The 69939-nt window shown below is 50.9% G+C and overlaps 2 protein-coding genes and 1 non-coding gene across 3 annotated transcripts in view; 1 reads left to right on the forward strand and 2 right to left on the reverse strand.

Annotated features, from left to right (window-relative positions):
• Nucleotides 1-10777: 10777 nt before the first annotated feature.
• CBARP (CACN subunit beta associated regulatory protein) lies at nt 10778-43202 on the forward strand. The gene is made up of 10 exons (XM_060232858.1): nt 10778-10941; nt 17110-17186; nt 25995-26140; nt 27791-27852; nt 30305-30470; nt 31055-31232; nt 33213-33350; nt 34601-34808; nt 35672-35855; nt 39940-43202. Exons 1-10 carry the CDS (start codon nt 10815-10817, stop codon nt 41045-41047), a joined length of 2394 nt encoding a protein of 797 aa, XP_060088841.1. The 5' UTR covers nt 10778-10814; the 3' UTR covers nt 41048-43202.
• A 6478-nt stretch (nt 43203-49680) lies between these two features.
• TRNAV-GAC (transfer RNA valine (anticodon GAC)) lies at nt 49681-49752 on the reverse strand. Its single transcript has one exon. It is a non-coding gene; the product is annotated as a tRNA-Val (tRNA).
• Nucleotides 49753-52608: 2856 nt separating this feature from the next.
• STK11 (serine/threonine kinase 11) overlaps nt 52609-69939 on the reverse strand; it is a 97730-nt gene continuing 80399 nt past the window's right edge. Inside the window, exons 9-10 of the mRNA XM_060232859.1 lie at nt 61828-62060; nt 52609-53297 (exon numbers count right to left, since the gene is read on the reverse strand). Coding sequence (XP_060088842.1) covers nt 61852-62060 — 209 coding nt within the window. The 3' untranslated portion in view covers nt 52609-53297; nt 61828-61851. The remainder of the gene's footprint in view (nt 53298-61827; nt 62061-69939) is intronic.

Consider the following 69939-nt stretch of genomic DNA (forward strand, 5'->3'; position numbering starts at 1 on the left):
TAAAGAGCTCGAGGTAGCGCTAACTCCATAGTAGCATTGAGCAAGAGCCAGCTGACAGTTTGCTAAGCTGAAAGCCAGCCAGATGTGAGTTTAGAATCTGAGAAAGTCTCTCGTTACCTGGGTCAGCTGCTGATAGGGTGACCGTGTTCCAAGGCAGATAACTGTGACCTAATTTAGCTAGCTTTGTCATTGCCTTCTAAGTTCTAAGAATTCTCTGCTAGCGTATGGAAAACTGCAGTGCCTTGGCGAAAAAGAAGTGTTGTGCCTCCAACAGAGAGAACCTCTGAGACCGAAAGCTGCTCTCTTGGCTAGTTCATATTGGGGATAGTCCTGTAATTCGAGGTAACTCTTTTGCTCATGTCCGCATCCTTCCTCCTGTTGAGAGCTCATTTTTTTTTTGAAAAGTCTGAATGTTAACCCATGTGAAGTAGATTATCTCTGCCAATTCTGGTCAGCTAAAAACACCTTTTAAAACTTTTTTCCTGTTACTAGAGTCTTTGGCTTGTGGCACAAATTTGACGGGTCAGAAGGGGGTGTGTACAGCCATCTTAAGATGGGAAATGAATAATCCCCCATTGCGATTACATTTATCTCTGGAGACACTACTACCTTAAGACTTCATTGAAGTCATATTAACTGGAATGTTGCTTGCTATTAACTTTATCCCATAGGCCCACACTGTTCACAAGCGAACCATAGTGTGGGTTCCAGTGCCATTGGCCTACTTGAGAGGCACTCTATTCAGTCTCGGAATAGCTAGCCCACACAGGGCTTTTGAGATGCAGTTGGGTTCCATAGATGGCTTGTGGAAGCCCTTTGTTAGAAGACTGGTGGTTCTGTGTAGGGGAGGGGGAAGTAGAAAGCACAACTTCTCAGTGATGGACATGGCTTTTTGTAACATCTGTTTGTCTTGGCAGGTTGAAGAGGAAAAAGAATAATTGAGAGAACTGATTTCAACCAAGCCTAATGAGAATCTGCCTTTGGGACCATAGTGGACTTTCAGCTTTGCAAGCAGGTACTCTGCTTCTCAAGAGAACCAGTTGTGATGTAGCCACCAAGCTAGAATGATGCTTGCTGGGTGGCCTTGGTCAGCCCACCCTAGCAGGGGAAGTTGTGTGCGTTGTCTAGACGAGAAGGGCAGGATAAACTGTTCTAGATCGAGCTTTTCAGACACAGAAATGTTTGAGTAAATAGCTTTGACTGTTAAAACTGTCCTGAAGCTGCCTGTTTAAGACTTCACTTTTGTTAGTTCTAATTCTTGGTTCTTTTCTTCAGCCCTGAGCTGCTTGCAAGAAGATGGAGGAGGATGGCTCCCCATAACAGCGTTGGAGAAGAGTCCAGAGGATTGTGTATTTTGGATTCACTGGTCAAGTGGAAAAGTGCCAAGTTAATAAATAAACATGGGGCTAAAACATAGTTGACTCTGTGCCTATACACTTCTGGTAGCAGAATCCATGGTAGGGCATATTAAACTGCTGAAGATTCTTCCAATGCTTGAGATTGTAGATAGGCTACCAGAAAGCCAACTTGCATTGAAATGAAACAATCCAGGGTTGTTAATGTAGGAGCTAAGCAAATGATATAAAGACTACTACATTCAGGAAGAATTCTGATCAGTGGTCCTTTCTAGCTTAGCCCTTATCTCAAGGGTCTTAAAAGTTCTCTACCTGAGATCCCTCCATTGTGGGGGGTTTCATGCTCTTGAGTTTTATACGCCTCCCCCCACCCCCCCTTAAGATAAAAGAATGGAGCACAGCTTCCTTGTTTGCAGCCAAGTTTTGTGGAGTTTAAATGAACTGGCACCAATATTTCAAATTCTTGGGAAACATGAGTATATAAAAATTCAATCAGGGTAGTATTGGGAGCAAACAGGAATGAATAGGCATACCAGAGAAGCTGGCAAATGAATTGTGTGGGCTTTTAACCCCATCATGCCCTTGGCTGGCTTGGTGGTTTGGACCCCTCACCACTGCAGGCTTGCTCATAGCTATATAGGTGGCACTTGCTTTGCCCACATGGACTCTTACCTGGGAGAACTGGGTTTGATTCTCCACTTGCAGTTGCTGGAATGGCCTTGGGTCAGCCTTACTTATCGCAGAGCTGTCCTTGAAAGGGCAGTTGCTGTGAGAGCCCTCTCAGCCCCACCCACCTCGCTGGGTATTTGTTGGGGAGGGGAGAAGTTATGAGAGATTGTAAGCCCCTCTGATTCAGAGAGAAGGGAGGGGTATAAATCTGCAATTCTTTACTGCTGCATCTTGTAAATTCCTTGTGTGGGGCCGAGGACAGACCACAGCATAAAATAGCTAAAATTACGGTAATTGGTTTACAATAATTACCACATTTAATATAAGGGGGCGCATGATGAAAGCTAAGGCATTACAATTGGTGACTATCAGAGAGGGATACCTGAGAGGGGCCTGAAACTCTAAATTGGAGCCCAGGTTTCCCTGCTGTTTAACATCCTCAGCTCCTGGCAAGAGTGATCAGAGGCAATAAAGCATCTCATTTTTACCCTTTAAACTGTGCAGTGTGCAAGTTAACATTTTCAGTAACAAGTCTAATTTTAGAAAGCTATCTGAACATACCTTGGGAGTTTCAGTGATGCTAATGTTAAATTGCATGTTTACTCAGAAGCCCCAGTGAGAAGAATGGAGCACACTCCCAGGCATGTGTGGACAATGCTGCAGCTTTAAGCCTATGAAACCTGTCATATTCAGAGTCAAAAGGGTTGGGCCATCCAGTTCAGCGTTGTCTGTTCATGAATTTGACCTAACAGTACCACCAGATAGTTTTACTGCCATTTATCGGGAGCTGGGAGCCTTTTGGACATACTGTGTGTTCTAGACTATGCTGTGAAGCCTCTGGAAATTTGTAAGTGAACTTTTGTAAAGTCAGAAAGTAGACCAGCACCACGAGAAGCATTGGATTAGCTGTATTAACAGCAAATCCCAAATTCATAAATTGTATGTGCAGGTGCGCATGAAGCATTTGAGGCATATTCCTTCAGAAGCAGACTGGTGTAAATTTAATCCTAGGTGCAGAATTGGGCGATGGCTGCCTGGCTGTGGTGGACCCACCCATAGAGGAGAGGTTGATGCTAACTTCCTGTTTAGAAAGTGGGTTGGCTACCTCCCCAGGCCTTCCCTCCCCTCCAAAATGTTACTTAAAACTCATAGAAATTGTCAAGAGCCCACCAAAGGGTGGCATCTAGGAGGCATTGTGATTTAAAGAAATTTTGTGTATCTTGGAATGGCCAGAAATGTCGCTTCTGAACCTTGCAGCCTTCTCTGCAAGAACTAGAAGGGGGGAGGTGACTGGGCCATGTGTAGAAAATAGTATTTTTTTGTTTAATTTAGGAAGGTGGGTCTTTTTCAATTTCAATAGTGGGAATGTGGGTGGTGGGCAGTAGAAATGAAAACAAAATTCAGGGAAGTGGCCATGGTGTGACGCAACAGGACAAAAGTTTGAATCCAGTACCAGTTTGAAGGACCCACACAGTTTTAATTCTGGGTGTGCACCTGGAAGCTTATACCCAGAAGTAAAAAAGGAAAGGTCCCCTGGGCAAGTACCAGTGATTCCCGACTCTGGGGTGACAACGTTTTCACGGCAGACCTTTTTATGGGGTTTGCCATTGCCTTCCCTGGTCATTACAGTTCCCCCCCCCCCCAGAAGTAAACCGTTGGTCTTAAAGCAGCCGCTGGACTCCAGTAGAAAAGGAAAAGTGTCTGAGGGTGAGGCTCTGGTTGTGGGCAAAGGTTCAGTTTCTTAAAACACAAGCTACCTATTTTGGAACTCTTGAAACAATTAGAAAAAGAACTTCCGAAAGACCACAAGCTAAAAATTTAGCGTTAACTAAATGAAAACAATAGAGGTGGAATCCTAAAGAGAATTATTCCTGTCGAGGACTGCTAAAATAAATGGTGTTGGATTGGGGTAACTCAGGAGTGCACTAGTTAGATGTAGTCCTAAATCTTTGTTTTGCCTTGTTTAGAGGTGACTGACCAGAGCTGCTGCTAGTGGTGTTTAGGTAGGGACAGGGGCACCTGAGAAATGCACTTGCTGAATGTGCCTGGGTTTTAGCAGTTTGAGCCTGCAGGTTAGAAGGCTGCAGTGACTCTTCCCCCCACCCCCCTGGAAACCATTGGGGACTAGCTAGTGATAATCTTCCCACTGCTTGGAGCTGGGGGGGGGGGGCAGGGCAGGTGGAGGAAATGAATCACCTCGATAGGTACATTGGGGGGCCCTTGTTGCTGCTTTTCTGGATTTGGAGAGAAGACCAGCTGTAGGAGGGCCAAGAAGATGGGGAGGGGCCTGGAGACCCAGTCCTGTGAGGAAAGGCTGAAGGAGCTGGGCCTGTTCAGCCTGGAGAGGAGGCGGCTGAGGTGATTGAATCCCCATCTCCAAGTCCTTGAAGGGCTGTCATAGAGGATGGGGTGGAGTTGTTTTCTGTGGCCCCGGAAGGTAGGGCCAGAACCAATGGGTTGAAATTAAAAGTTTCCGGCTCAACATTAGGAAGAACTTCCTGACAGAGCAGTTCCTCAATGGAACAGGCTTCCTCCTTGGGAGGTGGTGGGCTCTCCTTCCTTGGAGGTTTTTAAATCAGAGGCTAGGTGGCCATCTGGCAGCAATGAGGATCCTGTGAATTTAGGGGGAGGTGTTTATGAGTTTCTTGCATTGTGCAGGGGGTTGGACTAGATGACCCAGGAGGTCCCTTCCAGCTCTTATGATTATAATTTTTGTTCCCAGAAATCGTACCCTCTCTGCAGAAAGCCCAGAACCAGTTGACCATTATGGCTGCTGATGTTCAACTAGGGTTCTTATAATTTTGTGTGTTTGCACTGGGAAGTCATGTTGACCTCTGGTGACTGATCCCTGGAAGATGCTCAGGGAGGTAAGGAAATAAGTCTGCCCCCACCTCCCGACTGGGTATTTTAAGGACAGTCTCCCATGCAAATACTAGCCATAGTTGACCCTGCCTAGCTTCTGAGATCTGATGGGATTGGGCTTGCCTGTGCTATGCATGGTAGGGTAGGTTGTATTAGAAGCCTTGTTGCTTGTAGCATTGTTTAGTTTCCCAGTGTGTGTCCTGTATCTCTAGATACACCTGGGTGGGCCAGGCAACCTGAGTCCAAAGGTATCGGGGGGGGGGGGAATCCATGAAAGAGAAGGGCTTTATTTGCTTGCAGCCCATAATGCATATTTGGCATGTATCGTTTGCCAGCTGGTAGGGCTGACCCTATCTAACATCTGTTAGGATCAAAGGTGCCAGAGAAAGCCTTTGTATGAGTGGCAATAGCCAGATCTCCCTGGGTGCTGAAATATGCTGGGTTGTCTGTTGCGAGGGCCTTATGCACTGCAAATGCAAAAGTGCTGAGGAGGTGGAAACTTCAAATTGCCACCCTGTGGCTTGTAAGAGGGGAGAGGAGTCTCTGGATTGCAGTTATTAAAAATACTGAATGTTTACACCTGTCTTGGCTGCAAAAAGCCATACCTCTGGGGGCCTGTTTTAATTTGTCAGTGATTGCCGACATTTGGTGAACTCTGCTGTTGGCCGCACAGTCTAAGGCTCCCTTCCGTCTCCTCCTGGAAAAGGTGAGGGCAAGAGGGCCTCTAGCTGTGATCACTGGGGGCAAGATTTGACATTTGTGGCAGAGGAGCAGCTTTCCCAAGTTGGGACAGGCAGTTTTTATGATGTTTGGATGGGTTTGTGAGAAGCAGGTGGTCCATCTCCCCCGCCCCCCCCCCCCCAATCTGCAGTTGCTCCATGGTCCAGACTTGAAGGTCTTGGGTGTCGGTGTGGATTCTGTGGATAACGAGATGTCTTTTTGTTTTCATCATATCTTAGTAGGAGTAAGCAATGTTAGAACATTGCAACCAGGACTCTGGCCCAATTTCCTCCCCCTCACATGAGAAGCTTGCACACTGCTTAAGAAAGTAGCTGCATTAAATGTTTTTTGTCCTGCCCTTGTATTCCTTCATTCTGTCTTCAGCCCTTCGAGGTAGGCTAAGCAGAGAGCAAATGGTTCAAGGGCCCACGCTGGATCTCCAGGGCTCAGGGGGAGTTGGGGGGGTGGATCTTCCAAGGCCAGCAGTAACTGCGATGTCACCCTGCGCTATTGCTCTCTCAGTTGTCTTGAATAATTCTGCTTCAGATGAAAGATGGGGGGGAGGGGACTGTATGCCCCCTTTCTTCCAGTAGAGGGCACTTTATGCCGAAAGACAGGATCTGTTGAATGTCGGAAGGAAGACATCTTCCTTGTTTTTAATCCCAGCCAATGGCCCCTGACCTTAACTCTCCCCTCTTGATTTGTATACAAGGTCAGCATACATATGGGGTATGGACCCCCTCTCCTGTTGTCAATCACTGTTCCTATGGTATCTGTTCGGAGGTGACTGAAACTGCTCTGTTCTCTCAACATGGCTCTAGGCTTTGCGGCCTGGATGGAGATCGCTCCCTCTTGCTAAGGGGGTGCCACTGGGTGTGTTTGAGGCAGATGGGCAGGCGAGTGTGTGCTGCTTCGTTCCATCATGGCTGTCTCTGACCCAGAGAACAGCAACCAGTTCAGGGTGGAAAGATGCAACGAGTCTCTCCCCCCTCCAGCAGCTAAAGCGAACCTGCAGGTCCTGAAGCAGTCTACCCACGGAACGCAAGGCACTGCAGTGACGTAATGGGCCGTCCTGCTGCCCCTCAAGGCTTCCCCAAAGCCCAGAGCAGGATGCTGGACTGGGTAAGCCTCCCGTTTGTCCTAGCCAGGGTGTAGCAATGTCAGAATGGTGTCCGGGAGACCCAAGCTGGAATCCCTGCTTGTGTATTGGAAGCTTGCTGGGTGACCTTAGGCTAGTCACGCACTCCCACCTTAGCCTACTTCTCAGGGTTGTAAGGATGTATCAAGAGAGGAGAAGGAAGGATATAAGCCACTCTGAGGCCCTGTTGGCGAGAAAAACGGGATGTGAATGGATTTAAACAAAACGATTTGTCACTGAGGGGCAGCTGTCCAAAGCTGTCTCTCGGTATTGCGCTGTCAGAGAACTTGGCCCGCTTGGCATCTTCGTCCCGGTGGGGCAGGAGGCTGGCTGTTTGTTTCTGGGAATCCACAGGGCTGGTGTTCCACCTGCAGCCCCCCTGGGCCTTCGCATCTTTTTCCATTCAAAGCATTCCTCTTCTCTCCTCCACCCCCTCCAGGTTTATGCAGAGAAGCCCAGCCCTTTGTCCCCTGGAGCTTGCCTGGGTTTGTTTTAATGGCCTGCTTTATAACCTTTTAAAGCAAAAAAAGAAAAAAAAACCCGCCCTCCAACCTGTTTGAGGTGGCTTGCAAACAGGGAAGGTCCTAGTCAAATGAAAAAATGGCACCTCATAAAAACCAAGCGCCTGGAACATCAGAGACTGTTTTTTACAGTGAGAAGAAGGCAGGGCGCACAAGCTGGCAACTGAAATGTACCGTCGGGAACTGGTTTGGGCGGGCTCCCTCCCCGCCTCTGTGCCCGTTGTCTGGACTGGCTTCTGCCCTGTCACAATCGCTGCTGAAAAATCCCCACTTCAGTGGTTGCAGTGTGGATGGGGCAGACAGCATCCCAGAGCGAGCCCAGGTTTGGCCCGAGGGCTACCGGCGTCTGATCTGTCATGGGGCCAAGAGGCCCCCTGCTTGTACCTTACTTTTCTCGAAGAGGATGAATTACAACGTTTGCAAAAGACAAAAATTATTTGAAAGAGCTGGAAGGGAAAAGAATGTCCGAGTTCCTCTTGTGGGGACAAAATAGACCTCAAGAGATTTCACTCATAAACACTGCCTTATCCTGAATCAGCTCCTTGGTCCATCAGAGTCAGTATTGTCTACTCAAATGGGCAGTGGTCCTCCAAAGTCTCACCTCCTCCCGGATCCTTTTTCTTAAGGAGATGCTGGGGATTAAGAACAGAAGAGAAGCCATGTTGGATCAAGCCAATGGCCCATCCAGTCCAACACCCTCTGTCGCTCAATAGCCAAAAAACCCCTGGTGCCATCAGGAGGTCCATCAGTGGGCCCAGGACACTCGAAGCCCTCCCACTGTCCCCCCCCCCCCCAAGCACCAAGAATACAGAGCATCATTTGCCTCAGTGAGTTCCAACAATACACTGTGGCTAATAGCCACTGTTGGACCTCTGGTCCATATGTTGATCCAATCCCCTCGTGAAGCCGTCTATACATGTAGCTGCCGCCATCTCCTGTGGCAGTGAATTCCACATGTTAATCACCCTTTGGGCAAAGGACTTCTTTTTATCTGTTCTAACTTGACTGCTCAGCAATTTCATTGAGTGCCCATGAGTATTGTGAGAAAGGGAGAAAAGGACTTCTTTCTCTACTTTCTCCATCCCATGCATAATCTTGTTAACCTCTATCATATCCCCCCTCAGTCAACGTTTCTGCAAGTTAGAGTTGCAAGCGCTTTAACCTTTCTTCACAGGGAAAGTGTTCCAACCCCTTATTCTAGTTGCCGTTTTCTGCACTTTTTTCCAGTGCTATAACTTCTTCAAGGTGGTGTGACCAGAATTGTACACTACTCCAAATGAGACCACACCATCAATTTATACAGGGGCATTATGATATTAAACCTGGAACTTTGTGTATGCCAAGCAGAGGCTCTGCCAGTGAGCCACAGTCTTTTCCCAGTCATACTAAACCCAGGAGGCTGCCTTTTGCTGAATCAGTCCCTCCAGGTCAATATTGTCTACTCTAGAGTCTCAGGCAGAAGTCTTTTGCACCAATAAATGACTAGTCCTTTTAAACTGGAGATGGTGTGAACTGAACCTGGGACCTTTTGCGTGCCAAGCAGAGGTTCTGCCATCGAGCCAGGACATTTTAAGCTGCTCTGGAAGCCTTTATGAAACTGCAAACCGTGCGTAGAACCAGAATGGTTTTATAGACTACCCATGGGAAAAATGTCAATTAAATGGCATGCGGGCGCAAGCATGCACCTCTCATGTACAATAAAACTCAAGCCAGTGTGCTCCTGACAGGAGAAGGGTGATAACTGGCCTTGGGGAATCTGTGGCCTTGCCTTGCACTGCATTTAGGGTTGCCAACTCTGGGTTGGGAAATTCCTGGAGATTTGGTTGTGGGGGAGGAGCTCCGAAGCAGAGTATGAGGCCATCGAGTCCACCCTCCAAAGCAGCCATTTTCTCTGGTAGATTAAGAGCTGCAGACTCTGATCTGGCAGAACTGGGTTCGATTCCCCACTCCCACCCATTAAACTTGCTGGGCGATCTTGAGTCATTCATGTTCTCTCGGAAGAGGCAGGGAAGGTGATTGTGACCCATTTTTGGTAGAGAAAAGTGGGGGACAAGAACTGACCCTTTTTCTTATCAGCCCTGATAGCCCACGTGCGGGGAGGGCAGAATATACATCTAAATAAATAAACCTCTTTCACCTGGACATAACTTGTAATAGTGGGAGATCTCCAGGACCCTGCGCATGTAGGAACAGCTGCTGCCAAAGTCGGCTAGCTGCACCTCTGTGTCTACTGGCAGCCAATCTCTAAATATCAACTACAAGAAGCGTGAGCCTTTGAGTGCACTTTCCCAGAGGTATCTGAGGTTAGGAGGTGTGTGGGCAAGAGAGCTGTACTTACTGCTTATACCAGGGGTGGCCAAAGTGCAGCTTGGGAGCCACATGTGGCTCTTTTGCACCTATTGTGTGGCTCTTGAAGCCTCTACTGCCCCTTGGCCAGCTTGGAGAAGGCATTTAAAGCTAAAGCTCCTTTCTTCCCACCTCCCTATCCATCTGTCTATCTATCTTGCCTTCCTTCCAACATCTGACATTCATGTCTTGCAGCTCTCAAACATTTGACATGTATTGTATGTGGCTCTTACATTAAGCAAGTTTGGCCACTCCAGGCTTATACAGTAAGTGATGCATCTTGACTGTAACTAGCCCTTCCAGGCCACTCATCCCCCCTGCCCACCATCTCTCTCCCTATATGTAAGGCTTGAGGAAATCTCACTTCAATGCATCTGAAGAAGCATGCAGGAATACCAAAACTAATACCCGGAAATAAACTTATTTGGTCTTAAAGGTGCCACTGGACTCAAGAAGGAGAAGATGATATTGGATTTATCATCCCACCCTCCACTCTGAATCTCTGAGCGGCCTACAGTCTCCTTTCCCTTCCTCCTTTACAACAGACACCCTGAGAGGTGGGTGGGGCTGAGAGAGCTCTCCCGGCTGCTGCCCTTTGGAGAACAGAGTCTCAGAGCGGCCTACAATCTCCTTTCCCTTCCTGCCCCACAACAGACACCCTGTGAGACGGTGCGGCTGAGAGAGCTCTCTCTGCAAGAGCTATGGCTGACCCCAGGCCATTCCAGCAGCTGCAGGTGGAATGCAAAGCTCTCTCTCTGTGAAGCCCGCCGTGCGGTGCATAAGATGCCCGAGTCTTCAGGGGCTCGCCGGCATGTCTCTCCTTCCCCCCAGGACACAAGGCGCTTATTTCTCATCTTTCCTGTTTGCAGCAGGCAGGAGCGCACGCGCGCACGTGTCTCCCCAGCGAGTTTACGCGCCTCTCCACGGGGGAGCCGAGCGCGCCGAGAGAGTTCTTATGCTTTTTTATATAACCCTCCGCCGGCGCCCTCCCCGCGCCGGAGGCCCTGCCCGCCAATCAGGAGCGCCGCGGCCTCTCTTGAATGGCCTCGCCCCCGCCCGCGCGCGTGGTGTGAGGTTGTGGTCACGTGGCCTCCCTCCGCGCCCGGCGGTGGGCGGGTCCCCGTTCATTCATAAATCCTCGGCCCTTTAAGATCAAGATTAAGGGGCCGGAAGCGGACTCCCCAAAGGAACACCCCCCTTCTTATGAGTATTATTATTATTGAACGCTATCCGGAGCTGCTGCTTGTTGCAATTCTTTTTATTTTGCAACTGTTTTTATTCCTCCCCTCCCTTTTTTCTTTTTCACATGGAGTGCCTGAACTCCACCTAGGTGAGTTGCGATCCTAACCTACCTTCGTTCCTCTGCTGGGGAAATATTTTGTAAAAAGAATGTTTTGCGAGCCAAAGAGAGGGGCGGGCTTCTCCCCTAGTCGCCTCCCTGGCCCGCAGAGGAGCCGCCGCCGCCGCCGCCGCCGCTTTTGCAATCCGGTTGGGCAAGACGCTGTTTCGCTGGGCTCTCTGCCGCCTTTGGGGAGCCGAGCCTGGGCAGGGAATCCGGGCTCGCTCTCTCTCCTCCCCGGGGTCGGTGGAGGTTCCGATCCGGCCTCCCCCCCCCCCCGCGGTCTCCTCTTCCCCCCAGGCCGCGCCCCCTCCCCACGGGTGGCATTTGCGGGGGAGGGGGGTCGGCTCCAGCGGGGGCTTCGCGCTGCCGGGCGGGGGGCTTTTTTTGGGGGGGGGGGTGTTGCTGTCGCCTTGGAGCTGCGCGTCTTCCAAGCCGGGCTTCCCGGATCGGACCGCCGTGCCAACGAGTCGCTTGGGCTTCCAGGGGGGCTCTCCCAAGGAACCCGGGGGGGGGGAGGGTCGGTGCAATATGCAAAGGAATCCCCCCACCCCCATAGCCCTGACTGCCTGCTCTGGATTTGTTTCATCCCGATGTTGAAATGCTCCAATCCGGGATGCAGGCATTTCCAGCAGGGCGTGGGAGGCGGAGAGGGGCATTTCGGCTGAGGGCTTTCTGCACCCGCCTGGCCGGATCCTGCGCTCCCCCACCGGGAGGGGAAATTCCTCCCCCCCCCCACATCCCCCGCCCGAGTCTTCCCACGATCCCGCAGAAGGCGAGAGGGGCTTCCTTCGCGACACAGAAGCGGTTCATTTGGATGCATCATTATTATTTGAAGCAGCTCTTGTTGTGCTTGCATGGGAGAGGGGGTGGGGCAAAGCTGGGTGGTGCCTTTGCACGGACTGGATGCATTTCGGAGCAAGAGGAGGGAAATACATTGTTTGCATATACCAGAGAGAGAGAAGATAAAGAGATTCTCTTCTTCGTGTGTTCTTTCTTTCCACCCAGCTCTGTGTTTTTCTATCTGTCCTTCCGTCCATCTTTCTGTCCTTCTATCCAGCCTTCCATCCATCCTTCTATCTGTTTATCCATTATTCTATCCATCCTTCTATCCATCCATCCTTCCATCTGTCCAGTCTAATCGAATCTACCTATTTCATCATCAGTCCTTTCTTCTTGATGCAAAGTGCTTCAGTTCAGGGGGAAAGCAAGCTAGGAATTTACAGGCTGATTACAAAATTCTGCCTCACTTGATCTTCTTTCTCTCTCCCCTTCCCAATTCTCTGGCCCCTGGGTTTAAATTTAATGAATTTGGTCTCTTTCTTCATTTAAAAAAAAACTTGACCCACCTTGATGGAGCCTCCATTTACAGGAGGAGTCTACCTGTCTAAGTGGCAGCTGTTTGGTGAGGTTGCCTGGTCTTTTGGGGCTTCCGGCCTTGGTCAGGCTGATGGCCCAGAGGCGGGGAGGGGCCATTGGCTTAGCTGTTGAGCCTCTGCTTGGCATGCAGAAGGTCCCAGGTTCCATCTCCGGCATCTCCAGTTGAAAGGACCAGGTAGAAAGGTGAGGGGGAAGGACCTTGGACTGAGACCCTGGAGAGCTACTGCCAGTCTGAGCAGGTGATACTGACCGGGGGGGGGGGGGGCTGAAGGTCTGATTCAGTCTATGACTGATGGTTCCGTGTGTTCATGGGATTCTGGACTAGAAGAAACGGTTGGTCAGAGCCAGGCTCCTTATTTTTTATGTTGGTCACAGTCAAGTTATCAAAGGCTCAGAGTATAGATGGCAGTGATGATGGTACCTCTGAAGGGAGCCCCTGTGTTCAGAGATGGTCTATCTGACAGGGGTGTCGAACTTATTTGTTATGAGGGCCGGATCTGACATAAATGAGACCTTGTTGGGCCGGGCCATGTCAGGCCAGGCCGTGTGTGTTCCTATTTAAAATTTTGTAGTAGAGATATAAATTTTATAAAGAACACACACAAACAAATATATTTTTTAAAAAACTTAAAATATGCTTAGAGCATTCGCATTCATTGGTCTTAAAGATGCTTTCTTTGTATTTCTCCCGTGAGATCCAGGGATCTTGGTGAAGGAAGCTCTGGCTCTTTCCTTCCTTCTCCAGGGGACTGGGGGGGAGCCTCAGCCAATAGAAGGAAGAGAGGCTTGGCTCAGTAGCTCTGCTCTGCAATTGGGAGAGCCTGGCAAAGCAAGCTATTTCTCCCCCTTTCCTCCCCAAGGGAGGAGCCTCAACCAATAGAGGTTTTGCTCTGTAGCTCCTGTGCAATTGAGCAAGCCTGGCAAAGTAAGCTGCTATGCAGAAGGAAGCAAGAGAGGGGGAGAAGGAAGCAGTTGACAGCAAGTTGATCAGGGGCCTGATAGGAACCCTCCGGGGCCCCAATTTGGCTCCTGTAATGCATGTTTGACACCGCTGTTCTACCAGATCCTGTGGGTGATAACGGGGCTGTCTCCCTTGTGCCTTTCTGGGAGTCTCTGAGGCGCATCTGCAGTCAGAGGAGAGCAGCCAAGCCCTCCTTGATGCTGAGGTCTCTCTGCCTCCTGGACGTGGCTGCTTCCTCCCCTCTTGAGACCCAGGCTGCTCTCGGGAGTCCCAGCGGTGGCCTTAGAGACCAACTTCCTCCTGCAGATTCAACAACAATAACAACAGCCTGTTTAATCTCTGCTTGGGCATAACCTTGGAGACGCAATTCTTCCATGATGCCATCGAGGAAACAGGCCTGCCATTTGCACCCCCAGGATCAAAACCTGCCCTTTTGTAGCATCAACAACAGCAAAAGATTATTGTGAACCAAGCCTCACCTACGGGGCAGTCCATGAAGATAGAGTCAGGTGGGGAGCGGGGTTGGTCTGAAGCAAGGGAGGTCGGCTTGCTTAACATAAGAGCCAGATAGAATAAATGTCAGATGTCTGAGAGCTGCAGGACAGTGAGGAAGGAAGGAAGGAAGATAGGAGGGAGGGAGAGGTGGAAAGAAAACAGCTTTAAATGCATTCTCCAAGCCAGCCAATGGGGTGGTGGGGGCTTTGAGAGCCATACATATGCAAAAGAGCCACATGTTGTTGTTGATATTGGATTTATATCCACCCTTCACTCTGAATCTCAGAGTCTCAGACTGAGTGGCTTACTATCTCCTTTCCCTTCCTCCCCCACAACAGACATCCTGTGGGGGGGGGGGGCTGAGAGAGCTCTCCCAGAAGCTGACCTTTCCAGGTCAACCTGTGCTAGAGCTATGGCTGACCCAAGGCCATTCCAGCAGCTGCAAGTGGAGGAGTGGGGAATCAAACCCGGTTCTCCCAGATAACAGTCTGCACACTTAACCACCACACCAAACCGGTTCTTGAGTGGCAGTTTGGTCACTCCTGGTCTGAAGCAAGAGAGCAAAGTTGGAGTCCAGTGGTACCTTGAAGACCAACAAAGTTTTATTCGAGGTATAAGCTTTCATGACAAAGCATGCCTGCACACTAAAGGTTATACCCAGACTGAAACTTTGATACCACTGGACAGCTGAGCAGGACAGAGGGCCCCACAGCTTGCGTAGGGACTTTGTCACTCCGCTGAAGTCTTAACAGGGCTTTGTGGTTCAGCCTCCTCCCAGTGGCTGCTGCCACTCCCAGCCAGAGCCCTGGTAACTGGAGCGTCGCTCAGTTTCCTTGCCCGTTGCTGGGATGGCACAGGAGCCATTTTTGTTTGCTCCATCAAAGAGGTTCCAGGGTGGGCCTTAAATGTTACAGGAAAAAGCCCTGCAAGTAGAAAGCGCCAGCGACAGGGGTGGAATTCTAGCATATTAGGCCACACACCCCTGATGTAGCCAATCCTCCAAGAGCTTACAAAAAAGAGCCTTGTAAGCTCTTGGAGGATTGGCTACATCAGGGGTGTGTGGCCTAATATGCAAATGAACTCCTAGAATTCCACCCCTGACCAGGGGTCTGGTACAGGGAAAAGCGCTCACCTTGCAGTGCTAGTTTTCTGCTTTGGGGGAGCTTTGGAAAACATTCGTTGTCGTGCCCCTCTGTCTGCAGGCCACCCTCCTCTGGCTATGTGTGTGAATCCCATGCTGGTCTCTTGTCTAAGGGTAGACTGAGCTGTCGCCTTTAAGATTATGGCAATGTTAGGCCCCCGCTGGTGCAGGCCCTTCTCTGTTTCCCATTCCTTTTCTCCTTTCTTCTGCCTTCTCTTCTCCTTCCTTTTGTAGAAAAAAAGAGGTGCCGGAGCTCATTAGCACAACTCATTTGCAGAACTCATTTGCATATGCCACACACCCCTGATGTCACTGGAAGGGGTACTTATTGATATCGGCTCAGCATTGACTTTAATTATGGAATTTTAAATTTTTGTAATTGTGGAATTTTAATTTGTTTGTTGTGATTTTATGATGTGAGCCACCCTGAGCCTGCTTTGGCGGGGAGGGTGGGATACAAATCAAATAAAGTAAAGTTAAATGCTTCTTGAATTATAGTTGCCCCAATAAAGCCTTCCTCCCATCATACTTTCTAAATTATTTTCTCCTCTGTGGCCACAGTGGCATGAGGAAGATTTTCATCTCTCTGCTTTGTATGTTTCGGTTACTCCCCCTTTTTTGTGGGCGATAATATTAGAAAGTTTGTCAAATCTTGGAGTTCAGCAAAATTTTCACAGGGGAGGTTGAACAATGGAGCCCAGAAGCAAGCTTTTTGGGGGGAGGGGGGGGTTAGAAAGAAAGGACACAATAAAGTTTATAGGTTCCGGAGTGCCACTGCGGTGAGCTCCTGCCCAAAATGAGCCCTGCTTTGATGTATTGTAAAGAATCAATCAACAAGTCATCCCAGGGCTGGAGCCTCATCTTTCCTTCACGTCTTTTGTATTCCTTGGTGGGGAGGAGAAGACTGCACTTTGCACTTGCTCAGAGGCCCTTTGATTTCCTCCCCAATTACTGGGCTCAACTCAGGCGTGCTGTCTGCTGGCTTGCTGTTCCTACTGTTATTAAACCACTTGATGTTCGCAGCATGGCTGGATTTTCGCATGTGAATAGTGTGTTGGTGGGATTCTTGCATGTGAACAGCATGGTGGCTGGATTCTCACATGTGAACAGCATGGTGGCTGGATTCTCACATGTGAACAGCATGGTGGCTGAATTCTCACATGTGAACAGCATGGTGGCTGGATTCTCGCATGTGAACAGCATGGTGGCTGGATTCTCACATGTGAACAGCATGGTGGCTGGATTCTCGCAGGTGAACAGTATGGTGGCTGGATTCTTGCATGTAAATAGCATGGTGGCTGGATTCTTTCATGTGAACTGCGTGGTGGCTGGATTCTTTCATGTGAACAGCATGGTGCGCCTTCAGAATCTTTGGCAGTGGCGTGGTGGGGGGAGCATGTCACCTTCTGGAGCCCCCACCCTCGGGGGGCAGTGCCCCCCCTCTCAGACATCCCTCAAGCCTTGCTAAGCCAGCCCTGCCTTTACAGCCCCTTGTGCACATGGGGGGGGGGGAGGGTGGGCCAGAATGCATGGGGCCTTCCCAGCCTCCCCCCCTCCCCCACCCCACATGAAAGTCCAGGCCAGGCCCGTCTGTGTGTGGCTGTTCCCCCTCTCTTCTGGAAGGCTGTGAGTCACCCCTGCTGTGTGTGGGTTTCCGGGCTGCTCCAGCGGCTTTTATTTATTTATTTCGCATCTCCATCTCTCTCTTCCCCCCCACCCCCTTGAACATGTTGGGGTGGGCGGCTGGTTGGGTGGGCGGCATCAGGCGAGCCAATGGGGAAGGTGAGACACCTTCTCTAGGGCCGGAGGGGAGGCTGCGGGGCCTGCCAGGATGAGTAGAGCCGCCTGACGGAAGGCAAGCTGCCTGGAGACAGGGAGGCCGAGGAGGAGGAAGGACGCAGGACCTCCCTCCGGCTCTCCCGACCCCTCTTCTCCATCCTTCCGCTCGCCTCTGCCTGTCTCCTCTGGCGGGGTCTGAAGCCGGGGAGAGGATGCAGCCGATGCCACCACCCAAGATGCTGCTGCTGCTGCTGCTGCTCTTGAAGCCATGATCACGCCGGGGCTGGCGGGAGGCAGGATGGAGCACCGGGCAGAGGCGGCTGCTGGGGCCGTCGTTTCTTCGCCTCCCCCTTTCTGAGATCTGATTCCTTCCTTCTGTTCCTTTTTTGTGCCTGGCTGTTAGGAAGAGGACCATCCAGGTGGCCGCGGACAATGAGCAATGATTTGAGTCCATGGGAGAACACGACTGAAGGGGTGACGGTGAGTCGAGGGGGGGGGGGAGGATGGAGGGGGTGCTTCTTTGGGGTCGACCCCCCCCCACAACCAAGTCTTCCTTGCTCCTGATTTAATTTCATCCCTCATTGTCAGGTGAAGGGGGGGGCGGGAACAGCGAGGACCCCTGCGGAGGCGGCCGAGGCTGCCCGGGTAAGCCAGACCCTGCTATATGCCGTGCCCAGATGCCTGGACTTTTGGCTTGGGGGCGGGCAAGACTCGAGGACCTTTTCCCACGATTGCTGGCCTTCATTTCCGGGAGCCATGCTAGCATCTGGGTGTGCTCTCGGAAGGGATTAACCCTTCCCCCTCTCCAGGTGGCAGGTGAAGGGTCCGCTTGGGACTGAGAGGGTTTCTTTCCTCCCGCTGTGTGCTGTGATGCTAGGACAAGATCCCCCCCGCCCTGAGTTCAGGCTTCTGTAGTGGGGGGGGGGGGGAAGAGTGAAACGGTTCCTGAGGTGCCCTCTTCATAGCCAGGGTGATGGTGGGGAATCTCTTAAAAAACAATAACTAGCAGATGGTGACTCTGAGCATATGCAGAGTGTCCTCAGACATGCTGTGTTTAATTTCTGCCTGCAGGCAGCCCTGTGGTGGAGGGGTGGGGAGAGTGCCGGTGCCCTCTTGGCATGCTGGTAGCCGCCATGTTGCCTTGGGTGGGAATCCCCTGGTGGTGTGGCACGGCGTTCATCGTGCTGACGTAGGATGGGGGAGGCTTGGGTTCAGATCCCAGGCTGGTCCCAAAACTCACCCAATGACCTTGGGCTCAGTTGTCCTCTTTGGCCCTGGCCTGCCTTGCAGGGTTGTTGTGACAATGAAACGGAGGAGAGGAGAACCGGGCGTCCTCCTCAGAGGGAGGACAGCAAGCTCCAAATAGAGCTCGTTCCTCACATAATAAATATCCTTCTGGGGGCTCCCTCCTTTCCTAAGGAATCTTTAAAAATAAAAAAAGTCAGCCTTCTAAGAATTTACTACAATCGCCGGGATTGTATTCCTTCTGTTCTTTGGCATTTTTGATGTGATGGATTGGGGATGGCAGGGTACAAGAGGGGACAACTGGCCCAAGGAAAGAGAGGCCAAGGATTTTGGTTTCACTGCCTGCCAAAGGAGTTGAAATGGACCAGATCTGTAGGGCTCAGGTAACCACTTTTCGGGGAAGTAGGGGTTCAGTCCCCACGCCCACTCGCTGGCCACTGCAATCAGGGGTTCAAGCTCAAACTCCAAAGTATGTTTTTTTTTCCTGTTTTAAAGTTTTTATTAGATTTCCATAGAAGAGAAAAAGGGGAAGGGCTATAGGAAATAGTACAGAGTTAATACATAATTCCATCATTACGTAGTCACTTGATACATTCTGCATGTCGCTGTAGAATCTGAATAAACATGAAGTATTATAATTCATTTAACCGAATATTAAAAAGTATTGTAGGTTCTTTCCTCTTTAAGGTTGCTAGATCCCCCCCCTAGCCACTAGTGGGGGGGACAGAAGGGGATTGGGTTGCCAGATACAGGTTGGGAAACTCCTGGAGATTAGGGGATGGAGTTGGGAGGGGGATGAGGGACAGGGACCTCTGTGGGATAGAGCCCCCCCCCCAAAGCATCCATTTTCTCCAGGAGACAAGCTGCAATTCTCCGGATGAGTGTGGAGATGAACAGTAGTCCAGAGGGATCTCCAAGTCCCACCTGGAGGCTGGTACCCCTTTGCCTCCTCCTTAAAAAGAAGTTTTGGCTTTTGCAAGTTCTTGTTATTTGGCATCTTAAAATCTTGGAGAATGGGACACTAGATGCATTAAATCAAAAAAGATTTGGAGCCTAATTTGAACAGGGAATGTCTTTCCAGCACCGGGATTCAGGCTGGCAAAATCCCAAGGATAATTTCTCTTATTTTTGGTGCTTCTCCTGCTAAAAGGCAGAAGCATTGCCTAGTAACTGTCTCCTGTTCGGTTGGGATTGGACGGAGGCCCTGCGGTCACTTCCACCCCATCTTTCTCCCTCTCAGAACCCAAGGCGCTCATTTTTATGAATGAAAATCCAAAGGTGTGCCTTGGAAAGCCGAAATCCTGAATTATGCAATGCACAACTATATTTTTGGAGGAAAAATAGGCTGCTGGTACTCTCAGGGCGGGGCGAAGACAGATGTAGGTCACTGAAGCGTCCTCTCTTGGAAAAGGGGAGCTCCCCATCTTCCTCTCCCCTCCCAGCTTCTGAAACCCTCTCCTGCAGCCTACAGCACTCCAGCTTAACTGGGCAGCCTGCAGAATGAGATGTCCAACAGGCGGCGTTTCCCGACATCACTTCTTTGGTTGAATTTGGGCTGCTTGGGAAAAACAGAGATTATCTGTCAACAGAAGCAGTTGGCAACTGTTAGTTCCAGAGTGGCCACTTCGGTGCCGCCACTTGGCTGTGCTTCCTTAGTGGGTATTTAGAAGCTGATGGGGGTCCCTTTGTAGGTCTGGCCATGTGGATTCTTGCAGTAATCCTTCCTTCCTTCCCAGTGGAAAGGCTGCTGGGAGCCCACGGAATATATGCACCAGGGCAGTCACCTCTGGTGTCTCTGGGATTCTCTGCTGTATGTTTTGCCTCTTTGGCTGGGGAAGAAGAGAATGATGCCCCGCCCCTGTGATTGCTTCCTTCAGTCATTCCTGGCTTCACAGAGAGAGGTGGCAGAAGTCCCTCCCCTTTGGAGGAAGCTGCCTCTGCTCTGTACTGACCCACACCCAATCAGATCAATGGATTTTCTCTGGCCTGCAGGAAGAGGCCCTCCTCTGAGCCAGTTTGATGTAGTGGTTATGTGTGTGGACTCTTATCTGGGAGAACCGGGTTTGATTCCCCACTCCTCCACTTGCAGCTGCTGGAATGGCCTTGAGTTAGCCATAGCTCCTGTAGGAGTTGTCCTTGAAAGGGCAGCTGCTGTGAGAGCCCTCTCAGCCCCACCCACCTCACAGGGTGTCTGTTGTGGGGGAGGAAGGGAAAGGAGATTGCAGGCCGCTCTGAGACTCTGTCCTTTAAAGGACAGCTGCTGTGAGAGCCCTCTCAGTCCCACCCACCTCACAGGGTGTCTGTTGTGGGGGGAGAAGATACAGGAGATTGTAAGCTGCTCTGAGTCTCTGATTCAGAGAGAAGGGTGAGGTATAAATCTGCAGTCTTCTTCTTAAAGGCTGGTCATTTTGAGTGCTGGATAATCTTTAAAAAACCCAACCTCGTTGGTGCATAAAGGGACTTTTCAAGTTTTTGATTCCAAACAAGAAATGCAATATTCCTCAGCCTTCAGAAGCTGGAATAATTTCTAGGGATGGCAGACGTGCCTTTCTGGATGGTGTGTTTGTTATTGTTGTTGAGTTGTGGCTTTATTAGCTTTTGACTGTACCTCTTGTGCTGTTTGGAGCTCAGCATCTAGTGCTCAGGGGTAGGCTGTCTCTGAACATGGAGGGTCATCTAACCATGGGTAAAGATCATTGAAACAGTCCCCATTAAAAGCCATCTAGCCACTTTACTATATGCAGTGGCAGAGAATTCCGCAAGTCAATCTTATATTCTCTGACCTACTCTTTTCTGTCTGTCCTGACCCTACTGCCCATCAACTTCATTAGGTGCCGCTGACTTCTAGTAATTATGGGAGATGGAGAAAACTTATTTCTCTGTCCTGTTCATAATACTCTGCGCTTCATGTAATGTCGTTTCCCCCCTCCATGCCAAAAAGCTATAAACTTCAGAGTCTAGACTAGGCATAGTCAGACGACAGCTTGGGAACATATATTGTGTGGCTCTCAAAGTCTCTCCACCACCCAACCAACTTGGAGAAGCCATTTGTCTCTTTAAATCATTTTGCCAAGCTAGCTGGCAGCTTGGAGAATACATTTAAAGTTAAAGTTGCTTTCTTTCTACTTTTCCTTCCCTTCTCCCCATCTGTTTCCCTTCCTTCCTCCCTCCCTCCCCCTTCCTCCCTCCTTGTCTCAGGCATCTGATGTTCATTCTGTGTGGCTCTTACATTAAGCAAGTTGGGCCACCCGTGGGCTAGGCTCTAGATACTGGAGATACATACTGTTGTAATGGATTGAGACATTGTCATTATGGATTATGGGCTGTGTCTACTCAATGCCCTGTTCTGGTTTATTATACCAATTACTTTTGATATTTGTGAGTATAATAATTTGAGAATTTAAAAGATTAATGTATAAATAAGTATCATTCCAATTTTGGTGATTATATCAAGCTTCTATTGCAAAACGACAGATTCACTGTTTTTAAGCTGTGTCAAAAATTGGGGAGCGGTGCCTTGACTCCCAGGCCTCCTTTGCCGATTGTGGTTTTGCACACACTGAGTGGACCTTGTCACTGAGCTGCCCACGACAACCCCGAGATCTCTTTCCTGGTGGCTTCAGAGCTCAGCTTTGCAGAGGTGCTAATAGGCAGGGGTGGCCAAACTGTGGCTCGGGAGCCACACGCGGCTCTTCCACACATATTGTATGGCTCTCGAAACCCCCACTGCCCATCAGCCCGCTTGGAGAAGGAAGGCATTTGTCTCTTTGAATCACTTCTGGTTACTTGGAGAATGCATTTAAGGTTAAAGTTGCTCTCTTTCCACCCCTCCCTCCCTCCTTCCTGCTCTCAAACATCTTTATTGATTTATTTATATCCCACCCACCCACCCCCCGACGGGCTCAGGGCAGCTCACAACAAATAAAAACAACATAAAATATTGAAAACAAAATATACAATAAAATCATTTCAATTTTAAAGTAATTAAAGTCCAAGATGCACGTTGACGTTCTAGCTATTCTGATGTTTCTGCATTTCAGTTATGTTAGTTCGGTTGGATTGTTGGTGCTGTAGAATAAGAGGCACCTCCCCTTAACCTTTAAAAGCAAGTTTGAACAGTTCGGTCTTACAGGCCCTGCGGAACTGTGGCAGGTCCCGCAGGGCCCTGAAGCTTTGGGGGCGGGCGTTCCAGAGAGCGGGGGCTATTACCGAGAACACTCTGGCTCTAGTGCTGGTCAATCAAGCTTCTTTTGGCCCAGGGGTCTTCAGAAGGTTTTGGGTCCCTGAATGTAGTGCTCTCTGGGGTACGTACCTGCCATTCATATCTTGTGGCTCTCAAACATCTGACGTATATTCTGTGTGGCTGTTACGTTAAGCACGTTTGGCCACCCCTGCTCTATGGCATCCAGGCTGGTATTGACTGGCTTTTCCAAACCATGTGGAATAAAAGCTCTTGGGGGGTTGATTCCTGGTTCATAATATCTGCCATACAGGTGCAGAAGGGGGGTCAGGACAATGGCTTCCTGCTGGTGGAAAGTGTTGCCCAGTGGCAGCCAACTTACGGAAAGCTCTCATGGGGTCTTCAAGGCAAGAGGTGTTCAGAGGTGGCTTGCCATTGCCTGCCTTTGCGTAGCAACTCTGGACTTCCCTGGTGGTCTCCCATCCTAGTACTGACCGGGGCTGACCCTGCTTAGCTTCTGAGATCTGAGGAGACTTGGCCAGCCTGGGCCATCCAGTGCAGGGCCTAGTAATTGCGTGTCACCAAGTGGCAGTTCACTTATAGTGACCCCCTAGGGTTTCCAAGGCAAGAGACATTCATAGAATCATAGACTAATAGAGTTGGAAGGGACCTCCAGGGTCATCTAGTCTAGCCCCCTCCACAAACCAGGAAATTCACAAACACCTCCCCCTAAATTCATAGGATCCTCATCGCTGTCAGATGGCCATTTAGCCTCTGTTTAGAAACCTCCAAGGAAGGGGAGCCCACCACCTCCTGAGGGGGAAGCCTGTTCCACTGAGGAAGTACTCTAACGGCCAGGAAGTTCTTCCTAATGTTGAGCCGGAAACTCTTTTGATTTAATTTCAACCCACTGGTTCTGGCCCTACCTTCCGGGGCCACAGAAAACAATTCCACCACATCCTCTATAGGACAGCCCTTCAAGTCCTTGAAGATGGTGAGCCTATCACCTCTCAGCCGCCGCCTCTCCAGGCTAAACATGCCCAGCTCCTTCAACCTTTCTTCATAGGACTTGGTCTCCAGACCCCTCACCATCTTCGTCACCCTCCTCTGGACCCGTTCTAGCTTGTCTATATCCTTTTTGTGCCCAAAACTGAACACAATACTCCAGGTGAGGTCTTACCAGAGCAGAGCCAAGCGATACCATCACGTCACGTGATCTGGACACTCTATTTCTGTTGATACAGCTCACAATTGCATTTGCCTTTTTAGCCGCTGCATCACACTGTTGACTCATGTTCAGCGTCTGGTCCACTGAGACCCCGAGATTCAGAGGTGGTTTGCCATTGGGCTTCCTGGGTGGTCTCTCATCCAAGGACTAACCACTGCTGACCCTGCTTAGCTTGCAAGGTCTGATGAGATCAGGCTGCTTGAGGATCCACTTCTATCCAGAACACAAACACAATTTAAAAAGTCTAAAAACCAGCCATTGGTGGGGCTTCTGGGATGTCTCAGAACATTTGCAAAACATTCTGAAGTTTCCAGAGGTGACCAAAATTGCTTAATGTAAGAGCCACATAGAATAAATGTCAGATGTTCGAGAGCCGCAACACTCTCGTCTGGAGACTTCTGGAGTTCTGGCCCCGCTGGTGGACCTCCCGATGGCACCTGGGTTTTGGCCACTGGGTGACACAGTTTTGGACTGGATGGGCCACTGGCCAGAGCAAACATGACTTCTCTCATGATTTTATGTTACCAAATTGACACACAGTCAGTTTCCATGATGGCAGGTAAATGGTCCCGGACCTGTCATAAGAACATGAGAGAAGCCATGTTGGATCAGACCAATGGCCCATCCAGTCCAACACTCTGTTTCACATAAGAGAAGCCATGTTGGATCAGGCCAATGGCCCCTCCAGTCCAACACTCTGTGTCACATAAGAACATAAGAGAAGCCATGTTGGATCAGGGCAATGGCCCATCCAGTCCAACACTCTGTGTCACATAAGAACATAAGAGAAGCTATGTTGGATCAGGCCAGTGGCCCATCCAGTCTAACACTCTCTGTCACATAAGAACATAAGAGAAGCTATGTTGGATCAGGCCAGTGGCCCATCCAGTCTAACACTCTCTGTCACATAAGAACATAAGAGAAGCTATGTTGGATCAGGCCAGTGGCCCATTCAGTCCAACACTCTCTGTCACATAAGAACATAAGAGAAGCTATGTTGGATCAGGCCAGTGGCCCATCCAGTCCAACACTCTGTGTCACATAAGAACATAAGAGAGGCCCTGTTGGATCAGGCCAGTGGCCCATCCAGTCTAACACTCTGTGTCACATAAGAACATAAGAGAAGCCATGTTGGATCAAGCCAATGGCCCCTCCAGTCCAACACTCTGTGTCACATAAGAACATAAGAGAAGCCCTGTTGGATCAGGCCAATGGCCCATCCACTCCAACACTCTGTGTCACAGAAGAACATAAGAGAAGCCATGTTGGATCAGGCCAAAGGCCCATCCAGCCCAACACTCTGTGTCACAGAAGAACATAAGAGAAGCCATGTTGGATCAGGCCAATGGCCCATCCAGTCCAACACTCTGTGTCACATAAGAACATAAGAGAAGCCCTGTTGGATCAGGCCAGTGGCCCCTCCAGTCCAATACTCTGTGTCACATAAGAACATAAGAGAAGCCATGTTGGATCAGGCCAGTGGCCCATCCAATCCAACACTCTGTGTCACATAAGAACATAAGAGAAGCCCTGTTGGATCAGGCCAATGGCCCCTCCAGTCCAATACTCTGTGTCACATAAGAACATAAGAGAAGCCCTGTTGGATCAGGCCAGTGGCCCCTCCAGTCCAATACTCTGTGTCACATAAGAACATAAGAGAAGCCCTGTTGGATCAGGCCAGTGGCCCCTCCAGTCCAATACTCTGTGTCACATAAGAACATAAGAGAAGCCATGTTGGATCAGGCCAGTGGCCCCTCCAGTCCAATACTCTGTGTCACATAAGAACATAAGAGAAGCCCTGTTGGATCAGGCCAGTGGCCCCTCCAGTCCAATACTCTGTGTCACATAAGAACATAAGAGAAGCCATGTTGGATCAGGCCAGTGGCCCCTCCAGTCCAATACTCTGTGTCACATAAGAACATAAGAGAAGCCCTGTTGGATCAGGCCAGTGGCCCATCCAGTCCAACACTCTGTGTCACATAAGAACATAAGAGAAGCCATGTTGGATCAGGCCAGTGGCCCATCCAGTCCAACACTCTGTGTCACACAGTGGCCAAAAAAAACACATAGGTGCCATCAGGAGGTCCACCAGTGGGGCCAGGACACCAGGAGCCCTCTCACTGTTGCCCCCTCCCCAAGCACCAAGAATACAAGAGCATCACTGCTCCAGACAGAGAGTTCCATCAATACCCTGTGGCTAATAGCCACTGATGAACCTCTGCTCCAGATGCTTATCCAATCCCCTCTTGAAGCTGTCTGTGCTTGTAGCCGCCACCACCTCCTGTGGCAGTGAATTCCAGGTGTTAATCACCCTTTGGGTGAAGAAGTTCTTCCTTTTATGTGTTCTAACCCGACTGCTCAGCAATTCCATTGAGTGCCCACGAGTTCTTGTATTGTGAGAAAGGGAGAAAAGTACTTCTTTCTCTACCTTCTCTATCCCATGCAGAATCTTGTAAACCTCTATCATGTCACCCCGCAGTCGACGTTTCTCCAGGCTAAAGAGCCCCAAGCGTTTCAACCTTTCTTTATAGGGAAAGTGTTCCAGCCCTTTAATCATTCTCATTGCCCTTTCCTGCACTTTCCCCAATGCTATAGTATCTTTGTTGAGGTGCGGTCCCTTTCTCGCCCTCTCCAGACGGTGCCCAGTGAGGTGACGTCCCAGGATGGGTATGTGTTGCTTCTGGTGCTGCTCTCCATCTTTATCGGGGGCACCCTGGTGCTTCTTTTTGGTGTCCTGATCATCTGCCGGCGCTGCTGTGAGACGGACCGTCGGCACTCCAGGTAACGGAGGCTCGGCTAGCCGGTGTCTCATGGAGGGGAGAGGGACTTGGGGATGGCGCCCTGCCACTAGGGAAACTAGGTGATTGCCTAGGGCGCTGACCTTCTGGGGGTGAAAAATTGGTTGCCCCATGTGACTTTGTGACATTATCAATGGTGTGTGTGTGTGTGTGTGTGTGTGCGCCTTGCCTAGGGTGCCAGACAGTCTAAGGCCAGCCCTGGTTGCGAGGCAGACGGACGAGGCCGTTCTGGATCCAGTCATGGGCTGAACTCAGGCAGGTCAAGGTGGAAAAGTTTGCAGGCGACTGTTCAAGGGGTGTCAACCTGCCAATTCTGCAGCACCCCTCCCCTTCTTGGCTGCTGACTAGGCTTGCGGGGGGGCAAGATAAGAAGAGATCTGTACCCCCCCGCCCTTCACTCAGAGTGCTTTACAATCTCCTTTCCCTTCTCCTCTCCTCAACAGACCCCCTGGGAGGTCGATGAGGCTGAGAGAGCTCCTTTGAAGACTGCTCTTGAGAGAACAGCTCTAAGAGAGCTGTGTCTGGCCCAAGGTCACTCAGCAGCTGCCTGTGGAGGAGGAGTGGGGGATCGAACCCAGTTCTTCAGATTAGAGTCTGCACATTTAACCACTACACCGTGCCAGCTTCTTGCATTGGGGATCCTGGCACGGCATCTCCTTGGCACGCTCACCCCTGCAGAAAGCCTGCGTGTGACTGCCAGCTGCCACCGCAGGGTCAGACTGGGGGTCTGTCTGGTCCAGGGGTGTCAAACTCCTTTGTTATGAGGGCCAGATCTGACCTTGTTGGGCCGGGCCATTCGAGTACCTGTTTAAGATTAGGTAGCAGAGATATAAACTTTATAAAGGACACAAACAAACACGAGTAAAGATTTTAAAAAAAACTTAGAACATGCTTAAAACATTAGCACTCATTAGTCTTAAAGGTGTTTTCTTTGTATTTCTCCCATGGGATCCAGGGAACTGGGCAAAGGAAGCTCTGACTCTTTCCTGCCTTCCCCAGGGGACCAGGGGAGGGAGGAGTCTCAGCCAGTAGAAAAAAGAGGCTTGGCTCAGTAGCTCTGCTGTGAAATTGAGAGTGGCAAAGCAAGCTCTGTCTCCCCCCCTTCCTCTGCAAGGGAGGAGCCTCAGCCAATGGAGAAAATAGAGGTTTTGCTCTGTAACTCCTGCCTGGCAAAGCAAGCTGTGATGCGGAAGGAAGCAAGAGAGAGGGAGAAGGAAGCAGATGACAGCCAGCTTGGGGGCCTGATGGGAACCCTGTGGGGGTCTGTTTTGGCCTCTGGGCTGCATGTTTGACACCCCTGGTCTAGTCCAATGTGCTTTTCTGCACAGGGCCTCTTAGAGACCTGCAAGCAGGACAGAAACCAAACTCTCCCCTTGGTAGTTTCAGAGGTAGACTGCGTTTGCCCATGGAGGTTCCATTTAGCATTCTCGCTCCTAGTTGTCGTTGGTATTCACCCTCTGGGACCTGTCTGATCTCCTTGCCACCTACGCGGAATGGCTGTCTTTTGGTGGGGAGGTGTCTTCAGAGATATCGCAGGGGGTCAGCTCTGCTGCCCCACACACTGCCCTGAAATGCGCCTTATCGCACCTGCATGTGGCATCCTTTCAACCTGTTTTGCGCTTCCCATCTTCAGAGCCAACGATGATCCGGAGAAAACAAACACGACTTACCTGGACGACTCCCAGCCAGCTCAAGGTAAGACCTGTGCTGCATCCTGTGGAGGCAGGCTTGGCGCTGGGGACTCGGTTGCTAGGACGCATCGCCATGGAAACAGTTTTCTTCCCTGGCTCTCCTCCTGCCTGCTTGACTTCCCAACTGCAAGGGAGATACGCCGGAAGAATCTGGAGGCAGAGTTAAGGCTAGCGTCCAGTTGCACACCGGAGACCAACAAGATTTCCGGGGTACGGCCCTTACCTGGCTAGCCGAGGCAAGCCTGATCTCATCAGATCTCAGAAGCTAAGCAGGGTTGACTCTGGTCAGTATTTGGGTGGGAGACTTCCTTGAAATACCCAGTCGAGAGGACAGGGGCAGGCTTTATTCATCCACCTCTCTGAATATCCTCCAGGCCCTCCCCATAGGGGTGAGTCACCAGAGGTCAACATGACTTCCAGCCACAGATACACACACACACACACACACACAAAGATTTTTGTGGTAGGAAATTTAAAGAAACAAATGTCCCTTCATCAGATACTAAACCTTTGCCTCCCAAAAGCTTCTACCTCCAAAATCTAGTTGGATTCTGCTGGACTCAAACCTGCTTCTTCTGCCAACAGAGCTGCCCTCCGAAACTATAGGGAAGACGTATGTTTTTTAATGTCTTGTGTTTCATAACTGGTTTTTTTAGTAGTAAGCCCCCTTGAGTAGGGCTCAGAAGGCATGGCATAGGAATATTGTAAACGAATAAAGAAAAGGAAGCCTGGAAGGTGTCTTTAGGAAACCGAGGCACAGTTAAGCGTCTCCAACAGGATGCCAACCTCCAGGTGGGATAAAGACAACACAACCAAAGTTACAGGGACCAAATAACTAAGAATGTATTGAAAAAAAATCCTACAAATATGTTCAATAGAAAACTAAATAGCAATAACAATTCCCCCAAAGTTTCACAGGAGTCCCAGCGAGCAGGAAGTTCACTTGATTATTCCTTGAGTCTTTTGGAGTTTAGGCCATTTTGAAATCTTACTGGAGACTTTCTGTCCCATTTGCCCACTGGGGATTCTATGTGCAGTCTTTGGACACACTGAAAAAGAATCTTGTGGGTTTTGCAGCTTTTTGCAACTTATTGATGCATCAGAAACACTTGGATATTTTTTCTGAGCTTTTGCCTTTGGTTGAGATACGTGGTTGGAGCCCCCTCTGCTAGAAGAGGAGTTGAAGCAGGAATAATGGAGTCGACCTCCTGTTCACTGGGTCTCCTTTGATGGAACTGTGAAACTTTTGGGGGAATGGTTATTGCTATTTCGTCTTCTATTGAACATATTTGTATGATTTTGTTTCAATACATTCTTAGTTATTTGGTTGCTATAACTTCGTTGTGCTGTCTTTATCCTTCAAGTGACCTCTCCCCCTTTACCAACCACCAGGTGGGGCCTGGAGATCTGAAATTGCAACAGCTCCCAATGACAGAGATCACTCCCTCTACAGAAAATGGCTGCTTTGGAGGTGGAGTCTGTGGCAATATACCCTGCTGAGGTCTCTCCACAGGCTCCACCCAAACCTCCAGGAAATTCCCAACCCAGAGTTGGCAGCCCCAGTCTCCAATAAAGCTCAGATCTCATATGCCAAAAACCTGATGCAGCAGCTCAGACTGCGTTGCTGCAGACGGTCATGTTTTTGGATTGTGCAGCTGTGTTTGAAAATCCCCAGCAAATAGAAAGCCTAGATATGTTGCTGGGAAAACTGGGCATTGTGGAGACCCCCTCTGCAGCTGGGCCCCTTCTGGGGCTGACCCACCCTGGGGGACGATGTCTCCCTCTTTCTGCAATCCCATGCAGGCAGCAGCTCCAGGTAGATTACTGGACCTCTAATAGGCTCCTATTGCCTGTGGATGGCGGCACTGTTTATTGTGGAAACTCTAAAGGCATGCCTGGAACCCTCGAACTTTGGGTGGATGAGTTGGCAGCAGCTGGGAGGGGGGGTCACAGTGATCCTGGGGCCCCAGGCAGAACCCAAGTGTGGGGCTCCAGAATCATTCCGGTGGTGCAAGGAGCTTGATCTCCCCTACTTCTGCCTGAACCTCAACCGATTAGGGGGATCAGCTGGAAAGCAGTTGTCGGGGGCACTGTCTGCAGCAGATGTCTCCCTCCCTCCCAAGTCTCGGTCAATGCAGAGAGATTTTGTGTTCTGGCAGGATTGGGGCAGGGAGTTGCAGGGTGCAGTCCCTCCCAATGCAGCACCCAGGGCATCTGGGATGGGTATATGCCATCCCATAGATCATGGTGACTCTGCTATTTAAGGGAAGGGGGGGGGAGAGGAAAATAGACTGATGCTGGAGGGGCAGAGATGATGAGGAAGTGGTGGGGAGAAATGGGGCATCAGATTTTAAAACATTGTGCTTTGTGTTGCAAGGAATGATGGATCCATTGGGAGGGCTGCTGGGCCCGTAACCTGCTCTCTTCTTTGCTTTCCTTTGCCTCTCCTTTTCCAGACATCACCATTAAGATAGAGGACCCCGACTGTATGTCGAGTTCCAGCTACCGGGATGCGGAGAGTGAGCGGTTTCTGTCCTCCGGAAGCGCCACTGGGAGGCGGGTCTCCTTCAACGAGGCTGCCCTTTTTGAGCAGAGCAAGAAGACCCAGGAGAAGGGGAGGAGGTGGGCCGATGCTAGGGCAGCAGAGGTCTGAGGGAAGAAGAGAATGGGGTCCGTTGGTTGGCGAGGGAACCAAAATGGCAAGGTGCATCTGAGCACAAACAAAGAAGCAGCTTTCTGGAGAAGGCAAAGTGAGAACCTTTTAAGAGGCAATGGCAGGATCTGAACCTGGGACCTGAGAACAGAGAGTTGCATTATGGGCCCTTCCTTGGGAATGAGGGTGTGAGTTTTTGGCAGAAGGGAGTGCACCAAGCTGCATACCACCTACCAAAATGGTTCTGCTGTAGAACTTGCCTGGATTGACCTGTTTTGGACCATGCAAGTCCTACAATGCTTGTTCAGAGTGCCTTCCTCTTAGCACTGAATACCCTCAACCATGCATCTGGAACTGGGGTGGGGGGGGGGTGAGACAATGCTTCGTTACAAAAAAGCAAACATACAGATGCCACAAACGGTCTTTGGAGCTTGGACATCCTCTTTAACCCGGAAAGTTCAGAGCTCAAGTCCTTGATGCAGGGTGAATGAATGAATGGGAAGACACATGGAAGCCATTTCCCTCTGTGCCTCACGGCAGTCTTCCCCTGCAGGTACACGCTGACTGAGGGGGATTTTCACCACCTCAAGAACGCCCGCCTGAGCCACCTCCCCCTCCCCCCTTCGGCTGCCCTCAAAATTGTCACCATCCACGAGTGCGAATCCAATGAGAACAGCATCGCTATGACTCCTCGCCGCCCTCCCGCCAAACCCAGCCTTGCCATCTTTCAGGTGAGTCTGCATCCCCACCAGGACCCAGAAAGCAAGGGGGACGCCGGGCTCAGCCTCTGCCAGACCTTCGACAGGCAGCGGTGCCACAAGGCCTGCTTCTCTGTAGCTGCCTCAACCTTCGGTTTCCTCCCGGGTCCTGGCAGAGGGGGACTTCTTTGAGTTGCGCTGAAAATGACTCTGTAAAGGACCACAGCAAGGGGGCAGGGGGTAGGAGACATTTGGTGTAGTGCTTGTGCATGGACTCTTATCTGAGAGAACTGGATTTGATTCCGCACTCCTCCACTTACAGCTGCTGGAATGGCCTTGGGTCAGCCATAGGTCTCAGGAGTTGTCCTTGAAAGGGCAGCTTCTGGGAGAGCTCTCTCAGCCACACCCACCTCACAGGGTGTCTGCTGTGGGGGAGGAAGGGAAAGGAGACTGTAGGCCACTCTGAGACTCTGTCCTTGAAAGGGCAGTTGCTGTAAGAGCGCTCTCGGCCCCATCTTCAGTCTCTTCACAATTTTCATAATAATTTTAAATATTTCAACCATTTACATTGTCCTAATGTTACAGAAAGCTTTGTGGTGCAGAATAGTAAAGCTGCAGTACTGCAGTCCAAGTTCTGCTCACAGCCTGAGTTCGATCCCGGCAGAAGCTGGGTTCAGGTAGCCGACTGGAGGTTGACTCAGCCTTCCCTCCTTCCGAGGTCGGTCAAATGAGTCCCCAGCTTGCTTGGAGGTAAAGTGTAGACGACTGGGGAAGGCAATGGCAAACCACCCCGTAAAAAGTCTGCTGTGAAAACGTCATGATGCGACGTCACCCCAGAGTCTGAAATGACTGGTGCTTGCACAGGGGACTACCTTCACCTTCTTAACATTACAGAAGCTCTGTGAAACATCAGGGCTTTCATACTGTGTAAAAAGGACACATTGGGCATCACTGTTATAAATGCCCTTGCCTTGGATGGCCCCGGCTAGCCTGATCTTGTCAGATCTCTGAAGCGAATCAGGGCCAGTCCTGGTCAGCAGGGGTGGAATTCTAGCAGTTGCTCCTTTGCATATTAGGCCACACCCCCTGATGTAACCAATCCTCCTGGAGCTTACAAAAAAGAGCCTTGTGAGCTGCAGTCTTGGGAGCAAAAATCCCACTATGTGAGCTACTGGCATCAAAGTTGTGAGCGACTGAATAAATTACTGTGCTCTGGGGCTGTTTTTCCTGAGCTAAGACAAAAATGTGTGAGCCGGAGGCTAAAAATCTGTGACCTAGCTCACACTAACTCCGCTTAGAGGGAACATTGTGTGTAAGCTCCTGGAGGACTGGCTACATCAGGGGTGTGTGGCCTAATATGCAAAGGAGCTTCTGCTAGAATTCCACCCCTGCTGGTCAGTGTTTGGATGGGAGACCACCAAGGAACACCAGGGTTGCTACGCAGAGGCAAGCGATGGCCAGCCACCTCTGAACATCTTTTGCCTTGAAAACCTCATAAGGTTGCTGTAAGTCAGCTAGGTCTTGATGGCCAATACCCCCCAACCCTCCCCCCCCATTATGATTTAAAATGATGATGGTACAAAGTGTGCTTATCATAAAGTGCCCGAGTGTTCGTACTTCACGGTTTTAACCGGAGCAAAGAGCTCTAACGGTAATGCTTGTGTGAAAATGAATAGTGCTGTCATGCTTTGCCCTTTACGTGAGCATTTGTTATCTTTTGGATGTTTTCGTTCTAGTAGAAGATTTTGTGCCGTGCAAAAGTTTACAGCTGCTTTAGTATGCTCTTAGATCAACTCAGGTTGCTGTCCAAGCAGGCCAGCTTTCAGATTTCACAGAAGCCTTCATATTGCTAGAAGATTTCTGTCATACTTGGAGGCTTGCCTCAAATCCAGACTGGCCCAGCCAGAGATCCCATTCACCTCCTCCCGGATTCCATCCCAGTGTCGCCGGAGGCCGGAACGAAGGTTTGATCCCGTCTGCCTCTCTTCCCTCCCCCTTGTCTTCCTTCTGCAGCCAGGGCGGGGCCCCCTGCCTCAGACTGCTCTAACCAGCCACGCCATGTGCCCCAGCTCTGCCCTGCCAGGGGACACCTACAACTCCACCGTGGAGGCCAGCCCGTCCATTTCCTCCGATTCTGGGGAGGCACCTTTGGTAAGTGACTTCAGAGCCACAGAAACTCAGACGCCAGAGGGCAGCAACGTCTGTCTGTGGGTGTAGGTGTGGGGGGGCTCAATGCCTAGGCTGAAAGGCACGGGGCACCCTGACTTGGCTGGGCCAGGCTAGCTTGAGCTTACCAGCCAGGTATGGGCGGGAGGGCTGGTGCCAGGGTTTTTGGTGCCTCAGGCGAGCTGCCCACTGGTGCCCCCCCCCCGAAACTTAAAAAACAGAGTTATAGGAGAAATTAAGATACTGGAAAATATTTACATTTTTACAGTTTTTATTTGAAATTTTAATATTTTTTTTAATGTGAGATTAAGCAATAATAATTGTGAGAGTACTACTTGATCCTTTTAGCTGGAGGTGCCAGGGACAAGACCTTGCGCATGCGAGAAAGATGCTCTACCACTGAGCTACGGCTCCCACCCCACGGCTCTGTTCAAGTAGGATAGGAAGGAGGAGTGGCAGCAGACAACTTCAACAGGAGCCAAGTTTTAGAAACTGTCATTGGCTCTTCTTCAGCTTTCACAATTGGTTAATTTATCCCTGCTGGGCTCTGAAGAGCACACTGCGCAGGCGCTGTCCGCTTTCACATTTCCTGGGTCTGTGACAGACCCAGGGAACACAAAACTGGCCAGGCAACATCCATGGAGCCTGCTTTCCATTGGGGAAGGCAGGCTCCAAGGAGCACACATGCTGCGCATGGGGAGAGGGGGCACCTGGTGGCGCCCCTAGGCCAGGGGGCACCCTAGACTGCCACCTACTTGGCCTACTCCCACGCACCAGCCATGGTGGTTGGCCATGATTAGTATTTGGAAAGAAGACCACGGGAGAAGTCCAGGATCCCTCCTCCAAGACAGGCGAGGGCAAGCCACCTTTGAACTTCTCTTGCCTTGTAAGCCCCATGAAGGGTTGCACTCAGTCGGCTGGGACTCGGTGGTGCTTTTGGCCACCCCCAAAGCGTGGGGGGCATGCCATTCTCGTGCCACCCGACACCTGGCCAAGAAGCCTTCAAAACATCCCTCGAGTTGCCAGCCAACAGTGTGTTGCCCTGCGTTATGCTTTTCTGCGTATCACAATAGTGTCTTGGCAAGCCAGGACATCTCTGCAAAGATCTCTTGTTTTTATGCCCATGGGGATGAGAAGTACGCATGGGGTGGGAAACGCATTGTTTGTGCTCAGCTGCTCCGGCACTGAACACCTCTTGAGCATAAACGTCTGTTCTTGTCCTCCTTTGCTCTCAGTCTGACAGTGCGGCCAGGAGTCCGAAGGGGAACGGGGCAGGCGGCCCTGCGCCCGGGGAACCTGCTCCCACCCCTGCCCAGGGCACCGTCCTGCACTTCTTCACCCGCTTGCGGCGCCATGCCAGCCTGGAGGGCGCTAGCCCTTATTTCAGGATCAAGAAGTGGAAGCTGGAAAGCAGCCAGAGGGCCTCCAGTCTGGATACGCGAGGTGGGGACCTTGGGGGGTGGTGAAGGAATGCGCCCCAGAGAAATTGCCTGCCAGTTTGCCCTGGACTCCCTTTCCCTTGGTTCTATTTGTACCCGATGGCTTCTGCTCTCTGGTCTTTGTCCCTCCGTTTTGTCCCCCAACCCCTTCCTGGGGCTACAATGTTCTTGCCCCCTGGAGGCAGGCGGGAGAACCATTCCGGCTGCCTCGAGCTTCTTTGGAAGACTGAACAGAGCAGGAAAGACACCTGGTGGGTCTCGGGGGTGCCGGACCAGACTGAGCTGCTGTGAAAAGCCCCTCCCTTTGTCAAAGGGGGTAAAGCAGGGGTGGCCAGACTGTGGCTGAGGAACCACATGTGGCTCTTTCACACACGTTGTGTGGCTCTCAAAGCCCCCACTGCCCAGTCAGCTGACTTGGAGAAGGCATTTGAAGTTGTTTTCTTTCCACCTCTCCCTCCCCCATTAATTTCCTTCCTTCTCTCCCTCCCTCCCTCCCTCCAACATCTGACGTTCATGTCTTGCAGCTCTCAAACATCTGATGTTTATTCCATGTGGCTCTTACGTTAAGCAAGTTTGGCCACCCCAGGATAGAGCAAGATGGGTATCTGTGTTAATCTGCCTGCAGCAACTGAAAACAGCCAAAGTCCAGGAACACCTGAAAGGCCAATGAAATTTGTGGCAGGGCATGCGCTATCCTATGTGCTCACTTCTTCAGTGACGCACAAAAACTGATCCCCTGTGGCCACAGATTTGGTGAGCCTTGATGGTGCTGCTGGACGCTTCCGCTTTTTTCTGCTTGCCCAAGGGATTTGGGAACAGCTGCCTTGAAAGCTCTCCTCTTTGCTGCCCTCCCCCCCCCCGGGCTAGGCTCCCCTCGACGCCACCAGTTCCAGCGGCAGAGGGCAGCCAGCGAGAGCATGGATCAGGACGACCGGGACCCCCACCAGACGGACATCATCCAGTACATCGCCCGGACCGACAACGTGGCATTTCAACCTGTGGCTGGGCCATTCTTGCCGGCCCCAGCCAGCCCCACCCTCTCTCTCGGCAGGTATTTTTCTGTAGATAAGAGGGAACGGGTTGGCCGAATTTGGGAGGTGGGGACAGTCGCCAAGGGCCCCTTGATGCCTCTGTCGTTGCATGTGCAGGGAGGGCAGGCCTTCCTGTGCATGCAAGAGCCAGTTTTGTGGAATGGTTAAGGGCACAGACTCGTATCTGGGAGAACCGGGTTTGATTCCCCACTCCTCCACTTGTACCTGCTGGAATGGGTCAGCCATAGCTCTGGCAGAGGTTGTCCTTGAAAGGGCAGCTTCTGGGAGAGCCCTCTCAGCCCCACCCGCCCCACAGGGTGTCTGTTGTGGGGGAGGAAGGGAAAGGAGATTGTAGGCCGCTCTGAGACTCTGTCCTTGAAAGAGCAGCTTCTGGGAGAGCTCCCTCAGCCCCACCCACCTCAAAAGGTGTCTGTTGTGGGAGAGAAAGGGAAAGGAGATTGTAGGAAACTCTGAGACTCTGTCCTTGAAAGGGCAGCTTCTGGGAGAGCTCCCTCAGCCCCACCCACCTCACAGGGTGTCTGTTGTGTGGGGAGAAAATATAGGATTCTGATTCAGTCTCTGATTCAGAGAGAAGGGCAGGGTATAAATCTACAGTCTTCTTCTTCCTGCAGTTGTGGCCAGGGGAAATACCGATAAAATCAGTTGGGAGGGACAAAGGGGAAGCTGGTGAAGCAATATAACTATATATTTTACAGAATGGTGGTAAATAAAAAGTAAGCCCTGCTTTTAGTATGGGGGAAAGTGAAATACTCAGGGCTTTTTTGTAGCAGGAACCACTTTGCATATTAGGCCACACACCCCGATGCAGCCAATCCTCCAAGAGATTACAAGGCTCTTCGTGCAGGGTCTACTGTAAGCTCCAGGAGGACTGGCTACAGCAGGAGTGTGGGGCCTAATATGGAAAGGCATTCCTGCTATAAAAAAAGCCCCAGAAATACTTATACCGAGAACTGCTTTGGTGGGAACACCCACTCTGTCCTGGATTCGTCTGGCAGCATCTGAGAGACCAACAAGGTTTTTATTTGGGGGGATGCGTAGAAAGCTGCTTGAAAGAAGCCAGGTTCTGTTTTCTCGCTTGGCTCTACGTTTGCGGTGGATCTACTCGATAATGTAAGGGAGGGTGTTTAAAGGATGATGAAAAAGACATCTCCCTATCACAGGGCAGGTAAGCCTGCCCTGGAACCTGGAAGGTGACAAAGGTAACCTTGTGAACCGTAGTTTTTCACAGGTAACTGGTTTCCCACTGAAGTCCTTGGAAAGGGGGAATCAAATAAAGAGTTTGCTGGTGTGGTGAGGAGAGAAAGTCTTGGGGCGTGTCTGTGTGGAGAAATCTCCTCATGAATAAGAGTTAGATTGAATTAAGCAGGGGTTTTAAGGGGAGAGGCTGCTCAAAGCCAGGCACAAATCTGGCAACCCCAGTCTGGTGTAGTGGTTAAGTGTGCGGACTCTTATCTGGGAGAACCGGGTTTGATTCCCCACTCCTCCACTTGCAGCTGCTGGAATGGTCTTGGTCAGCCATAGCTCTTGTAGGAGTTGTCCTTAATAGGGCAGCTTCTGGGAGACCTCTCACAGCTCCACCTGCCTCACAGGGTGTCTGTTGTGGGGGAGGAAGGAAAAGGAGATTGTAGGCCACTCTGAAACTAAGATAAATCCAATATTTTCTTCTTCTTTGGAAGAACAAGGAGAGGCAGTAAGTCTATAAGGTTCTGAACCTCACAAACAGTCTTCAAGGGCTTCCAAAAAAATGGTAAAGAACCAGGCTGCGTTCAGCACCACACATGGTTTATACAGAAGTTGCGAGGAAATTACATGATTGATGGATTTGGTAGAGTATGGATTCTGCTACAATCTCTTACAATTCTTCCTATCAAAAAAGAGAGGGGTGTGTGTGTGTGTGTGGTGGTGGGGGGAATGGGTTCTTTAGAGGTGGCTCCTTTTCTGCCATCATCTTTGTGAGTTTGGTGGACATCTGAACACTCATGAATCAGACCATATATATACTTATACTGAATCAGACCATCGGTCCATCATAGAATCATAGAGCTGGAAAGGACCTCCAGGGTCATCTAGTCCAACCCCCTGCACTATGCAGGAACTTCACAAATACCTTCCCCACACACAAATACCCCCAGTGACTTGTGCTCCATGCCCAGAAGATGGCAAAAAACCTCCAGGACCAGGATCTCGGGGTCTTAGTGGATCATATGCTGAATATGAGTCAACAGTGTGATGCGGTAGCTAAAACGGCAAATACAATTTTGGGCTGTATCCACAGAAGTATAGTGTCCAGATCACGGGAAGTGATGGAATCGCTTTGCTCTGCTCTGGTAAGACCTCACCTGGGGTATTGTGTTCAGTTTTGGGCACCACATTTTAAGAAGGATATAGACAAGCTGGAACGGGTCCAGAGGAGGGCGACAAAGATGGTGAGGGGTCTGGAGACCAAGTCCTATTAAGAAAGGTTGAAGGAGCTGGGCATGTTTAGGCTGGAGAGGTGATATGATCACCATCTTCAAGTACTTGAAGGGCTGTCATCTAGAGCAGGGGTAGCTCTCCAGATGTTTTTTGCCTACAGCTCCCATCAGCCCCAGCCAGCATGGCTGACGGGAGTTGTAGGCAAAAAACATCTGGAACCGTTTTTCCATTGGCCACCCCTGATCAAGAGGATGGTGTGGAATTGTTTTCTGTGACCCCTAAAGGTAAGACCAGAACCAACGGGTTGAAATTAAATCAAAAGAGTTTCAGGCTCAACATTAGGAAGAACTTCCTGACCATTAGAGCGGTTCCTCAGTGGAACAGGCTTCCTCAGGAGGTGGTGGGCTCTCCTTCCTTGGAGGTTTTTAAACAGAGGCTGGGTGGCCACCTGACAGCAATGAAGATCCTGTGAATTTAGGGGGAGGTGTTTGTGAGTTGGTAAAGAACCCCGTGGCGCAGAGTGGTAAAGCTGCAGTACTGCAGTCAGAGCCCTCTGCTCATGATCTGAAAGCTGCTCACGACCAATGGAAGCTGGCTCAGGGAGTTGGCTCCAGGTTGACTCAGCCTTCCATCCTTTCAAGGTCGGTAAAATGAGGACCCAGCTTGCTGGGGGGAAAGTGTAGGTGACTGGGGAAGGCAATGGAAAACCACCTCTTAAAAATTCTGCCATGAAAATGTTGTGATGCGATGTCACCCCAGAGTTGAAAACGACTGGTGCTTGCACAGGGGACTGCCGTTTTATTTGTGAGTTTCCTGCATTGTGCAGGGGGTTGGACTAGATGACCCTGGAGGTCCCTTCCAATTCTATGATTCTAGAAATTTTGGGGTTTTAGACACACTCACCCTATGCTCCCAGGAGGAGATAAAATGCATGAAATGAGATGCTGGATTCTTCCTTAGAGGTCCCTTCCAACTCTATGATTCCCTCTATCCCTGGCCAAACTGGCCTGGAGGAAAACTGCTGACTGATCCCAAAGTGGCATTTCAGCATTTCCCTGGGTTTGTAAGAAAGGGCCTTTCATCAAGGTCAGCTGTGTTTGCTCAGAGTGGCAGCGCCTCCCCCCAGGGTCTCAGGCAGGGGTCTTTCCCATCACCGCCTGTCTGGTCCTTTTCACTGGGGACCTTCTGTGAGCCAAGCAGAGGCTCTGCCACTGAGCCACAGGCCTTTCCCTTAAAGTTAAAAACCAGGGGCCAGCTTCATGCTTGCAGATGGAGCCCTTTGGAAGGGTGGAGAGTGATGCGACAGTTCTCTCGGTGGCTTTTTGATTGCTGAGAGCCAGGGCTTTTCTGTAGCAGGAACTCCTTTGCATATTAAGTCACAAACCCCTGATGTAGCCAATTCTCCAAGAGCTTACAGGGCTCTTAGGACAGGGCCTACTGTAAGCTCCAGCAGGATTGGCTGCATCAGGGGGATATGCAAAGGAGTTCCTGCTACAAAAAAAGCCCTGCTGAGAGCTCATTTGTAAAGAAGTCGACAACGGCAGCTGACCACCCAGGGCTGAACCTGCCGCACTTCTATTTGACTCCGTTAGTTTTGCCTTCTGTGTGGAATCCAGGCTCTGAGCTTGTGTGTTTAAGGCAAACTGTATCTATATTTTCTGGCTGCAGGTTAGAGCCATCAGAGTCAATTGGCCCCCCCTCTCCTGAGCCCCCGCCATTGGATCAGCCGCCCACCCCGCTTTATCATGATATCTGGAGCCTCCGGGCCTCACTAGAGATGTACGCTTCGTCTGAGCAGGGGACCGACCGGGAGTCTGTCCGCAGCGATGGGGGGGACAGTGTTTCCTCCTCCTCGGGGGGTGGCCTGCCCAGCTTCCCTTCTTCTCTGGCGGACGAGGCTGAAGGACCGGATGACAAGCCATGGGGGAAGCCCAAGCAAGACAGCGTGGAGTCGGAGGCCGGGACACGCAAGTTGTTGCAGATGGACAGTGGCTACGCGTCGATCGAAGCCCCCAGCAGCAGTCGTGCCGGCGAGGACCAGACCGCCTCTGAGAAGCGTCACTGCTTTACCAGCGCTGGCCGCAAGGCCACCATCTTTGAAAGCTTTGAAGGACAGGAGTTTGAAGATGAGGAGAGAGGAGCAGCTGGGGGGTTGCCCCCCCACAGTCCAATGGTATGGGCCCCCTACGGGCAAATGTTCCCCACACGGGAATCTTTGCCCCGCCGGGATTATAGCATAGATGAAAAAACCGATGCACTTTTCAATGCATTTGTCCGTCACGACCCTCAGTTTGACGAGTCGCCTCTGCGGGCAAAGCACCGTTCCCGGACCCACCTGCGTAAGCAGTGGCAGCGAACCAAGCAGTATAGCGATCCCGGGGTCCGTTACCCGCCTGCCCTGGAGAGGCACCGTACCCCGCTGCGCCGTGGTGACAGTGTCAACTACCCCCTGGATGGGCGATACCACAGCACCCTGCCCCGCATCATCAGTGCTGGTGATGAGGAGGTCACATCACCGGCAGCAGAAGCCAGCGACAAAATCCAGGTGATTGAGGAAGAACCGCCAGAAGAGTCCAAAACGACACCTGACCCATATGGTGACGACTGCCTGGGAGGCGGTGAATGCCCAGGGTTTGGTGACCTCAGCACAGAACTGATGGACAAGATTGCAGGGGGGCTGGAGGACAGGTTTTATGGGCACCTGAAAAAACAGAGAGAGAGTCCAGAGTGTGTGGTGGTTGTGGCAGACACCTCCCCTGACCACAGCCCTGAGTAGTTGGGGCATGGCTACACAGCTCACGATGGGCACGGGAGCAAACTCTCTGCTTCGGGCTGGCGGTGCTAGTGTAGAACTTGCCACCCAGCTGGGGCGTCGGGCATGCCAGGGGTGCGAGCGTACGGGGCTACCTCAGCTGACAGCGAGCCATACCACCGCGCTTCCACCACATTCTGGGTAGCTCGTATCTCATGAGGAGACACCCCGTGCAGTAGAAAGTCTAGGCCAGTAGGCCGTCTTGTTGGAAGTCCCTAACGGTGTCTGCTGACGGTGATCCCCTCCAGGTGTGAGCCCCTGGCTCGGTAAACTCCACCGATAAAACAGCCAGGAGCCACGGGAGACCAGGCCAGGTTTACCTTCTGCATGGGAAGGTCAGAGGAGGAGGGCAGGAACTTGCTTCACAGGGCTGAGGCTTCGGCTCCCTTCTTGTTAGCGCCCGAGAGGGGGGTCCTCAGCCCCACCAGTTCCCCCTCCACTGTAGGTTTGCCAAAGTTGGCGCGTACGTTGCACAGCCAGGAAGTTAAGTTCTACGGAACGTTTTCTTACTGATAATAAAGACCCTGAAAACCTACTGGAGGCCCCAGTGTTTACCTCATGATGTAAAAGCTGGTTGTAGCAGATATTATGGCCCCTCCACTCCTCGCTCTCTCTCTCTCTCTGGTTTTTTGCAAGCAATAACCATGTCTTTGCCGCCCCCTGGCTGTCTGTCCTTCTGGGGGCAGGAGACTATGAGAGCGTCTCTTCCAGCTGGGACCAACCAAAACCATCCCAGCCTGGTTCTAGAAGGAATGATGATTTGACTTAAGGTTAGGCCGAGCCACAGCTAGGGCACTCTTGCTGGGATGGTCCCCTGCATCTCTGGGGCCAAACATGGACTGGCATTTCAGAAGGAGGAGACCAGATGTTGGTAACGGAGAAGCAGTGAAAGGAAAGCTCCGCTGTCTGTGTCGGGCAAAGCATCTCTGCTGTTCCTCTGCTCCTTTGTCAGTGCGCGAGAACATCTCTCCACCTATACTGTGCCTCAGTTCCCCCCTTCATCACCCCTTTTCCTGGTAGGCGGGAAGCGGCCACCCCCTATCTCGGATGCCGGCTGCAATGAACAGGAGCTCACTCGAAAAGGGGTTATTGCTCTTCTCCCCAACAGCATTTTGAGCTTCACAACAATGCAACGGGGCTCTAGATTGCCCTCTGGGTTCCAGACCCCCATCGAAAGCTGCATCATTGTGAGGAGGGTGAGACCTCACCCCCCCAAGTAAGATCTCATGGACTATAAAGAAGGTGGAGGGGTGTGTGGAAGGAATACCTCGCTATCCCTGAAATGTAACTGGCGAGAGATTTGAGTTTATGAAGATTGGGGTGGCAGCATATCACTCTCCATTCGCCTCCCCCTCCCATGCAGAGCTGCAGGTGTATTCTGTTACTGCCTAGTCCTGAAAAGCCCTTGCAATCCCCAGCTAAGCCAAGTGGATGCCAAATGCCGATTGTCACGTTTTGTTTCTATTTATTTATTTATTTTATTTTATTCTACCCCGGAAGGAGGGGGGGGGGCGGCAGTTCCAAAGGACTCTTGTTGATGCTCGAAGAGACAGCAAACAGAGCACTGCAGGAGAATCTCTCCGTTCCCAGGACCCCTCCCTCCCGCTCACCCCCTCCTGCTGGATATGTTAGGGGGGTTTATGTTTTTTTTTGGGGGGGGGGAGAATGCAGGGAGAATGTGCCAATTCCCTTCTGTTCCCCTTCCGCACCTTTCCCTTGTGCTGCTTTGATATTTGCATGTGAAAAGGGGGGTGGTGGTGGAGGAAAATGCATAGATTTGGAGGGGGGGTGGTACAATCCTACATCCCACTTTTATAATAAAATTTATCTCTAAAGCACTACTCAAAAGGGAGGGGAGAGGAGTCATTTTTATGTCTACAGAGAACAGAGAGGAGCTTTTTATGTACTGGGTGGGGGGGAAGCGAATCTAGACTATTCCACCACCCTCCACACACAAGGGTTGACCTCCACCGAAGCTACTGTTCTTTGTTTTGCTAACGGGGCAGCAGGCAAGAGGGAAAGAGCTGCCCCCCTCCTTCCTACACCATGGCTGAAAATATTCCCCCCTTCCCTTTTTGACAACAAACTTTATTAAAAACTATGTGCCAATGTTCTCTAATAAGTGCCTGATCTTTTGTGGGGCGTGGGGGGGCAGTTTATGTCATAAGCTAAACATTAAGCCAGGGCAAGGCATCTTTGTGCAAGAGAGATGCATGCACATTGCCAAACCCCTTCTCTGTGGCCTTCGATGCTCTTTGGGAGGCATGCGGTAAGCATGTGAGCCTCAGAAGAAAGCATCAGCCTTGGACTCTCCTTCCACGTTCTGCCAGTGGCCTCTGGCTAGGACTGGCCAAAGCAGCCGTGGAGGTGGCCCTTCCCCTCCGACGTGTGTGGCTCACATCTCCTCCCACCATTTCCCCCTCCCCTTCAGAGCTCTGCACTTCCTCTTGCAATTCAGGATGTTTTTAGTAGTCCAGCTAAGCCCCCAGACATGAACTGAGCGCATTTCCTTTGGGCCTAGTACTACATTGTGGTGGTGGAGGACTTGGCTCCTCTATGGCCCTGAAGCCAGACTTGCTTGATGTAAGAGACACATAGAATAAACAGCAGATGTTTGAGAGCCACAAGACATGCATGGCAGATGATTCAGAGCCGTAGGACGGACAGAAGGAAAACAGATGGGAAGAGGTGGAAAGAAAGCAACTTTAATTTTAAATGCATTCTCCAGGCTGCTGGGTGATTTAAAGAGAGACGTCTTCTGCAAGCTGGCTGGGTGTGTGGAGGGGGCTTCGAAAGCCATATGATGTGTGTGAAAAAGCCACATGCGGCAAGCCACTGTTTGGCCACCCCGTTGTAGCACGTCTGCAGCTGTGCAGTTTGAGGGGCTGCGAGCAGAGCGGTGAACAAACAGCCAGGGCCGACAGGGCTGCTCTGCTTCTATCATTTATTTATCACCTGTTTTCCATCCCGCCCTCTCCGCCTGCACTGGGGCGGCTAACAATTGGCCCACTTGTTTTCAGTCTCAGAGAGAGTTTAAGTGCCGTCAAGTCACTTCCAATTTACGGTGACCCTACGAATTCATAACCTCTGAAATGCCCTTAGCCTTGCTCAGCTCTCGTAAATCGAGGGCTGCAGCTACCTTGAAGGCGTTCAACATATTTCATGTTAGGGCTTCCTCTTTTCCTGCTCCTCTTCGTCTTCTATTACTACTGCTACCACCACTTTAGTCTTCTATCCCGTCCTATCTGCAAGCGGATTCAGGGGAGCTAACAATCAATTCAAAAATTTATGATTACAATTTAAAATGATAAAATAACAGTTAAAATACATTGCATGGTGCTGTTCAAGTTCAGGATAGGTGGGATCTTTCTGTCTTCTGGCCATGGTCCTGTAGGGATCGTCGTTCCTCAGCATCCCTCACTGGTCGTCATTCCTGGTGAGCCGTCTTTGGCTTTTGTTTCTATCAGGGGTGGCCAAATTTGCTTAAGGCAACATTAAATGATTGAGAGCCACAAGACATGAATGTCAGATGTTTGAGAGCCGGGAGGGAGGAAAATAGAGGTGGAAAGAAAGCAACTTTAAATGCATTCTCCAGCCACCAGCTGGCATGGCAAGGTAATTTAAAGAGACAAATGCCTTCTCTTGAGTCGGCTGACGGGGCAGTGGGAGCTTCGAGAGGCACACAATTTGTGTGAAAGAGCCACATGCAGCTCTCAAGCTGCAGTTTAGCCACCCCTGGTTTATATTATAATCCTTCTCCCGCTTTCATTCAAGAGGGATGAAGATGATACTGGATTTATATCCTGCCCTATACTCTGAATCCAGAGTCTCAGAGCAGCTCACAATCTCCTTTCCCTTCCTCCTCCTCAACAAACACCCTGTGAGGTGGGGCTGAGAGAGCTCTCACAGCAGCTGCCCTTTCAAGGACAGAGTCTCAGAATGGTCTACAATTTCCTTTCTCTTCCTCCCCCACAACAGACACCCTGTGAGGTGGGTGGGGCTGAGAGAGCTCTCCAAGAAGCTGCCCTTTCAAGGACAGGCTCACAGTGGCCTACAATCGGAGGAAATGGACAGGCTGGCCTCCACGGTGGAGTTGTAGGTGTCCCCTGGCAGGGCAGAGCTGGGGCACACGGCGTGGCTGGTTAGAGCAGTCTGAGGCAGGGGGCCCCCCCTTGGCTGCAGAAGGAAGACAAGGGGGAGGGAAGAGAGGCAGACGGGATCAAACCTTCGTTCCGGCCTCCGGCGACACTGGGATGGAATCCGGGAGGAGGTGAATGGGATCTCTGGCTGGGCCAGTCTGGATTTGAGGCAAGCCTCCAAGTATGACAGAAATCTTCTAGCAATATGAAGGCTTCTGTGAAATCTGAAAGCTGGCCTGCTTGGACAGCAACCTGAGTTGATCTAAGAGCATACTAAAGCAGCTGTAAACTTTTGCACGGCACAAAATCTTCGACTAAAACGAAAACATCCAAAAGATAACAAATGCTCACGTAAAGGGCAAAGCATGACAGCACTATTCATTTTCACACAAGCATTACCGTTAGAGCTCTTTGCTCCGGTTAAAACCGTGAAGTACGAACACTCGGGCACTTTATGATAAGCACACTTTGTACCATCATCATTTTAAATCATAATGGGGGGGGAGGGTTGGGGGGTATTGGCCATCAAGACCTAGCTGACTTACAGCAACCTTATGAGGTTTTCAAGGCAAAAGATGTTCAGAGGTGGCTGGCCATCGCTTGCCTCTGCGTAGCAACCCTGGTGTTCCTTGGTGGTCTCCCATCCAAACACTGACCAGCAGGGGTGGAATTCTAGCAGAAGCTCCTTTGCATATTAGGCCACACACCCCTGATGTAGCCAATCCTCCAGGAGCTTACACACAATGTTCCCTCTAAGCGGAGTTAGTGTGAGCTAGCTCACAGATTTTTAGCCTCCGGCTCACACATTTTTGTCTTAGCTCAGGAAAAACAGCCCCAGAGCACAGTAATTTATTCAGTTGCTCACAACTTTGATGCCAGTAGCTCACATAGTGGGATTTTTGCTCCCAAGACTGCAGCTCACAAGGCTCTTTTTTGTAAGCTCCAGGAGGATTGGTTACATCAGGGGGTGTGGCCTAATATGCAAAGGAGCAACTGCTAGAATTCCACCCCTGCTGACCAGGACTGGCCCTGATTTGCTTCAGAGATCTGACAAGATCAGGCTAGCCGGGGCCATCCAAGGCAAGGGCATTTATAACAGTGATGCCCAATGTGTCCTTTTTACACAGTATGAAAGCCCTGATGTTTCACAGAGCTTCTGTAATGTTAAGAAGGTGAAGGTAGTCCCCTGTGCAAGCACCAGTCATTTCAGACTCTGGGGTGACGTCGCATCATGACGTTTTCACAGCAGACTTTTTACGGGGTGGTTTGCCATCGCCTTCCCCAGTCATTGACATTTCACCCCCAGCAAGCTGGGGACTCATTTGACCGACTTCAGGAGGGAAGGCTGAGTCAACCTCCAGCCGGCTACCTGAACCCAGCTTCTGCTGGGATCAAACTCAGGCTGTGAGCAGAACTTGGACTGCAGTACTGCAGCTTTACTATTCTGCACCACAAAGCTTTCTGTAACATTAGGACAATGTAAATGGTTGAAATATTTAAAATTATTATGAAAATTGTGAAGAGACTGAAGATGGGGCCGAGAGCGCTCTTACAGCAACTGCCCTTTCAAGGACAGAGTCTCAGAGTGGCCTATAATCTCCTTTATCTTCCTCCTCCACAACAGACACCCTGTGAGGTGGGTGGGGCTGAGAGAGCTCTTACAGCAACTGCCCTTTCAAGGACAGAGTCTCAGAGTGGCCTACAATCTCCTTTACCTTCCTCCCCTACAACAGACACCCTGTGAGGTGGGTGTGGCTGAGAGAGCTCTCCCAGAAGCTGCCCTTTCAAGGACAACTCCTGAGACCTATGGCTGACCCAAGGCCATTCCAGCAGCTGTAAGTGGAGGAGTGCGGAATCAAATCCAGTTCTCTCAGATAAGAGTCCATGAACTTAAGCACTACGCCAAACTGGCTCTCAACTGTCTTATTTTCTAGTACGAGACAGGCCCCTGGAAGTCATAAGGACAGTTGGAAAGCAGGATGACAGCCTTCAGAGTTTCCCTCTACTCTCCAAGCTGCTGAGGTAGAGTGCCTCTGGTTGTGGAGGTTCGATTAGACCAGGCCACAGAAAACTAACCTATGAGGGGTGGGAAATAGCTAGAAAGAGCACTCCTCCCCTTCCTTTGCAGCCCCTCCAATGAAGAAACACATCCATCCGTTTTCAGTGAGAGCAAGGAGTGGGCCTATACACTGAGCGGACCAAAGCCTGCCTGATCCAATCTAATTTAAAATATCTGCACTGTGAATAATCCCCCCCCACCTCTTCTTTTCTTATTTGGGGGGGGGGGAGGGGAGAAAAGGAAAGTTAGCCACATGACATTCCCGCTCCGTGGCTCTGTAGCAGCCAGCTCACAGGAAGACCCTCTTCTGTCAAAGAGCAGCGGGGCCAGAGGCCCATTTTTAGAAGACCCCCCACTCCATTCTGTCGCATTCACGTCAAGAGGGATGTGGGCGGGGCGGGGCGGGCAGAGTAGAGCGATGAGGATGATCAGGGGCCCGGAGGCCAAGCCCTGAAGGCTCAGTCCGGAGAAGAGGAAGATGATGATACTGGATTTATATATACCCTATACTCTGAATCTCAGAGCAGTCACAACTCACAATCTTTCCCTTCTTCCACCTCAACAGACACCCTGTGAGGTGGGTGGGGCTGAGAGAGCTCTCCCAGAAGCTGCCCTTTCAAGGACAACTCCTGCGAGAGATATGGCTGACCCAAGGAGGCAGGGGGTGGGGGACAGGATTGCTCTCTGGAATTATCTTAAGGGCTGTCCCTTAGAGCAGCAATCCCCAAGCTTTTTGGCACCAAGGACAGGTTATGTGGAAGCCAATTTTTCCACGGACCGGCGGAGAGCAGGGGGGGGGGGGGCAATGGTTTTGGGATGATACAATTGTGCACTTTATTCTGGCGTGGTGGTGAAGTGCGCAGACTCTTATCTGGGAGAACCGGGTTTGATTCCCCACTCCTCCCCTTGCAGCAGATGGAAGGGCCTCGGTCAGCCAGAGCTCTGTCAGAGCTGTCCTTGAAAGGGCAGCTGCTGTGAGAGCTCTCTCAGCCCCACCCACCTCACAGGGTGTCTGTTGTGAGGCAGGAAGATAAAGGAGATTGTGAGCCGGTTGAGATTTGGAGTGGAGGACAAGATAAAAATCCAATGTTGTTGTCTTATTGTTACATTGTAATATATAATGAAATAACTATACAACTCACGGCCCAGTTGCTAACAGACCACGGCCCTTTACTGGTCCACGGCCCAGCGGTTGGGGACCCCTGCCTCAGAGGAGGGCAGGGAGCTATTCCTGTGGGATTCACAAGAATGGGCTGAAATTAAGGGCGGGAAGGTACTGGATGGATCAGGGGTGTCAAACTCATTTGTTATGAGGGTCGGATCTGACATAAATGAGACCTTGTCGGGCTGGGCCATGTTGGTTGGGCTGGGCCATGTGTGTACCTATTTAAGATTAGATAGCAGAGATATAAACTTTATAAAGGACACAGATAAACACAATTTTTAAAAAATCTTTAAAACATTAGCACTTGTTGGTCTTAAAGGTGCTCTCTTTGTATTTCTCCCATGAGATCCAGGGAACTGGGCAAAGGAAGCTCTGGCTCTTTCCAGGAAACCAGGAGGGAGAGGAGCCTCAGCCAATAGGATGAGACACTTGGCTTAGTAGCTCTACTGTGCAATTGAGAGAGCCTGACAAAGCAAGCTATTCCTCCCCCCTTCCTCTCCTAGGGAAGAGCCTCAACAAATGAACAAAATAGAGGCTTTGCTCTGTAGCTCCTGTGCGATTGAGCAAGCCTTGCATAGCAAGCTTATGTTGTAAGCCGCCCTGAGCCACTTTGGTGGGAAGGGCAGGATATAAGTCTAAATATAAATAAATAAATAAATAAGCTGTGATGCAGAAGGAAGTAAGAGGGAGAAGGAAGCAGATGACAGCCAGTTGCTTGGACGCCTGATTCGGCCCCTGGGCCACATGTTTGACACCCCTGGGATGGATATTAGGGAAACCGTTTTGACAGTGAGTTGTTCAACAGTGGAATCAGCTCCCTGGCAGTCTTTAAGCAGCAGCTGCACTGAGCAGGGGGTTGGACTACATGGCCTCTATGGCCCCTTCCAACTCTGGGATTCTATCATTCTATTGCTTACTTGTTTAACAGCAGCCTGCTTTACTGGGCCACTTCCTTCTGAAGTAGTGGCATTGGGCCCCTTTGACTTCTGCCAAAAGGAATTGGCCAAACCCACCTCTGCTCTCAACAACCTCCCTGTTTGGGGTGGGGTGGCAATCAGCGGGAAGTTAATGACGGGCCTCTCTCAGCAATGGTCCTGATCTCACCGCTCTCGCCTGATTCTACTGAATCAAACCATAAATCCATCAGGGTCAGTCTTGTCTACTCAGACCAGCAGCGGCTCTCCAGGGTCTCAGGCTGAGGTCTTTCGCAGCCCTCCTGCTTGGTCCTTTCAACTGGAGATGCCAGGGATTGAACCTGGGACCTTCTGCATGTCAAGCAGAGGCTCTGCCACTGAGTCACAGCCCCACTCCACTCGCATCGTGACCCTCTTCCCCCAATTCTGGGGTTGGTGGCAGAAAGAGCAAACATTTCCTCCCTCCTTATTTCCAAAAGATCTCTTAGAAACTTAAGAGTTGGAAGGGACCTCCAGGGTCATCTAGTCCAACCCCTTGCACAATGCAGGAAGCTCACAAACACCTCCCCCTAAATTCACAGGATCTTCTTTGCTGTCAGATGGCCACCTAGCCTCTATTTAAAAACCTCCAAGGAAGGAGAGCCCACCACCTCCCAAGGAAGTCTGTTCCACTGAGGAACCACTCTAACAATCTTCCTAATGTTGAGCCAGAAGCTCTTTTAATTTAATTTCAACCCATTGGTTCTGGCCCTACCTTCTGGGGCCACAGAAAACAATTCCACATGATCCTCTAGAGGACAGGCCTTCAAGTCCTTGAAGATGGTGATCCTATCACCTCTCAGCCGCCTCCTCTCCAGGCTAAACATGCCCAGCCCCTTCAACCTTTCTTCATAGGACTTGGTCTCCAGACACCTCACCATCTTCGTCACCCTCCAGCTTGTCTATATCCTTCTTAAAATGTGGTGCCCAAAACTGAACACGACTCCAGGTGAGGTCTTACCAGAGCGGAGCAGAGTCTTCTGGCACTCCTTTAACTTGGAAGACCACATTTTCAAGAGAACCACCACTTATTAGTATTGATGTCCCACTTTTCTCCTTGATTAGGACTCAACACCTTTTACGATGCTCCCCACCATCAATTGGTCCCCAAAACAATCTTGTGGGAGTTCGGCTGAGAGGGAAATGGGCTCAAGGTCACCCGGCCGGTTCCCATGGGTGAACACGGATTCAAACCCAGCTGCTCCAGGTCCTAATCCCCTGTACCCCCACCAGCCCTCCTAAATGCCTGCCAGAAGTGAGGCTCTGTGGATAAGCAGGCTAGGGAGGTAGCTTTATGTGGGTCTGGATCATTTTATGAATTAAATCCCGAGAGCCAGCATGGTGTCGTGGCTAAGAGCAGTAGCCTCTAATCTGGAGAGCGGGGTTGGATTTCCCACTCCTCCTGGAGAGCCAGTTTGGTGTACTGGTTAAGTGTGCGGACTCTTACCTGGGGGAACCGGCTTTGATTCCCCACTCCTCCACTTGCACCTGTTGGAATGGCCTTGGGTCAGCCATAGCTCTGGCAGGAGTTGTCCTTGAAAGGGCAGCTGCTGGGAGAGCCCTCTCAGCCCCACCCACCTCACAGGGTGTCTGTTGTGGGGGGAGAAGATATAGGAAATTGTAAGCCGTTCTGAGACTCTGTCCTTGAAAGGGCAACTGCTGTGAGAGCCCTCTCAGCCCCACCCACCTCACAGGGTATCTGTTGTGGGGAGGAGAAGATATGGGAGATTGTAAGCTGCTCTGAGTCTCTGATTCAGAGAAAAGGGTGGGGTATAAATCTGCAATTCTTCTTCTTCCTCCTCCACATGTAGCTAGTCAGGTGACCTTGGGTCAGTCACAGTTCTCTCAGAGCTCTCTCAGCCCATCTACCTCACAAGGTTACTGCTGTGGGGAGAGGAAGGAAAGGAGATTGTAAGCCACTCTGAGACTCCTGAAGATAGAGAAAAGAGATGAGGAAGCATGTGAAGAGGAAACTGAAAGGAAAGGTAAAAAGGGTCAAAACCCTTGGGGAAGCTTGGAGACTATTTAAAACTACAATTCTAGAAGATCAGATAAAATATACACCGCAGGTTAGGAAAGGCACAAATAGGTATAGAAAGAAGGCCTGCATGGTTAACAAATAATGTAATGGAAACTGTAAAAGTTAAGAAGGATTCTCTTAAGTAGTGGAAAGTAGTCCAAGTGAGGTTAATAAAAAAGAACACAGGCTGTGGCAAATAAAATGCAAGACTGTGATCAGGCAGGCAAAAAGGGAATATGAGGAGCATACTGCAAAAAACATAAAGACCAACAATAAAAATGTCTTCAAATACATTAGAAAGCAGGAAACCAGCCAGGGAGGCTGTGGGGCCCTTGGATGACCAAGGGGTAAAAGGATGACTGAAGGACGATAGAGAAATGGCTGAGAAGCGGAATGCACTTTTTGCCCGTCTTCACTGTGGAAGATGATTAGTGCTTGCCTACTCCAGAACTGCTGACTTAGGGAGGGGTGTTGAAAGACCTCAGTTGGACTGAAGTGACAAGAGAGGAGGTCCTACAACTGATAGACAATTTAAAAACTGATAAATCACCAATCCTGGATGGCATACATCCAAGAGTTCTGAAAGAACTCAAATTGTGAACTTGTGGATCTCCTGACAAAAATATGTAATCTATTATTAAAATCTGCCTCTGTTCCTGAGGACTGGAAGGTAGATAATGTCACCCCCATCTTTAAAATGGGTTCCAGAGGAGATCCAGGAAATTACAGGCCAGTCAGTCTGACGTCAATGCTGGGAAAATTGGCGGAAACTGTTATTAAAGAGAATTAGAAGGCACATTGATGAACAAAAGCTATTGAGGAAGACTCAGCATGGGTTCTGTAAGGGAAGATCTTGTCTCACTAACCTGTTAAGAGTTCTTTGAGGGGGTGAACAAAATGGGGGACCCAATAGAGGTTGTTTACCTTGATTTCCAGGAAGCTTTTGATAAAGTTCCTCATCAATGGCTAAGTAAGCTCAATAGTCATGGGGTAAAAGGATGAGTCCCCTTGTGGATCAAAACAGAGGAGAGTGGGGTAGGAGGAGTGGGGGATCAAACCCGGTTCTCCAGTGTAGAGCCTGCCACACTCAAGCACTGCACCAAACCCAGCCAAGGGGGGATGAATCACCTGAGATGAAGGGCGAGGGGGCTCTGGCCCTCTATCACTGCTCCACAAACCAGGCATGAACCCAAGTCCATTTTAAGTTTATTTTCCTTTTTTAAAAAAAGCACTCCTCTCCCTTTTCTCCAGCCCTTAGAACAGCATGCAGATTTTGTTTTGACAGAGCGCTGTGGGTTCATTTTGTTTTTTAATACCTGTTTTATTCCTCAAAACCCCCCCTCTTATCGATTTCTTTTTTTTCCATTTCGAACACATCACAAATGTGTAAGGAAATCTCTAAATATACCGCAAATATAAACAACAACCAAAGAGGGAGAGGGGAGAGAAAGAAAAAAAATATATAATATATAATATATAACAGTAGTCTACTACGTAAAGTGCTTGGCAATGGCTTGCGAAAAAACGTCGAACACACGGAGGGGGAAGAGGGGGCGTGGCAGGGATATAGGGCCCCCTCGCCCTCCCCCCACTTCACCCTCGCCCTCCCCCTTGCCTGCTCCAGTCCCACAGAACAAGTCCAGGTATTATCTATTGGCCAAATATTGTCACAGGGAGGGGAAACGCTTCCACCCGAGAGGAAGAGGCCCGGATTCTCGACTCGCTGACGATGGCGAAGGCATACAGAGCCAACATCCGATTTCCCTTGGTTGGTTGGAAACTTCTGATTGCAAGCATTTTCTACAAATCGTCCCCTACTGGTAGAGAGATGGAGCCGAGGATGGCGGCGGCTGAGGACAGCAGGAAGTGTGAGGCCAGCTGTGAACAAGAAGAATAAAACATCCACGTTTAGAGACCAGATGTTTGGTAGAGAGAGGCTGCTTTCAGCCCTGAAGCAGGCACAAAGCCCATCAGTTCCTGCCTGGGGAGCAGACACGATCCGGAGCACGCCCCAGATCCGAGCGATGCTCCAAGTGGGGCTCCAAGTCATGCTCAGAGATGGCAGCACCAACTTTTCACAAAAAGAGACCTCGGAGAATTAAATCGGGGCAAGGAAGCTAGAGGCAGATTAGTCAAAGAGGCGTTAGCAGGAGGATTCTGAATTCTGCTTGCCTAAGCGGAGAATTCGGGGTCCCAGAATGCTCTGCTCCTCACCTGCAACAGGATCGCCAGGCAACTGGCAAAAATAACAGGCACTGATTGCGACATGTTTTAAGGGTTCAAAGCAGAGGTGGCTAAACTGCGGCTCAGGAGCTACATGTGGCTCTTTCGTTCAGTGGTCCCCAACCCTTTTGGCACCAGAGAATGGTTTTGGGGAAGCCAATTTTTCCATGGACTGGGGGGGGGGGGGGGGGATGGTTTCAGGATGATACAATTGTGCACTTTATTTCTATTAGTTTGGTGTGGTGGTTAAGTGTGTGGACCCTTATCTGGGAGAACCAGATTTCCCTAGTAGCCTTCACCTTATGTTCTTATGTAACCGGGTTTGATTCCCCACTCCTCCACCTGCACCTGCTGAAATGGCCTTGGGTCAGCCATAGCTCTGGCAGAGTTGCCCTTGAAAGGGCAGCTTCTGTTAGAGCTCTCTCAGTCGCACCTACCTCACAGGATGTCTGTTGTGGGGAGAGGAAGGGAAAGGAGATTGTAGGCTGCTCTGAGACTCTGTCCTTGAAAGGGCAGCTTCTGGGAGAGCTCTCTCAGCCCCACCTGCCTCACAAGGTGTCTGTTGTGGGGAGAGGAAGGGAAAGGAGATTGTAGGCTGCTCTGAGACTCTGTCCTTGAAAGGGCAGCTTCTGGGAGAGCTCTCTCAGCCCCACCCACCTCACAGGGTGTCTGTTGTGGGGGAGGAAGGGAAAGGAGACTGTAGGCCACTCTGAGACTCTGTCCTTGAAAGGGCAGCTTCTGGGAGAGCTCTCAGCCCCACCCACCTCACAGGGTGTCTGTTGTGGGGGAAGAAGGGAAAGGAGACTGTAGGCCACTCTGAGACTCTGTCCTTGAAAGGGCAGCTTCTGGGAGAGCTCTCTCAGCCCCACCTGCCTCACAGGGTATCTGTTGTGGGGAGAGGAAGGGAAAGGAGATTGTAGGCTGCTCCGAGACTCTGTCCTTGAAAGGGCAGTTTCTGTGAGAGCTTTCTCAGCCCCACCTGCCTCTCAGGGTGTCTGTTGTGGGGGAGGAAGATAAAAGGAGATTGTAAGCTGCTCTGAGACTCTGAGATTTGGAGTGGAGGACAGGATATAAATCCAGTGTTGTCTTATTATTACATTGTAATATATAATGAAATAATTATACAACTCACCGCCCGGTTGCTAACAGGCCTGGTTGCTACCAGTCCACGGCCTAGGGGTTGGGGACCTCTGCTTTAGTTGGCCAGCTTGGAGAATGCATTTAAAGTTAGTTGCTTTCTTTCCACCTCTCTCTCCTCCCTTCCCCATCTATTTTCCTTCCTTCCTTCCTTCCATCAGCACATCTGACACTAATGTCTTGCAGCTCTCCAACATCTGATGTTTATTCTGTGTGGCTCTTACATTAAGCAAGTCTGGCCACCCCTGGTCCAAAGCCTTGTGCAGAAACCCTCCACCAAACCCCTAAAAGGCACCCTTATCCTCAGAGAAGACGAAGGGCTGAAGAAGGACAACTTGCAAAGGCAGCTCAAATCCCTCTCTCTAATACAGAGAAAGGAAAGGGGAGGGTGATGAATTTCCCCGTCCTTGAGGATCTGCAGTCAGTTGGCAATCACAAAAGGCTGGCCCTTGAAACCCTCTCACCCAAGCAGGCCAATCCCCAAATCACAAGGGGAAGGGGAAGGCTTTTGAGTTTCCCTAGAAGCCTTCACCCAGCTCAAGAAAAGTGAATGGGCTTGGTGGTGGTAGAAAGTGCCATCAAGTCCCAGCTAAACCATGGCAACCCCGCAGGGTTTTCAAGGCAAGAGGCGAACAAAGGTGGGTGGCCATTGCCTGCCTCTGCGTAGCAACCCTGGACTTCCTTGGTGGTCTCCCCTCCAAGGACTTATCAGAGCTGGCCCTGCTTCGCTTCCAAGAGGCCAGGCTGAGCCTGAATGGTGGAGCAAAAGACCATCCAGTTGCAGCCGACTTACAGCAACCAGTCAGAGTCGGTTTCCCATTGCCTGCCTCTGCGTAGCGACCCTGGGCTGCCTGGGTGGTCTCCCATAAAATACTAACTAGCTAGCCTGGGCCATCGGGATCAAAACCGTTTGACGGAGGTGCTTTGCCACTGCCTGCCTCTGCATAGCAGCCCTGGACGTCCTTGGCAGGCTCTGCTGGCCCTGCTTCGCTTCCGAGATCAGGCTAGCCTGACCTTTCCAGGGAACGGCAATGGAGGGAAGGTGGGGAGAGTAAAAGGGTCAGGTCAGGATGCATTTGCCACTGCCTGCCTCTGCATAGCAACCCTGGACGTCCTCGGCAGACTCCCATCCAAATACTGACCAGAGCTGAGCCTGCTGAGCTTCCGAGATCAGGCTAGCCTGACCTGTCCAGGTAACGGCAATGGAGGATGGGGAGAGTTAAATGATCAGGTCAGAACAGAGACTAAAAGAGGTGGGTTCACTATTGCCTGCTTCTGCATAGCAACTCTGGGCTTCCTTGGTGGTCTCCCATCCAAGTGCTGACCTGGGCCGATGCTCCTTAGCTTTCCAGATCTGCTGACAGTGGGATAGCCTGACCTATCTGGGTCAGGGCAATGGGGGGGGGGGGTTAAAATGAGCAGGGCATGATAGAACACAGGAGGTGCAGTGTCTGGGGCAGGGATGCTCTGTATTCTTGGTGCTTGGGGGGTACAATGGGAGGGCTTCTAGCCCCACTGGTGGACCTCTTGATGGTGCCTGGGTTTTGGCCACTGCGTGACACAGAGTGTTGGACTGGATGGCCTGATCCAACATGGCTTCTCTTATTATGTTCTTATGGCACCAAAGGCTGTTGGGGCACAGAAGCAAAAGTACAAAGAATCCAGCCGCACTCCGTGGGAGAATAGAAACACCAGCCTTCAATCAGATGTGCCTCTCATCAGAATGAACAAAAGGCCCCTTATAAGGCAGCTTGAGAACAGCGAGTCTCCTTCAATTAGGGAAATGGGAGAGTCGTTTTAGGTGAGGCAAACGAGGCAGACAAAGCCCCCAAGGGGCCAAATTGGGTAATGTGGCCCAAGGAGTGGAGGGCAAGCACCCTTCCCCCCCTCAAAAAAAAGCTCCACTTGGATTAGAAGATAAGGAGACTCAGCCTTTTGAAAATCTGATTCTCAGAGGAGACCTTCTTCAAACCCGATGCTCACTGGTGAAACTCCATGGGAGGCCTTTGGTGTGGGGAGAGAAAGGCCTTTCAGGGGTCTCCTCATCTACAGCAAATCAACCCATTCAATGCAGCTGGGCCAGGGTGGGGAGGGGAGAAGGGGGAACTGTTTGCTTCCACTTAAGCCCCCCTCCCATGAAGGGGCTTGTTCTTCTGCTCCAAGCGCCAGCCTGGGGAATCTCAGCCCAGCTGATGGAGACTGGAGTGGGGTGGGGGAGGCGGATGGAGAAGGAAAAGGCCGTTTGTGAGCCCAGCAGATGAAGAAGGGGGAGGGAGTCAGATGGGAAGGCGACAAGGCAGCGGTGGGGATGCAGGCAGGCCGTGCGGGGGCGGGAGGATTGTCAGAGGCAGCGAATAAGCTGGGGGATTAGCTCCCGAATCAGAAGGCGACTTTGTACCCAAAAAGCGGCAGTGGGGGAAGATGACAGAGAGCTGGCGACGGCAGGAGTGGAGGGCGAAAGGAAGTGGCTCATGTCAGGCACGCCTGGAGACCAGGCACAGCACACCCACCCCGCCCTGTTTATCATCATTAGCAGCAGCTGCCCTTTCCTCTCTTCCCACATCCCCAGAAAAGCTCAGGCGCACAGCTGCCTTCCCCAAGCAGATGTGCTGCCCACACATTTCAAAAAGTGGTATCAGGTAATGCGCCCCCTGTTGGCACCCCCAGCAGCAACGCGAGGGACTGGCAGCTTGCCTTTGCATTTATTGACTTGCAGGGTTTAAAAGCCAAGAGGTTTCAGGAGGCTGAACATTCTGGCCTCGCTGGATCTCAAAAGCTAAGCAGGGTCAGCCCTGGCTAGGCCATGGATGGGAGGGAGACCACGGAGGAAGTCCAGGGCGGCAACGCAGAGGCAGGCAACGGCTGGCCACCTCTGAACCACGCTTGCATTGACCTGGAGGGCCCAGGACAGCCTGATCTCGGAAGTGAAACAGGGTTGGCCCTGGTTAGTCCTTGGATGGGAGACCAAGTCCGGGGTTGCTACACACAGGCAAGCGATGGCAAAGCACTGCTGCTTGCCTCTGGCCTCAGCCTCCCCTCCAGGGCCAGATTAACATTTAGGCCTAATAGGGACTGGCCTATGGGCCCCCAGGCCAGCTTCCTCCCCCTGCTTGCAGCCCTCCCAGCCAGCAACTGAGCCGCTCTTTGCCCCACTTGCCTGGTGCAGCTGCTGCTGGCGTTGTTGCCAAGTTTGCCTCTCTCTGCCTCTCCCCTGCAGCTTTGTCAAAGGGGCTTTTGGGAAGGGGCCTGCGGGCTGCAGCGGGGCCCTGGGTGGTGAAGCAGGCACTCAGGCTCTGAGATGATTTTGACTGCCTAGGGGCCTCCCCAGGGTTTAATCCGGCACTGCTCCCCTCATGCAATAATTCCATCTTTTATTGTGGAGCCTATCCAGAGCATCGCTGGTTCCAGCTTTATTTGCACTGGGTTGATTAATCTGCCTGCCACCCGAAATGGAGTTAATTTTAAATCTTTTATTGTTCTACTGGTTTTATTGCTAAATTTTTGCCAGTTGCTTACTGTTTTATTAGAGCCAGGTGGGCAGCTGTGTCGGTCTGAAGCAACAGAACAAAGTAGGACTCTGGGAGCACCTTGAAGACCAACAAAGTTTTCTTCAGAATGGAAGCTTTCGTGTGCAGGCAGACTTCTTCAGGCAATGGAATGGGAATGCAGCTCCTCCTCTCTGAGGACTGGGCTGGCTTAGAACTGATCCTGGAGGGGGAGGGAAGGGCTTGTCCCCTGGTTTCCCAGTCATATCCAAGCCTCACCGCCTATCTGGAGGGGGAACATACTCCCCCCCCCCAAATGCTTTCCAACATCAGACAGCCCCTCTGTAGTCAAGTACCTACATTAGGGGAGCTTTAAAACCAACCCAGAAAAAACAGAGAACCCTGCTCTCAGGAAGAAAAAACTTGCAGGGAAAAAAACACAGCATAAGCATCTGTCTGAACCTGGATAGGTCTTCAGTAAACCATCCATACTTGGAAGCAGCCCCACATCAAAGGGTGGGTAGGACCAGCGTTCCCTCTGAGTTAGCATGAGCTAGCTCACAGATCTTTAGCCTCCAGCTCACGCATTTTTGTCTTAGCTCAGGAAGGCTGAACCCAGAGCACACTCATCGATGCAGCAGCTCACAACTTTAATACCAGTAACTCACAAAGTAGAATTTTTGCAAGACTCTGCAGCTTAGAGAGAACACTGGGTACGACTGACCCATTCCAGCAGCTTCACAGTTAAGTGAAACAAAGCCTCCATTCTCCGGTGGTCCTGGGAGTGGCTCAGGCCTTACTACTGCATCCCAAGGCAGGGTGAGCGGCTTCCCCCAGACAGACAGCAGACTGCAGAGCCTCCTCCCACTGAAAGGAACCTCGGCTGAGGCCAGCTTATCTATCCTGTAGTGCCTGGTAAAGGAATAAATTGACTTCCACATGGCCATCTCACAAATAACCTCCAGTGCAAGAAGGAACCAGAGGCCGCTGGGGGGGCGGGGCTGCTGCCCTCAAAGAGTATGCTGTGAAACTTTGTGGAGGATCTAAATCTCCCATTTTCGCGCCTATTGAACATATGAAGCTGCCTTATACTGAATGAGACCCCCCTCGGTCCATCAAAGTCAGTATTGTCTTCTCAGACTGGCAGCGGCTCTCCAGAGTCTCAAGCGGAGGTTTTTCACACCTATTTTGCCTGGACCTTTTTTGTTGGAGATGCCGGGAATTGAACCTGGGACCTTCTGCTTCCCAAGCAGATGCTCCACCACTGACCCACCATCCCTCCCCGGAAATTTTATAGTCCAAATGCTATCCAGACCAGATGTTCTTTCAATTTCACCATTTTGCCATTGGATTCTAACTTCGTACCACTTTGCATTCTTGACCACTGCCCACCAGCTCCATGTAGCTCTGCTCACCGTACCCCATTCCACTGTCTGATGAAGTCTGCATGCACAGGGAAGCGGACATTCGGAATAAGGCTTTGTTGGTCTTCAAGGTGCTGCTGGACTCCTACTTGGAACATATGAACACATGAAGCTGCCTTATACTGAATCGGGCCCTCGGTCCATCAAAGTCAGTATTGTCTACTCAGACTGGCAGCGGCTCTCCAGCGTCTCAAGCGGAGGTTTTTCACGCCTGGACCCTTTTTAGTTGGGAGATGCCGGGGATTGAACCTGGGACCTTCTGCTTACCAAGCAGATGCTCTACCACTGAGCCACAGTCCCTCCCCTGATTGGCAGCAGCTCTCCAGGGTCTGAAGCTGAGGTTTTTCACGCCTGGACCCTTTTTAGTTGGGAGATGCCGGGGATTGAACCTGGGACCCTCTGCTTACCAAGTAGATGCTCCCACCACTGAGCCACAGTCCCTCCCCTGATTGGCAGCAGCTCTCCAGGGTCTGAAGCTGAGGTTTTTCACGCCTGGACCCTTTTTAGTTGGGAGATGCCGGGGATTGAACCTGGGACCCTCTGCTTACCAAGTAGATGCTCCCACCACTGAGCCACAGTCCCTCCCCTGACTGGCAGCGGCTCTCCAGGGTCTCAAGCGGAGGTTTTTCATGCCTGGACCCTTTTTAGTTGGGAGATGCCGGGGATTGAACCTGGGACCTTCTGCTTCCCAAGCAGATGCTCTACCAGTGATACTGTTTTATTGCTGTTCAAATATGTTGTAATCTGCCCTGAGCCCTTCACCAGGATAGGGCAGAATAGAAATCAAAAACAAAACTAAAACTTCTATGGGGTTGCTATCCATCAGATGTGACTGTCTACCCCAATGCTGTTTTGTGAAATGGGCTTCACCCAAGCACAAGCTCCTGCCACACCCGACCCCTGGAAGCAGAGAGGAAAAGGCAGGGACAAGTCCTTGAAGAGCTTAAAAACCCAAGAAGGGCTGGCGGCACACGGGGAAGCCATTTGCAATCCCATGCCACCATGGTTCGGTGGAGGGATCCCAACAGGCCACATGAAAACACACACACCCTTTCCATACCCAACACAAGTGACACACACTGAACTGAGCTCTCTTGGGAGGACCATTGGGAACAATCCAAGGGGAGGGAGCCAATGGTGGCGGCTGCTGAGATTCTCGTGGGTCAGAAAGCCTTCTCCTGCACACAAGCAGCCACGTGATAGCTTGCTGTGGCTCACATGCTGCCCATCCATACTGCAAGCAGACACCTGTTTCATGCAACACCCTGAAAAAGTGTCTCTTTGCCCAAAGGTAATGAACACAGGGGCATTCACTGTTGCAGGAAGCGGCGGCAGCTACAAGCATAGAGAGCTTCAAGGGGGGACTGGCTAAACATACAGTCTATCAGTGGCTATAAACCACAAGGTATAGCCAGAACACTCTACTTGGGGAAGGGATGCTCTGCGTTCTTGGTGCTTGGGGAGGGGGCAACAGTGGGAGGGCTTCTGGAGTTCTGGCCCTTCTGATGGACTCCTGATGGCCCCTGGGTTTTGGCCACTGTGTGACACAGAGGGTTGGACTGGAGAGACCACTGGCCTGACCCAACATGGCCTCCTCATATGTTCTTAAGAGCAGAGGTCCATGAGTGGATATTCGCTGCAAAGCGCAGATGGAAAACTATGTCAGGGGCAGTGATGCTCTGTATTCTTGGTGCTTGGGGGGGCAAGAGTGGGAGGGCTGCTGGAGTTCTGGCCCTGCTGGTGGACCTCCCGAGGGAACCTGGGTGTTGGCTGCCGCGTGACAGAGTGTTGGTTCGATTCAATATGGCTTCTCTTACATTCTCCCCTCCCCACGAAGAATACTGGGCTGAATCCAGAGAGTCAGTTTTGCAGCCTAAGGAGCCCTCCCTCAAGATGGGAGTTGCACTAGAAGCACCAGCACTGGCGGAATGAGTCCACTGCTGACCAACGTGGCTGCCGGACAGGTCCACAGGCAAGTGGACGATGCATGACACAGAACTGACCCAAGGACTGCAGGCCATGTAGAGCTTGGGATCTGGCTAGTTTTCATGACACCCCTCCCTGCCCCTCCCCCCAGTTTCTTCCTCCACTACCCAAGCCCTTCAGAGCGAGAAACAGAGCGAGAGTGGGCAGAGTCACCTGTGGTGAGTGAGCACCCCCGGGTCACTGCTGCTTGCAGGTCGAAAGTTTGCGGATCTTGCTGCTGGTGGAGGCGGCCTTGCGGGAGGGGTTGGAGGAGGCGCTGGCCCGCCTCTCGCCTTTCACTTTGCCGCTCAGCTGCCCAGGCTCGGTTCCGTTCATGCACACCGGCTTGGGTAGTCCTCGGCTGCGGCTCTGCCCATTTTGCCTGGCATCTTCCTCGGGCACCTGTCCTGGAAAGCAAAAGGCAAAGGGAAACGGTGCAGAAAGAGTCCCCTGCTCTCGAGCGTGTGCAGAGGGCTCTGGGAACAAACATTCGGAACGGTGGGACGCCGCAGCTTGCCGCGCTGATTCAGGACAGCCCAACCTCTCCTTGGCCTGTGAGTCACAAGGCACACTGGACAGACTGGGTTAGCCCACTTCTGAATGACACTGGACTCTTCTCCAAGAGGTGCCAAGGATCAGGGGCCTCTCTCAAACGTATTCAGGTGGTGAACCAGGCGGGCAGAACATGCTGACAAGACACTCTGACTGGGCTCTCCCCATGCCAATGCAGTTTTTAAAAATGCTAGAGTTGGTGGCGGGATTTTGGAGGGACGGGCCAGGGAGCAAAATGAAGACCTGGGGATTGTGGAGAACTTTCTGAGCTCAAAAATGCCCAATTTATTTCAGACAAAACACCTGAGAGCAAACCAGAGGCAAAAAAAATAACAGGTAGGGGTAGGTACCTGAAGGATCTCAAGCTCCAAAATGTCCTACAATCAAACTAGAGATTTGATCCATCACAGCTTCTTTATGGGGGAAGCGACAACATTTTAAATCGATTTCCACCCGCCCCTGGCAGGCTGTTGAATCCCCCAGCTGCTTGTGTCAAGTCAAAAACAGAACAAAGCAGGAGTCTCGGAACACCTTAAAGACTCGCAGGTTTTTATCCAGCAGTGACTTTCATGGGGTAGAGCCTCCTTTATCTGCGGGCCAGCCTCACACTCCCTGCCCAATCTACCTCACAGGGCTGTTGTGAGGATGAAATGGAGAAGAATGCGGAAAGCCAAATTTGGTTCTCAGTGGGGAGAAAAAGTGGGTTGTGAAGATTTAGGTTCATGGGAGGACAGGTCTATCAGTGGCTACTAGCCATGGTGACTAAAGGGCTGGGGCACTCATCCTCTGAATCCCAGAGCCTGGAGGCAAACCGAAGGAAGACCTCAGCCTCTGCCCTGCTGTTGGCTGTCCAGAGGAACTGGTGGCCACTGTGTGAGACAGGATGCTGGACTAGATGGACCACTGCAGGGCTCTTCTGAGGTTCTTATGAAGATCTCAGCCTCTGTGCCCTGTTGCTGGACCTCCAGAGGAACTGGCTGGCCACTGTGTGAGACAGGATGCTGGACTAGAGGGACTGCTGGCCTGATTCAACAGGGCTCTTCTGATGTTCTTATGAAGACCTTGGCCTCTCTACCCTATTGTTAGCCCTCTAGAGGAACTGGATGGCCACTGTGAGACAGAATGCTGGACTAGAGGGACCACTGGCCTGATTCAACAGGGCTCTTCTGATGTTCTTATGAAGGCCTCTCTGCCCTGTTGCTGGTCCTCTAGAGGAACTGGATGGCCCCTGTGTGAGACAGGATGCTAGAGTACAATGACCACTGGTCTGATCCAGCAGGCCTCTTCTGGTATTCTTAAATAAAGTCAGTAGAATGCAAATATCAGACACATGCAGGAAAGAAAACCTGTTAGTCTTTTAGAGAGAGTCACTAGATTCCAACTTGGGTTGTAACAGACCATCACAACTGGCCCTCTGGCAAAAATGCTGATCTTGAGTGGCCCTTTCAGAACATATAGGGATGCTGAAAACATCCATGCTGTCCGTCTTCCAAAGGGTGCCCGCTCACTGCCTCCCCCATTGCTCTTCACTTCCCCAGCCCTTGTTCAGCAGCCGAACTCTTACCTTTCTTTTTATTTCAGTTATTAATGAAATTAAAAAACTCAAAACCTTCCTCCTATAGGTAGCTGAAGGCTTCTCCTGCTTTTGGATCTAGAAGAAAAAGCTGAGCCTTCCCCTTCAAAGCTGAGAGAGGCTGCTTACCTCAGCAGCTGGACATGCACCGCCCACCCACCGCTGGCGTCTTCATCTCCCCCCCCCCCCCCCCAGTGGATTCTGCCGAGGTAATTTTCACGCAGAGAAGAAAACACAACGGGGCCAGGCTTTTTGAAGCTGGATGACTCAGAGAAGCGGCAGCAAAGGGATGCTAGGCGATTATATCTAATTTTGCCAACAGACGCACGACTCCCTTTTGCTTGGCACGCTCAGATGCCAACGTCATGGCAATTCCCTGCTTCTGCCCACCGTCATAGAATCCGTCGAGGGGCGGGGGCTGCAGCGTGTCAGGAGGAAAACAGAACGTGACCGAAAGGCAGATCAGGATCTTTCTCTTCCTGGAAAGCGCCAACCCCCAAATGGCTTCATTGCAAAAAAAAGAAAAGAAGCGGCTGCTTTAATGGGTTCCATCTTGTTCTGTTGCATATGGCCTAAAATTTCAAGCTGGGGGGTGGGGTGGGGAACTTCTCTTTCCAATTTTGCCGCTTGGGGGTGGGGAAGCTGCCATTTTCTACACTGGCAGAAGATGCAACATCCCTGAAATCGAGAGGAATGGATGATCCTTCCTTAGAGGCTAAAGGCCTGAAATTCCTCAGGGAGCGGGGGGGACGGAGAAGGCTCTCAGATTCTTGTGCCGGCTGCCCCACATCACTTGTCAAAAGAGTTTTCTATGCTATTATTCATCCTGGGTGACCAAAGCTTCTCAGATCCCAAACTCTGGGCTAATTCTTTATTTGCCGATACTGCTCCTCTGTTCTGACTGCAAGCGTGGACAACCAGTCTTGCTCACGGTAAGTTCTCACCCATCTGTGACATGCTGCCAAGTGGCAGGGAGGATTCTAGAACATGTGGTAAAGCAGTCATCTGGAATCAGTCACCATACCCCCTAGTCCCCCTTTCCACCCTCCCCGCCATGCCTCACCAATTGCTTTCTCTTATTCTTTATTTCCAGGTCTTCTTCTGTTGTCCTTTTTGTTTAGAATCCCCCTCCCTCTCCGCCCTCCACATCTATTCCTCACATCTCCAATTCATATTCCCTGCAATTGCATTTAAGTACAAAATAAGTACAGGGGCTTGGGCCAATATTGGAGAAACGTCAACTGAGGGTGACATGATAGAGGATTACAAGATAATGCATGGGATAGAGAAGGTAGAGAAAGATGCACTTTTCTCCCTTTCTCACAATACAAGAACTCGTGGACTTTCAATGAAAATGTTGAGCAGTCCAGTTAGAACGGATAAAAGGAAGTCCTTCTTCACCCAAAGGGTGATTAACACATGGAATTCACAGCCACGTGAGGTGGTGGTGGCTACAAGCATAGACAGCTTCAAGAGGGGATTGGATAAAAATACGGAGCAGAGGTCCAACAGTGGCTGTGGAACCAGTGTTCCCTCTAAGCTGAGTTAGCATGAGCTAGCTCACAGATTTTTAGCCCCCAGCTTACACATTTTTGTCTTAGCACGGGAAAGATGACCTCAGAACACTCTAATTTATGCAGCAGCTCACAAAGTAGAATTTTTGTTCTCAAGACTCCGCAGCTTTTATAGCTTTTAGGGCTGCTTATGGGAGAGCTCTCTCCCGATCCAACATGGCTTCTCTTGTCTTCTTGTGTTCTGAAGTATAGGAATCAGCATACCAACAATCCTTTTTTAAAACAGCAGCAAGTTGCTAGGCCTCATGGCTCCCGCTTGGCAAAAGCATAGAAGCTGCAGGGTGGGGCTGCCATCCTTGCCTGGATTCTTGCCCTTCCACATCTACAGCAAAATAAATTATGCAACAGCAGCCCAAGAGCTTTGATTTGTGTTAAAAAAAAATTCTACACACAAAACCCTGGGAGAAGACAGGAAGGAGCGGCCAGGGTCTCCCGCAGGACACGTGCTTCCAAAAGCACTTCCCTACAGCTCCTGTGTGACTACGCAAAATGAGGGAACTTACAAACTGCAGCGTTTCATTTGGCCCTCGCACCCCAGAAGCAAAACAAAACCTCTTAAGCCTGGTTTGGACACAGTGGGATGAGATGGCAGAACGGACTAGGCTGCTGTAGATGGAAAAGCGCACCTTGGAACGCTTTCCAAAGGTTAAAAACTCCCTGCAAGCAGAGTGATAGTGCTGCATGCACAGAGAGGGAGGGTGGAACCTCTCTCTCTGAGGGGCTAGTTTTTTTGCTGTAGGGAGTTTACCTGAAGGAAAATTCAGTGCTTGAATCTACCATGCGAACTCTAGAGTAGTGTGGTCAATTCTACCCCTGTAAGGCTCTGCCATCTTATTTCCTGTATGTGTGATTCAGACCTTGTACCTGTGCTGGTAACACTGCAGTAATATGAACATATGAAGCTGCCTTATACTGAATCAGACCCTTGGTCCATCAAAGTCAGTATTGTCTTCTCAGACTGGCAGAGGCTCTCCAGGGTCTCAAGCTGAGGTTTTTCACACCTATTTGCCTGGACCCTTTTTTGGAGATGCCAGGGATTGAACCTGGGACCTTCTGCTTCCCAAGCAGATGCTCTACCACTGAGCCACCGTCCCTCCCCACCGTCCCTGAGCCACCGTCCCTAGACAGTTCTCATGCAGTGAAGGAGATGATCACCGGGTGAACAGCAGCAGAACCATCACTCCCTGCCAGGTGGTCTTGCCCAGCCCTTCCCTCCTTCGGCCCCTGATTCCCTGGACCAGGGGTGTCAAACATGCAGCCTGGGGGCCAAACCTATCAGGCCCCCGAGCAACTGGCTCTTGTCTGCTTCCTTCTCCCTCTCTCTTGCTTCCTTCTGCATCACAGCTTGCTTTGCAGGGCTTACTCAGTTGCACTGGAGCTATAGAACAAAACCTCTATTTTCTCCACCGACTGAGGCTCCTCCCTTGGGGAGGAAGGGGGGGAGGAAGAGCTTGCTTTGTCAGGCTCTCTCAATCAGACAGCAGAGCTACTAAGCCAAGCCTCTCTTCCTTCTATTGGCTGAGGCTTCTCCACCTCCTGGTCCCCAGGAGAAGGAAGGAAAGAGCTAGAGCTTCCTTTGCCCAGTTCCCTGGATCACATGGGAGAAATACAAAGAAAGCACCTTTAAGACCATATCTTAAGCATGTTTTAAGTTTGGTGTAGTGGTTAAGTGTGTGGACTCTTATCTGGGAGAACCAGGTTTGATTCCCCACTCCTCCACTTGCACCTGCTGGAATGGCCTTGGGTCAGCCATAGCTCTGGCAGAGGTTGTCCTTGAAAGGGCAGCTGCTGGGAGAGCCCTCTCCAGCCCCACCCACCTCACAGGGTGTTTGTTGTGGGGGAGGAAGGTAAAGGAGATTGTGAGCCGCTCTGAGACTCTTCGGAGTGGAGGGCGGGATATAAATCCAATATCATCTTCTTCATCTTCTTAAGTTTTTTTTTAAAAAAATCTGTGTTTATCTGTGTCCTTGATAAAGTTTGTGTCTCTGCTACCCAACAGTTACATTTTATGACACACATAGCCCAGCCCAACAAGGTCTCATTTATGTCAGATCCGGCCCCCATAACTAATGAGTTCAACACCTGCCCTGGATTTTTCGCACTGCCCCTGCTATTCTGTTGAATTTCCAGGTGGGAACTGTGCCGGCTGCTTTACTGTCACTGCTCAGCATCTTCCTCTTGGGTCTGAGGTGCTGATCGTTAGGCATGCAAATAGGTCTGAGAGGAGCTGTTAAGAATGGTCAAATACCTTTCCTCCCTCAAGACCTTTACAGAAATATCTTTCCCGGCTGCTGCTGGCAAAGTGGTCGAAGATGAAAAGCTGTGAGGCTGGAGGATTAATATCCCCTCCCCACCCCTGAGTGATTCAGGAGCCAGCAGGGACTTGGAAGGCTCTTGTCTGTCCTCCCCCAAACCTGTGATGTCCTCTGCTGGGGAGCAGCCTGCATATTTTCAGAGCGGGGGTGGGAGGAGAGAAGCGTCCCAGATTCAACCTCCTTTTGCCAGCCCCTTCTTTCAGAGAGCCTTTTAGTGCCCTTCAAAACGAAAGAAAAAAGCATCTTAAGGGTTTAGCCAAGCGGTATAAATTTTTAAGTAAGTGTTTCAGAAGAAGGGAGAGAAAAAAGCTTTCTGCTCGAAGCCTCTTCCTCCTCTGATCAATGAAAGGCTTAATGAGTTTCCCTCTTCTCTCCCCCCCCTCCACCCGCACGCCCAAACTAAGTGTCCGCCCCCGCTGGTGACTCACTTGTTCTCTCTTTTCCCTGTGCCCCCCCACCCCCTCCGTGGCTGCCTGGTACAAGCTGCAAGGGAATTGCTCAGAGAGGTTTGCAGACCGTTCTCTTTGGGGTGGGGGGAAGGGAGAGAAAAGATTACCTCTCCCTTTCTCCAATGCAGCATCATACGAAGCACAGAGATACAAGCACGCACTCTCTTCTAAATATCAAGCTTTTAGCCCTTATGCCTGTGAACTAAAACATAACAAAATATTTTTTTTTGGGGGGGGGGTAAAACAAGACTTCACATGGCCAGAGAATACAGCCTTCATGGTCTGCAGGGGACACTGGTCCCTTTCCCAAACAAAAGCATGCAGGACAAATGCCAATTAATTCCTCCAGCACCTGCTGGAATGGCCCTGGGTCAGCCATAGCTGTCACAGGAAGTTGTCCTTGAAAGGGCAGCTGCTGGGAGAACCCTCTCAGCCCCACCCACCTCACAGGATGTCTGTTGTGGGGGGAGAAGTTATAGGAGATTGTAAGCTGCTCTGAGTCACTGATTCAGAGAGAAGGGCGGGGTATAAATCTGCAGTCCTTTCATTTGTGAAATATATTCAGGGCACAGAGTATGCCTTTTTTTCCTGAGTTTAGGTTTTAAAGTATGCAGCAGACTGCGTTTGCCAGTGTTTAAAACTGGCACAGAGGTAGAATTGGGCACTGAGGTCTGCAACAAAGGAAGTTCTGGGGCTGGCTGGCAACTCTCAAACTCAACACTCAATGCCTCCACATGTGAACCGAGTTAGAAGGGGCCTTCTGGGCCACCTAGGCCAACCCGGAGCATCTGTTGATGATGATGAGATTGGATTTATATCCCACCTTCCACTCTGAATCTCAGAATGGCTCACAATCTCCTTTACCTTCCATCCCCCCACAACAAACATCCTGTGAACCGAGTGGGGCTGAGAGGGCTCTCTCAGAAGCAGCCCTTTCAAGGACAGAGGCTCAGAGCGACTTACAATCTCCTTTCCCTTCCTCCCCCACAACAGACATCCTGTGAGGTGGGCAGGGCTGAGAGAGCTCTCCCAGAAGCTGCCCGTTCAAGAACAGAGGCTCAGAGCGACTTACAATCTCCTTTCCCTTCCTCCCCCACAACAGACACCCTGTGAAGTGGGTGGGGCTGAGAGAGCTCTCCCAGAACCTGCCATTTCAAGGACAGCTCTGCGAGAGCTATGGCTGACCCAAGGCCATTCCAGCAGCTGCAAGTGGAGGAGTGGGGAATCAAACCCAGTCCTCCCAGATAAGAGTCTGCGTAATTAACCACTACACCAAACTGGCTCTCTGTGATGAATGGACTCCACTAGGATACATAGATTGTGCTGGACCAGCTAATTGAAGGAAGTCCTCCTGGGACAATTAACTGGCCAGGTTTTACCTGCACATGCCAGGGGAGGGGACAGAGAGGAGCCTCGGGAGACAAAATCTGAAGAGCCCTGGTCAGCCTGAAAGCTTGATGGCCACCAGTATTCCCTCTAAGCTGAATTCGTGTGAGGCAGCTCACAGATTTTTAGCCTCTGGCTCACTCATTTTTGTCTTAGCTCAGGAAAGATGATCCTAGAGCACACTAATTTAGGCAGCAGCTCACAACTTTCATGGCAGTAGCTTACAAAATAGAATTTCTGCTCACAAGACTCTGAAGCTTAGAGGGAACATTGATGGCCACTGTGTGGGACAAGATGCTGGCAGATGGGACACCACAAATTACTGCCCAGTGGGAGGGGGAGAAAAGAAGGACCTTCTTTTGATCCACAGCTAAGATACAGCTTGCCTGAACCTCTGTCAGCTAGAAACCTTTGTTGAACTTCACCCCCAAAAGGCC

This window comes from Heteronotia binoei, chromosome 2 (genome assembly GCF_032191835.1).
Source record: "Heteronotia binoei isolate CCM8104 ecotype False Entrance Well chromosome 2, APGP_CSIRO_Hbin_v1, whole genome shotgun sequence".
Classification (NCBI taxonomy): domain Eukaryota; kingdom Metazoa; phylum Chordata; class Lepidosauria; order Squamata; family Gekkonidae; genus Heteronotia; species Heteronotia binoei.

Coding starts and splice junctions, on each gene's coding strand:
- CBARP (XM_060232858.1), top strand. CDS start 10,815: ATGAGTATTATTATTATTGAACGCTATCCGGAGCTGCTGCTTGTTGCA. Junction 27,853..30,304: donor CGACTCCCAGCCAGCTCAAG/GTAAGACCTGTG, acceptor CTCCTTTTCCAG/ACATCACCATTAAGATAGAG. Junction 30,471..31,054: donor ACCCAGGAGAAGGGGAGGAG/GTGGGCCGATGC, acceptor CTTCCCCTGCAG/GTACACGCTGACTGAGGGGG.